The 72,089-nt window shown below is 42.1% G+C and overlaps 1 protein-coding gene and 2 non-coding genes across 7 annotated transcripts; all 3 read right to left on the bottom strand.

Moving 5' to 3' along the window:
- Positions 1-17,852: 17,852 nt before the first annotated feature.
- Positions 17,853-67,843, bottom strand: IL17A (interleukin 17A). 5 transcript variants are annotated; one of them, XM_084966778.1, is made up of 4 exons: positions 67,054-67,843; positions 21,348-21,670; positions 20,036-20,232; positions 17,853-18,761 (listed from the first exon to the last, which is right to left on the bottom strand). In XM_084966778.1, the coding sequence occupies exons 2-4, from the start codon at positions 21,372-21,374 to the stop codon at positions 18,524-18,526; spliced, it is 462 nt and encodes a 153-aa protein (XP_084822904.1). In that variant the 5' UTR covers positions 21,375-21,670; positions 67,054-67,843; the 3' UTR covers positions 17,853-18,523.
- Positions 54,763-54,842, bottom strand: MIR133B (microRNA mir-133b). The gene has a single exon (NR_035379.1). It is a non-coding gene; the product is annotated as a microRNA mir-133b (primary transcript).
- MIR206 (microRNA mir-206) lies at positions 58,609-58,688 on the bottom strand. Its single transcript, NR_035378.1, has one exon. It is a non-coding gene; the product is annotated as a microRNA mir-206 (primary transcript).
- Positions 67,844-72,089: the final 4,246 nt, after the last annotated feature.

The raw sequence follows: 72,089 nt of genomic DNA, 5'->3' as shown, positions 1-72,089 counted from the left end.
CTTCTACTCAGGGAACTGGCATTTTTTCCCCCAGCCTTCACCTTCTCACTTGTGCACAAACTATCTGTTCCAATAAAAAGCTTTGCTTGCTAAGAGTCTTGTGGAAGCAATGTTCATTTCTAAGGTGCTGCTGTCCAAGAATCTGGAAAGGACAGGTAACACTGCTAAGGCTCAATAGTTTTGTGTTTTATATCTAACAGATGCTTTTCAGGTCATAGCTTAATTGACATTTCTTGGCATTTGATTCTGTCGACCACTTCCTTGTCTAAGTTCTCAACGCTGTTGGTTTCTCTCTCTAATTTTTCTTTGTACACCTTGAATTGCTCTTCCCTAGTCTCCCTCAGGGACCCTTCTCCTTCATCTAGATCCTTAGACATCAGGGTTTTGCAGAGTTCCACCTTGCCTTGTTGCATCCTTCACTCTGTGACTTCTTAGGAGACACTAATGGACAGGTGGCTTCTAAAAATCACATTTGGACCCTTGTTGTGCTTTGGCGCCCCCTGCTCTTGCCTGAGATGCTTCACTCTCCAAGCTCCTCAAGCTCAGATCTTTGCAGAACTCATTTTCCTATCTCCCCACTAGACATCTCCACATGTATATCCCACAGATAGATCAAACTCAAGGTCACTACTGTTTACCACTCCCACTGGCCTCTCTCCTAATACTCCTCTTTCCTCCATTCCTTATCTTATTGGAAGGCACTACCATCCACCTCATTAAACAAGTCAGCAATCTGGGTACCATCTTTTCTCCTCTCCTGCTTATTTCTCCCCAACTTCCCTTCAAGTCCTATTGATTTATCCTTAATATTTCTCACCATGTCCACTGTCCTTCTCATCGTATCTACTGCCACTACTTATTATCTCCCTCAGGGAGATTGTATCTTTCCAATGACTTTCTCCAGGCTGAGAATGCCATTCATGAATCCATTCAGTTTCATTCTTCAAGCATAATTAGCAACTATTTGTTATATACGAAGTACTATTCAAGGGCGCAGTCTCAGTTACTAGTCAAATATTTTATTCTGTCTTGGACGTGTCCTCCTGACAGCTTCCCCACTAAACCATGGATTAAGAGTCTAAACCTAAACTGAGCTTTCCTCCACTGCCACATCACCCCATTCCCCAAACTGGCCACTATATACAGAATGAATTCCATTCCTTTCCAGGCTGGACCGGAGGCAGATACGTCAATCAGCAGGAGATTACATTGCACCTCATGATATGCAAGCGAAATGGAAGAGTTAATAGTTATTGGAGACTAGATGTGAGAGTTGAGTACCCCAACTCCAACGTCTTTTGTCACCTGCTTCCTCATCCCCACTCACCCCTATGATCAGTTTACTGCCCCTTGCCCTTCTGTCCTTATTTCCCTTCCTACCCCCTTAAATCCCATGGCCAGTTATGACACTCACTCCTCTGCACATGACCTCAGTCCCTTGCATCTCTCATGTGGTCCTATTCAACTGGTGAAATCCAAACCCCGGTTCAAGTCTCCACCTCCTTGTGCTTGAACCTATGCTGCCGAATGTGGGTAGAGAAAAACCTATAGTCCTGCTGACTAATCTCACTTGAGATGTGTGACTGCTAACCTCAAGTGGGCCTGTAATTCTCCTGAAACACCCATCTGCTCCTCCACTTTCCTACATGACTATTTCATGGTTTTCTCCTACCTTCTAGTGCAAGTTACTAAGTTATGGCTTCTCATTTCTTCCAACAATATATTACTCAATTCTCTGATACCTCCCTCACCATTTTCACTCTTGGTAGATAACATTTCTTCTTCTTCTATTCAGAAAATAAAAGCAACCAGGGGTTCCATTGTGCCTCAGTGGGTTTGTACCTGACTAGTATCCAGGAGAATGTGGGCTTGATCCCTGGTCTCTCTCAGTGGGTTAAGTATCCAGCATTGCTGTGAGCTGTGGTGAAGGCCGCAGATGCAGCTTGTATCCTGCATTGTTGTGGCTGTGGTGTAGGCTGGCAGCTGCAGCTCTGATTTGACCCCAGCATGGGAACTTCCGTATGCTGTGGGTGTGGCCCCGAAAAGCAAAAATAAGTAAATAAATATAAGCAACCAGAAGAGAACTCCTATAAGTCCTGCACATAGACCCACATACCTGGATCTGCCTCCTCTCCTGTTACTCTGGGTGACCTCACTGTACTCGAGAGAAAGAGCTTCAGTCATTCATGGCCTTCCATCCCCTCACCGCTCCTCAAGCTTAGAGCTCAAGAATTCTTCCTGACAAATGTTCCCTTTGTGGTTCATGCTCCATTCAAGTCTCCATAGATCTTCCCAAAAGGGTAATGCCACTTTGCAATACAAAATTATTGAATAGCATGGAAGATGGTGTTACATCATTATATGATGTCATTATGACCTATACTATTTTATTCCAGGATCAATTTTATGTGCTCATTTTTTTTAAATTAAAAAGTGAGGTTATTATGACTTCCTTGATATCCCAGAGCATCTCCACCCCAAATGGGGTAATAGCTGCCATGATTTTTATACAATGGTACATGATCCAAATTCAAGACAAAAGATTTCAGTTGGACATAATTAGGACTTCTAGTCTTTTGTGGTAGTAATCTTTGGGTTGCGATATGTCTGTATTTGAGATTCTTTAATCTTGATAAAATTTTTGTCCATGTATGGTATCACTTTCTCTCATTTTTTGACAGAGGAATGGACTGGAAGACCTTGCAAACTTTCTTCTAGCATCAACTTTCATAATTATCCTTGTCATCATCCAATAAGACTCAGCTAAGGTCCCACTCCTCTGGGGAGGCCCTGGGGAAATACCTCTTTACCTTTGTTTTCCCCTATAAGTAATGCAGATTCAGTGACCCAGTAAATGTTAGTTTAGTTGCAAATCTTCACTGTCACCATCTTTAGCATCCTTATTTGGCACACATCTGGGTTTGTGCAAACCACCGTGCACTGTTACTCCTTCCAGGAACTCATGAGAGTAACTGGTGGCATTCTAGCATGAGGCATGGGAGATACAGATCACCTTTGAGAGGTGCCTTTGAAGGCTACATGCTCTTAACCACAGACATATACGGACTTCCCCCACCTCACCATCAATGGGCTTTGACCTCATCAGCTCTGCCCTAAATTGTACACCTGGTAAGAGTGGGCGCCTGAGGATGTGGGAGTCACGAGGACGAGCAGCCTCCAGGCCTCCCTGTTAGTGTCGGTGGCAGCTGTTCTAAGTGCTCTTTTTGTGATCGGCTCTGAGCTTCTGAATCTGGAATCTAAATGTGCCTTTGTGGTAAAAGAAACAGGAAAACCCATGCCATCTCTCTCTCTCTCTCTCTGTCTGTCTCTCTCTCCCTCTCTGTTTCCTAAACCTCGAATTGCTTTTATCACCTCTCTCCTCAGATACTGTGAAACTTTCCCCAGGCACAACTCAAACTTCTTTTTCTGGGTGAAGGTTTAGGGACATCCAACAAATTTCTTAAAGTCACAAAAGTACTACAGCTGAGGCTGGGTGTCAGTGACAGGAGTCCTCTTGGGGGAATGATTGGAGGGAAAGCTTGATTAGAGTGGGTACTATAATATTGAAAACTCTCTCCCGATGTATGAGGTGGAAAACTGCTGTTTACTGTTGCCACTTGAGCATTTCAGTTTGTGATAGTTTGATATTTAAAAGCTTTCTGAATCCAATTTCCTTCTGGTTTTCCACTTCCACCCACACTGCTACCATAGTTTTTTTTTTTTTTTTTAATTTCTTTTGTCTTTTTTTTTAGGGCTGCACTCTCAGCATATGGAGGTTCCCAGGCTTGGGGTTGAATCTGAGCTGAAGCGCCTGGCTTATGACACAGCCACAGCACGTGGGATCCAAGCCGCATCTGCGATCTACACCATAGCTCATGGCAATGCCAGATCCTCAACCCACTGAGCAAGGCCAGAGATCTAACCTGTATCCTCATGGATACTAATCAGATTCGTTTGTGCTGAGCCATGATGGGAACTCCCCATAGCTTGTTTTTGATCCTGATGAATTTACTTTTCATCTGAAGTCACAGAAGGCTGAGCAAATGATGGAAATGGGGCAGTGATGACCTAAGCTTATCAGGACAGAGGCCATTTGGATAATTTGTGCCCCTGAGTGGACTTATGGACACTTCAATATGAATGGCACCTTCATGGTGGTGGCAGAATGCAATACATATGGCGGCAGGTCTCAGGCCCACAGACAAAACAGCATAAAAAGGATATAGGCTTTGTGAGGTTGCGATGTTTTTCCCGATATTTTGAATATGGAGCTTTCTTTTTAGAATTTATCATTTGCTAGATTTTATAGTTTTTTTTCTAGCTAGGGTGGATTCTTACCTTACCATTTCCCTACTTGGAGCTTCCACCACAAAGGGGTGCAATGGTTGTGATCACAGTGGCCTGGGTTTTTTAAAGTTTTACTTTATTTTATTTACCTTATCTTATTTTTATTATATTATGTATAGTATATTGTACTGTTTTATTTTTTGGCCTGAGGGTGTAGGTTTCATATGTTGACTCTTTCTTAGAGCCATTTCCATATAATCTCATATTTTCCATTCATTATACTATTTCAGTAAAAATGGAAATGACTTATTCAAATTATCAAACAACCATCATTCATTCTTTTTTTTTTTTCTTTTGTCTTTTTAGGGCCACGCTTGCAGCATATGGAGGTTCCCAGGCTAGAGGTCCAATTGGAGCTGCAGCTGCTGGCCTATGCCAGAGCCACAGCAAGGCTGGATCCAAACCATGTCTGTGACCCACATCACAGCTCATGCCAACGCTGGGTCCTTAACCCATTGAGTGAGGTAAGGCATGGAACCTGCATCCTCATGGATGCTAGCTGGGTTCGTTAACCACTGAGCCACGACTGGAACTCCATAACCATCATTCTTAAAGCTGCCAATTTTCATATCATAAAGCCACCCTCATTTAAAAAGAAAGAGATGTTTATTTAAAATCAGAAATTATAAAGAAAACATGAAAATTGCCTATTTCCCATGACCTAGAGTAATTCTTTGTTAGTGTTTTAAATCCTATATTCCTAATAGTTTCTGTTTTTTAATACCTTATTTTCAATCATTAATTATATTTTCTCTCTCATCCTGATCTTTTTAAGAAAATTTTTTAGTTTATTTTATATTTTTGTCTTTTTAAGAGGGCACCCACAGCATACGGAAGTTCCCAGGCTAGGGATCGAATTGGAGCTGTAGCCACAGGCTTATATCACAACCACAGCAATGCAGGATCTGAGCTGTGTCTGCCACCTACACCACAGCCCAGGGCAATACCAGATCCTTAACCCACTGAGCAAGGCCAGGAATTGAACCTGAGTCCTCATGGATCCTAGTTGGGTTTGTTACCCCTGATCCATGACGGGAACTAACCATCCTGATCTTTACTCAAGTTTTTTTTTTTTTTTTTTTTTGTCCTTTTGCTATTTTCTTGGGCTGCTTTCGTGGCATATGGAGGTTCCCAGGCTAGGGGTCGAATCGGAGCTGTAGCCACCGGCCTATGCCAGAGCCACAGCAACGCGGGATCCGAGCCGCGTCTGCAACCTACACCACAGCTCACGGCAACGCTGGATCCTTAACCCACTGAGCAAGGACAGGGACCGAACCCGCAACCTCATGGTTCCTAGTCGGATTCGTTAACCACTGCGCCACGACGGGAACTCCTTTACTCAAGTTTTTATACTACATTTTAAACATCTTAAAAGTTTTCATATTTATGATAAACTATGATAGTTTTGTATATAGTTATGTTGAAAATAGTACATAGTTATGTTGTAAAATAATAATATTTTATTATTTTTATTTTTACTTTTTTATGTATATTAATTTTGCCCATCCCCTCCTCCCACCCCCGACCCCTCACCCCCCTCCTCAAGGTGACAACGTTGCCTTTTTAATTCATTAATTATGTATTTAGGTAGGTATGTACTGCATGTACTGGTTGGCCCGGGGCATATGGAGTTCCTGAGCCAGAGATCAGATCCAAGTCGTAGCTGTGGCAATGCTGGATCCTTTTAACCCACTCTGCCAGGCAGGGAATCAAATTGCATCCTGGTGCTACAGGGACACCACTGATGATCCTGTTGTACCACAGCGGGAACTCCCAACATGATTGTTTTAGATATTATCCTTAAGAAAAAGGGGAGAGGGATATTGCATTACCATATTCATTCACCTGTCCCTTTTGTGGACACATTTTCCGCTGTGATGAAAATGTATGCCCTGGCTGGTTTTAGAAAAAATGTAAATACTCCAGGATCTTTAATCAAAGCTCCGTGGTCCACGGTCTGCATTTTTCGTTTTGAAGGCCCTGGCCCAGGCCACAGCCAGGGCCCAAGAAATGTGCTCCAGGAGGAAAGGGACCCGGCCCTACGCCTGCCCAGGGATCCATCTGGCATCACAGGGATCCAGATGTGTTCCTCTGCTTACTTGGCTGCCAGTTGTTCTGCCTGTTGATATATTTTAAAATTATTTTGCCCTGATAACTTTCTAGAAGAGAAGTTAGTCCAAAGAGCATGAATATCTCTGTTTCTGAAATGAAATTGTAAACTTGCTTCAGAATGTTGTGTCGCTTCACTAATTACAGCAAATAATTGCTCAATTCGGCACCTTCTTGCCAATTTTATTATAGTTAAAAAAATGAACTTGGCTCATTTACTAGGCATAAGATAGATTATTGTTTAATGTGAATTTCTTTGGTTATTTGTGATAGTAAATATTTCTGCATGTGCATGAAAGACATTTTGATGTTGACAGTTTATATCTTCTGTCTTTTGAGCAGATATTCTTAATGCTTGTCTCATCAATTCACGTGCATTTTCTGCTACTATGTGTAAAATAGACAACTAACAAGGACCTACTGTATAGCACAGTGAACTATAGAAAATATTTGGTAATAACCTATAAAGGAAAAGAATTTGAAGAAGAAAATATATATGTGTGTGTATATATATATATATATATATATGTATGTATAACTGAATCACATGTATACTGTACATGTGTACACCTGTAACTAACACGACATTGTAAATCAACTGTACTTCAATAAAAAAAAATTAACATGAGTTTTTCATAATCATTCCGTCAGCAAGGGTTTGGTGAGCACCGACAAGGCAGCAAACCTGTTTTGGACCCTGAGGATTCAGCACTGACAAAGTTGACAAATGCTCCTGCCCGAAAGGGTCTTCCATTCTAGTGAGGAGAGATAGAAAGAAAATAAATACATGAAATAGTATAGTATGAGGAAGCGAAGACCATGGAGAAAAACAAATCCGTGAAGTTGGAGAGTGTCAGTGGCCAGCGACACCTTCACTGAGGAGGTGACATTTGCCCAATGACTTGAATAAGGAAGGGAAGTTTGTGAGGCTTTCTGTGAAGGGTGTGCCCGGTGGAGGGAACATAGAGGGCAGAGGCCAGGAGGTGGGAGTGTGTCCAGCACTCAGGTTCATGGTCCAGATCTTAACCTCTTGCATCATACGTGACAAATATTTTTTCAATTTGTTGTTTGCCTTTCAGTTTAATGTTTTAATTGATAGAAGATTTACAGTTTTGTATAGCTGAATCTATGACCTTTTTCCTCTGTTGTTTTTTTCTCTACCTTTAAAAAAATTTTAGGGGTTCCTATCATGGCTCAGCAAGTAATGAACTTGACTAGTATCCTTGAGGATGCAGGTTTGATACCTGGCCTCACTCAGTGGGTTAATGATCCAACATTGCTGTGGTTGTGGTGTGGGCCAGTAGCTGCAGCTCTGATTCAACCCCTAGCCTGGGAACTCCATATGCCACAAGTGTGGCCCTAAAAAGCAAAAAAAAAAAAAAAAAAAAAAAAAAAAAAAATTTTTTTTAAATTGTGAAATGCATTGTCTATACAAAAGAAGAGTGGGATGGACTGGGAGAATGGGGTTAGTAGATGCAAACTATTGCATTTGGAATGGATAAGCAATGAGATCCTGCTGTATAGCACAGGGAACTATATTCAATCACTTGTGATGGAGCATGATGGAAAATATTATGAGAAAAATAATGTATGTATATGTGTAACTGGGTCACTTCGCTGTACAGCAGAACTCGACAGAGCATTGTAAATCAACTGTAACCAAAAAAATCAAAAAAGGATGAATAAAATGCATCATGTACAATTTAAAGAGTTAAATAGAAACGAGCAAAATCCAAACACCCTAAACCACACTAACCAAGTTAAGAAGTGAAACATCGCCAGGCCTTGCTTTCCCGGGTGCTCCTCTCCTCCCGCTCTTTCTCTCTAGAAGGAACTACTATCCTGACTTTTGTGTTCATCCTCCTCTTGCTTTTCTCTCTGGTTCTCTAGAGCATTACACTTATTATTTTTTATTTTTTTATTTTATGATTTTAATTTTTTCCATTATAATTGATTTATCGTGTTTTGTCAATTTCTACTGTACAGCAAAGTGACGCAGTCATACCTATATATATATATTCTTTTTCTCACATTATCCTCCATCATGTTCCATCACAAGTGACTAGATATAGTTCCCTGTGCTCTACGGCGGTGGTCTGGGGGTAATAGAGCATCACACTTAGGTTTGCACCCTTAAATGATACTTTCTTGTTTTGCTGGAGCACATTCTTAAATAGTTTCTTCAGAAAGGTTGCATGGGAAACAAATTATGTGAGATCTTTCATATCTGAAAATGTCTTTTTTTCTACCTTTATAACACACCTTCACCAGTTTGTCAGAGATGGTTTTCCTTCAGAATTTGAATGCATTTTTCCACTGTGTTCTATAGTCTAGTGCCATGATTGAGAATTCTGAAGCCATTCTGATTCCTGGTCCTTTATACTTGATCTGTTTGCCTCCCAGAAAGCTGGTAGAACTTTCTTTTTTGTCTTCAGCATTCTGAACTTTCACTAAATATGCCCTGGTGTGAGCCTGTTTTCATTCAGACCAGGCCGTTTGTGAGTCCTCTGGCAACTCATATTCTGCAGTTCTGGAAATTTTCTTTCATGTTTTGTTGTTGGTTTCCTCTCCCTTCACTTCTCACTATTTCTTTTTTCTATTTGGTTATAGTTCTTCCTGGGTTGTCCCATTTTGTTATCTTTGTTCCCTTATATTTTTTTTCTTCCTCTTTTTTGTCTTTTTAGGGCCACTCCCACGTGTATGGAGGTTCCCAGGCTAGGGGTTGAATTGGAGCTGAAGCTGCTGGACTACCCCACAGTCACAGCAATGTGGGATCTGAGCCATGCCTGAGGCCTACACCATATCTCACAGCAACACGAGGTCCTTAACCCACTGAATGGGGTCGGGGATCAAACCTGCGTCCTCATGGATCCTAGTCGCAATCATTACTGCTGAGCCACAATAGGAATTCCTGTTCCCTTATTTTTCATCTTTCCACTTCCTTGAAGACTTTCTCTTCCAACATTCTATTGACTTTTATCTCCGCTATCGGTGTTTTAATTCCAAGAACATCGTTTTCCCCCCTCTGCATCTTCCTTTTAAGAGCAATATCCTATTTTGCCTTCATGGATGCATTATATTTTCTATCTGAGAACATTTATTATGTCTTTTGGGTGGTTTTCTCATTGCATATTTTGTTTCTTCCTAATTGCTCTTTTCTGTTTATTTATTTTGGTATGTCTTCCATGTTAGAGGGATTTTTTTTTTTTTCTCAGATGTCTGCTGGAGATTAAGATAAAAGCTGACGGAAGTTCAGTATGTGGGGGTAAATTTCTGGACTCTGAGTTTTATTAAAGGATGATCTGGTGGGTGGGCCTTTTTTCTCTGCATTTTGAAGTTGTTTTGATTTATATGTTGAATGTTGTCCTATGCCTATGCAAAAATTTTAATAGCTTTTCCATTATTAATCTAATTCTATCCATATGAAGTGACATTTTTTTCATTTACTCTTCCTTCCAACTTCCTTCCTTCCTAACCGTTTTCTTTTTTCTTTCTTTCTTTCTCTTTCTTTCTTTCTTTCTTTCTTTCTTTCTTTCTTTCTTTCTTTCTTTCTTTCTTTCTTCCTTTCTTTCTTTCTCTTTCATTTTTAGTCAAGTGAAACAGTGGGAGTGAAGGAGGAACAAAGAAATTTGTAACTGGCTGTGATTAATTGTAAAGACTACTTGAATTTTACTTTTTCTGGTATTGATATTATTCCTGATTTCTTCTAGTTTGCATTTGCCTAATATTTTTTTTATATATCCATTTATTTACTTATTTATTTTTTGAGCCATACCCACAGCATGCAGAAGTTCTGGATCCAGGGATTGAATACACACCACAGCAGTAACCCAAGTCACAGCAGTGACAACATCAGATCCTTAACCCACCCTGCTGTTAGGGAACTCCAATCCCTTTAGTTTTAAACTTTCTATGTCATTTGGTTTTAGGGATATTTCTTTTTTTTTTTTTTTTTTTTTTGTCTTTTTGTCTTTTTGTTGTTGTTGTTGTTGCTATTTCTTGGGCCGCTCCCGCGGCATATGGAGGTTCCCAAGCTAGGGGTTGAATCGGAGCTGTAGCCACCGGCCTACGCCAGAGCCACAGCAACGTGGGATCCGAGCCGCGTCTGCAACCTACACCACAGCTCACGGCAACGCCGGATCGTTAACCCACTGAGCAAGGGCAGGGACCGAACCCGCAACCTCATGGTTCCTAGTCGGATTCGTTAACCACTGCGCCACGACGGGAACTCTGGTTTTAGGGATATTTCTTAATGCCAGAGTATATTTAGATTTTTAAAAAGCAAATTTAATTGGAAAGAAAGAGGTAAAATGGTCATTATTTGCAAATGATATGAGGCTCTATATAGAGAACCCTGAAATCTCCACCCCAAAACTGTTAGACCTAATAAATGATTTCAGCAAGGTTGCAGGGTACAAGGTTAATATACAGAAATCTGTTGTATTTCTGTATACTAATAATGAAATATCCACAAAGTTTGAAAAAAATCAAAAAATACAAAGGAATAACAAGGTGTAAGAGCTATACTTTGAAAACTATAAAACATTGATGAATAAAATTGAAGATGACCCAAACAGGAGAAATATATCTTATGCTCTTGAATTGGAAGAATTAATATTAAAAAGGCCATACTACTCAAGGCAATCTACAGATTTAATGCAATCCATATCAAACTACCCATGACATTTTTCACAGAACAAGAATGACTAATCCTAAAGACTATATGGAACCACAAAAGATCCCAAATTGCCAAAGCAAACCTGAGGTTAAAAAGAACAAAGCTGGAAGTATAACCTTCCTAGACTGCAAACTATACTACAAAGGCACAATGATAAAAAGAGTGTGGTATTGGCACAAAAACAGACACATAGATCAATGAACAGAATAGAGAGCACAGAAATAAATCTGTACACTTATGGGCACTTAATATATGAAAAAGGAGGCAAGAATATACAATGGGGAAAAGACAGTCTCTTCAACAAGTGATTGTGGAAAAACTAGACAGCTGCATGTAAAGCAATGAGATCAGAACATTCTCTCATACCATATACAAAATGAACTCAATAGGCTTAAAGATCTAAATGTAAGACATGTAACCATAAAACTCCTAGAAGAGAACATAGGCAGAATACTCTTTGACATAAATCACAGCAATATTTTCTTGGATCAGTCTCCTAAGGCAAAAGAAATAGCAAAAAAAAAAAAAAAAAAAAAAGTGTGTGTGTGTGGTACATCTATTTAAACTTAGTTTTTTTCACATCAAAGTAAACCATCAGCAAAGTGAAAAGACAACATATGAAATGGAAGAAAATATTTGCAAATGATGTGACTGACTAGCAATTAACCTCCAGAATATACAAACAGCTCATACAGTTTAATATTAAATAAAACCAAACAGTCCAATAAAAAAAATGGGCAGAAGACTTGAATAGAAGTCAAAGAAGGTATACATATGGCTAATAGGAACATGAAAAGATGCTCAACATTGCAAATTATTAGATAAATGAAGTCTAAAACACAAGGAAGTAATTAACATCTCACACTTTTCAGAATAGCTATCATCAAAAAGTCTATAAACAACAAATGTTGGAGAGGATGTGGAGAAAAGAGAAGCCTCCTACACTGTTGTTGGGAATATAAATTGGTGCAGCCACAATGGAAAACAATATAGGGGTTCCTTCAAATCTAAAAATAGAACTCCTAGTGGCCTTCCCGTCCTGGCTCAGTGGTTAACGAATCTGACTAGGAACCATGAGGGTGCGGGTTTGGTCCCTGCCCTTGCTCAGTGGGTTAAGGATCCGGCGTTGCCGTGAGCTGTGGTATAGGTTGCAGACGTGGCTCTGATCCCCGAGTTGCTGTGGCTGTGGCGTAGGCCGGTGGCTACAGCTCCGATTCGACCCCTAGCCTGGGAACCTCCATATGCCTCGGGAGCGGCCCAAGAAATGGCAAAAAGACAAAAAATTAATTAATTAATTAATTAAAAAAAATAGAACTACTAAAAGGTCTAGCAATTCCACTCCTGGATATATATCCAGAAGAAACAAAGCTGCTAATTGAAAAAGATACATGCACTCCAACATTCACTGCTTGGGAACTGCTTGTAAGTTGCACTCCTTGTAAACTGCACTGCTTAGAATAAGTAAGGCATGAAGCAAACCAAGTGTCCATCAACAGAGATTGTTTTAAGAAGATGTGATACACACACACACACAAACGCACACACACTAGCATAAAAAGAATGAAATGCTGACATTTGCAGTAATATGGAAGGACCTAGAGACTGTTATGCTTAGTGAAGTAAGTCAGAGGAGGAAGACTATATGATAACACTTAGATGTGGAATCTAAAAAATGATACAAAGTGAATGCATAGGCAAACAGAAAGAGACCCACAGATATAGGAAACAAACTTGTGTCTACCAACAAGGAGGTGGGGAGGGACAAATTATAGGAGTATTGAATAAACAGATACAAATTGCGATACATAGAATAGATAAGCAGCAAGGATCTATGCATAGAATAGGGTATTGTACGCATTATCTTTAATAACCTGTAATGGAATATAATCTGCAAAAATACTGAATCACTGTGTCGTACACCTGAAACTAACACAATATTGTAAATCAACTATACTTCAATAATAAAAATTTGAGATTCTTTGTTAAGGGGTAAATTGTAAATATTTACTCATATCATCCCTCATTTTATGCTTTCTTTGTGGGTTTTTTTTTTGATATTTTGTGCTTTTTGCTTTTGGCTTTTGTTTTCTGGTCAATATTTAGTTTGCCTTTGATCCTTTGCAGAGACTTACAGGGCTTACAGTTTGTTTTACATCTACTGATGTTTACCTTTAAATTTTAGCTTATTTAACAGGTTAGGTGACCTTTAGTTTTTTTTGTTTGTTTGTTTTTTGTAAGGCTGCACCCATGGCATATGGACATTCAGAGGCTAGGAGTCAAATTGGAGCTACAGCTGCCGGCCTGCACCACAACCTCAGCAATGCCAGATCCGAACCACATCTGTGACCTATACCACAGCTCATGGCAATTCCGGATCCTTAACCCACTGAGCGAGGGCAGGGATAGGAACCTGTAACCTCATGGTTCCTAGTTGGATTCGTTTCCGCTGTGCCATGATGGGAACTCCAAGTTAGGTGACCTTTAAATTGTCTATTATCAAAGCCAAGAATGAAGTGATATCTTTTGACTTTATTTTAATGAAGCTGACGAATTTTCTGCCTTCGTCCTGTGTCACTCCTTTCCACCTCCACTTTTGGGCTTGACTCACTGAATTTGGATTGCATGTCTAGATAATGGGGTTACCTAGATCATCCAGATATTGATCATCAGTCATCTAGAGGGTGATTCTTATTTATTAGCTTATTTTTTAGGTAACTTCCATTTTAAAAACAATTTCTTTGGCTTTGGGATTCACTTAAAAATCTTGTATAACTTAGTTATAAATATTATTTAAACTTCCAATGCGTGCGTGCCTAGTTTCAGTGCTCTCAGAGGGTCCAGGATATAAGGACCATAAAGAATAAAATGCCCATCCTTGAATTCTTAGCTTTGTTTCATCCGTCACTCAGCTAAAGCCTCTCTCTGAATATTGTTTTTACCAAGAAGATGCTCACATAGCATTTTTCTCCGTCATCACATGTTTGAGAAAATCTTCCTATTGACTTCACAGAATGTTACTTGATAGAGAATTTTTGGTTGAATCATTTATTATTTTATTTTATTTTTTGGGGGAAACTCCATACTGTTTTCTGCAGTGGCTGCACCAATTTACATTCACAGTTCCCTTTTCTCCACATTCTGTCAACACTTGTTTTTTTTTTTTTTGTCTTTTTAGGGTTGCACCACGGCATGTGGAGGTTCCCAGGCTAGGGGTCAAATTGGAGCTGCAGCTGTCAGCCTACACCACAGCCACAGCAAAGCAGGATCCGAGCCGTGTCTGTGACCCACACCACAGCTCACGGCAATGCCAGATCCTTAACGCACTGAGTGAGGCCAGGGATCAAATCTGCGTCCTCCTGGATGCTAGTCAGATTCGTTTCTTCTGAGCCACAATGGGAACTCCGAATCATTTATTCTTTAACAAATATTTATTGAGAATCTACATGTGTGAAACATTGTTCTTTATCCTTAAGCAAAATTTTCATTGAACCGTTATATACAGGGATGTGCGCAACTCATAAGTGCACAACTTGGAAGTTTTCATTGTGGCTCAGTGGGTTACAAACCCAACTACTATCCATGAGGACCTGGGTTCGATCCCTGGCCTTACTCAGTGGGTGAAGGATCCTATGTTGCTGTGTCTGTGGTGTAGATCAGCAGCTGCAGCTCTGATTTGACCCCTAGCTTGGGAACTTCCATATAAAGAAGCATATAACTCAATACAATTTCACAGTTTATCATTTGTGGGGGGAAAAAAAAAGGCTTGTCTGAACAGGCTCTATAGGACCTGTATTTTCTCTCCATCAGGGCTCTGAAGATTTTACTCCATTACTTCCTGGTGTTTGATGTGAAAAATCTGGCATCTATATAATTTTGTTTCCTGAGTTGGTATTTTATATTTTCCTCCTGGATGTGAGCCATTTATCTTCTTTATTTTGAAAAATTGAAAGAAATTCAATATATTTGAATAATTCAGTCTAAATCTAATTTTCGGATTCACTTAAATTTTTGTCCCCCCAACTCAGGAACTGAACTTCCTTTATTCTATCTCTTTAATGTAGTCAGGCTTCTCATTGGAAATTTCTATTGTTCACATCGTTCATCTCTGCTCCTGATCTTTTAGATGTATGATCACTTCATGCTCATTGATCATTTATTTCTGAGAAAGGCACAGCAGGAATTTAGGGAGAGGTTTTAAAGCATAGATGATGAGAAACCATCAGTGGGAGTGTAGCTGAAACTGGCCTCTGTACACCAGCACCAATTAAGAGACAGAGTTTTTGGTGCAGCAAAAAGAACAGCATTATTGCTTTTGCCAGGTAAAGGATGCCGCAGCAGGTGAATGCCTCCAAACTGTGTCCTGTCTTGAGAGGGGATAGCAAGGAGTTTTATACGTTATTCTCCTTCCGTAGATCATTTCAGAGTTGTCAAGGCCAGCATCTGGTGGTCTGGTGATGGTTTTCTGGTTGTTTTTGGAATTATCGTTCCTTGACCTTCTCTCTGCTATGAAGATTGTTCATGAAAGGAAGGGGATATTAGGGAATGTTTCAAAGGAAAAGAAAACACCAGGCACACAATAAAACTCTTGAGGTAGGAGATACATGGGCGCCTGGACTGAGAGCAGCTAGGATTTGTTAGGCCAGGTAAACTGGGCCTTGTTTCTCTTTGACACCTCAAGGAAAAAGTTAATGGCAGGAGCTGAGCTCTGCTGGAGTAGAAAGCTGATCACTTCAATCGCTCCTGGGGTCAGGAAGAGCTCCTCAATGACACATGCACAGTGAGACTCCTAGGGGTCAAAAAGGGAGGGCACACCAGGCCCTAATAAGTCCTGACACCATCTCATCATGCTTTGCTCTGGAATCCATCTTTGCTGAAAGATGTGCATGCATATCGGTGAGCGTCCTGTGTCCAGTTGAGAAATAAAACAAGATAATTGGCCAATGAAAACAGAGACCCAGAACTGCCCTATATAAGTGATTTAGATCACCTCTCTGGCGCTCCTCACTCAGGGGGACGCCCGCACCCACGGTCCGCTTTAGGGTGTCTATGTCTTCTTTGCTTCTGACTTAAATAAACTACTCCTCTGTGTGCTCTCCCACATTCTGTACTGTCTCTAGCAATACACTTTATATCTGTTTTTACAGTCTTTGCCTCCTTGAAACATTTGTGCTTTCAACAGGGGGCAAGAATCTGGGTGATGCTGCTTCTATCCTCTCATCAGTCTAGTGGCTAAGGACTCCTGGTTTTCAATCAGGCTGCCCAGGTTCAATTCCTGAGCAGCAAATTTATACCTCGCTCCAAGCCATGACTCACTGCCTCCTCTCTGAGACCATAACTAGAAAGTAATCCTTAGTAAAAGAAAGCAATTCAGCAAGGAAGAAATCATTTGTGAAAATCCAGTTACTGTTAAGTGAGTGGGCCAAGGTAGGACAAAATATCACAGGGACTGTTTTAAACTAGTTTTTGGCTGTGTCAATATTTCCTAATCGTTAACGCTTTTTTATTTTTTATTTTTTTTTTCCCAGGCTAGGGGTCTAATCCGACAGCCACAGCAACACAGGATCCAAGCCGAGTCTGTGACCTACACCACAGCTCACGGCAATGCTGGGTCCTTAACCCACTGAGCGAGGCCAGGGATCGAACCCGCAACTTCATGGTTCCTAGTCAAATTCATTTCTGCCACTCCATGCCGGGAACTCCCTAATTGTTCTCTTGAGTCAGCCTTGTGATTAAGGGGAGGCCTGGGAGGCTAAGGAAAAGGGTTTTACTTCAAAACACAAAGACTTAGGGGCTTGTACATGTTTTCAACAGCTGCCTGTGAATCTCTCGGATGAAGACTGGGTTGGGAGAGGGTCACAAGACTCAAGATCTTGTGCACAAAAACACTGGAAGGAGAGGGGCTGGAGAAGACCGCCTCAGGGCGTGGAAATGGAGAATAAGCAGAGAAGAGCCTCTGGGTGGGGCTGGAGCTCAAGATGACAGAGGGCAGAGGATGGGTCTTTGGAGGAGCAGGGAGCCCAAGGGACCAGCCTGAGAATTCTCGGGGGCGCCCAGAAGTAGGGCAGTGTAGCAGGGTCGGCCACAGTGCGGAACATGGTTACGACTCGAAACCTGAAACTACTCTGGAACTGAATATGATTCAGTCTTTATTTTTCTTGGGCTGAACTTTTCTCATGCTCGAAGTGTGTTTTGCCCCCATGACTCCTTTCTGTGTCTTGGGGTGCACTGGATCAGAGGGCGAGGGCCAGAGGGGTTGTTCTGGGGGTGTGGTCTGAGCAAGAAAAACATGTGCTTTTCTCTGGTTGGCATTAACCTTCAAAAGCAGCCTGAGCTTGGGGTGACACTGGCCATTCTTGTCTGCAAACAATGTCTTCTCCCAGGGCTTCCTTCTCCCTGTCAAACCTGGGGTCCTGTTTTGGGGAGGATCTTTTTTCCTCCCCTGTGAGATCTTTAGTAAAGACATGTCATTTTCCCAAGGCCATTATTTTTATTTGCTTAATTCATTACAGAATGCTTGTGTCCACAGCAGCCATTGGCTAAAAGTCTGAGAGCCTGGGTTCTCTATTGTCCTGAGAACTTGGACTTGGGGTGGGTGGAGGGTATTACTCAAAGCCAGGCTTTGTTTTTCTCTATTGACACATTTGCATACTCTTGCAAATAAGAAAGAGCTGAATGCACTGAAGTAATTTTAATGAGAAAAAAAAAATAAGGAAACAAATTTTCTTTCCAAACTTTATTATTACCAATTGTTTTTGTTACAAGAGTTTACAGAGCAACTTGCTGTCTCTCTTGTGAAAACTCAATAATATACAAAATTAAGTTAATAAATATAAAACTAGGTTTAGTCTTTATTTCAGCCATGTCGTGCATGCCTAAGAGACAATGAAGAGAAAATCCTGAGAAATTTTCAATCGCTATTTAATCCTATATAGGATTTCTCTAGGCAGCACAGATACTCATATATTTTACCTTTCTCTAAAGACAGAAGAGATAAATAGATCCATAAATAGTTCAAATAAATATAGGTTTTACCTTTTAAATAATAAAATTCCCAAGTCTGGAATCACATCTTATAAAAAAATACCAAATAAGGCATGTAATTCATTAAAATGGAATCTTATGCCCTGAAGTTATCTCAGAGTCTATTAAATACATAAATAACTTAAAACCCTTAGAAAAGCAAACAAGACGACAATTGGTACTCAGCCTAAAACTTCCTTCTTGGGGAAAGGGAAGGGTGGTTCAGATTCCATTTCAGAACCAAAGCGTTACCTCTGGACCTTCCATTGGATGAACTAAGAACCCTGGTGAGATTGGTCAGAAATGGGGCTGGGTCTACTCCCCTGAAAGCCTAACTGATTTGGGGAGCAGGGGTCAGACTAGAAGCTCTTAAGAAATATGGCGGACGATGGGGGTGACACAGGTGCAGCCCACTGTCACCATCACTTTCTCCAGCCGGAAGGAGTTGGGGCAGTGGCGAGGCTCCCTTCGCAGGACCAGGATCTCTTGCTGGATGGGGACAGAGTTCATGTGATGATCTTCCTTCCCTTCAGCATTGATACAGCCCGAGTGGCTGCACTTGGCCTCCCAGATCACGGAGGGGTACCTCTCGGGGTCCTCGTTGCGTCTGTGGGGGAGACAAAACCCAGGAAGAAAGTGAATCCCTGGTAAAGCAGGAAGGAAATCGAATAGGAATAAATAGATGTAGGCAAATTCACGGGGGCACAAATGATAGGCATTGCACATTCTTTACATGCTGTTGGTCTAAAAAAGAAGAGCTTTGGGGGAAAACTTGGATTTTGAAGCACATGAAATGCTACAGAAAAAAAACTTTGATTAGTTTTTCCCAACGTCTTCAAAGAATAAACAAAATAAGATAGACTAAAACTATAGAGAAGATTTAAGTTTGATGCAAAGGATACTTTTTTTTTAGGGTACATTTGACAGATGAAAAAAGACTAAGAGAATCGGCTAGGAATAACTGTTAAATCTATTCATTCAGAAGTCTGTCTTTGAAACAGGGAATGCCTCCAAATTTTACCTGACAACACCTTCATGTAACAGAGCCCTCAGCTGATATGAAGGGCTGGGAACAAAATCTTAAGCCCCTCTATAACCTTCTCTCTCTCCACCAGCTGAGGGAATGATTTGCTGTGTCTTTTGAGTTGACTTCTTTATTCTTAGCAAGTAGAAGTAAGAAGAAAAGAAACCCTTCAGTCAGCTGAACCTGTAGGCTGCGTGTAACTGAGACTTATTTGCCTAAAATCAAACTATCCGAATACATTTTGAATTTAGTCCTTCATGGGGTCTAAATGTTAGATGTATGAAGGACACAGCAAATCTTGGTCTGTGGGGGATGTAGTTTAAGACTATCTCAAAGAGGGGTGTAAATACACAACATGCTACTTCCTCTCCTGGGCTTCAAGCTCTATTTTCCCAGTGCTTGTATGACAAAAACAAAAACAAAACACAAAACAAAACAAAAACTCAAAATCTCAGTTAATTAGCAGCCATTTCAAGAGGTTTTTTCCAACAGTAGCTTTGGTAAAGAGAGTTGAAGCACTGATCTCCTATGGTAAAGGTCTATTTATTTCTTAAAATGAATAAACACTAAACTTGGGGTATCATAAATACTACAATGATGACCATCATTCATCTGAGTGGATTTTTGGTGTCGGGGACAATGAGAACTGGTAGGATAGGTGTTATGGGGGGTTGGGTGTGGGGAGCTGGGTTCCATCAAAGAAGTCCGTAGAAGGAACATTTGAGAATCATTGGTTTTCTCAAAGGCCCTTCCTGTCCTGACTGATGAGAAATAGCCTCATCAAGGTGATTGGATGGGCAGTTGGATGCATACAAGGTAGAGGAACGTGGAGATTTTATCTTGGGCTCTATACGTACTGGAGAGTCCATGGTGAGGTGGAGCGTTTGGAGTAATCTGAGGGCCGTCTGGCAGGTGTGCTCCGGTTCAAGATGTTCAAGTTGACCCTTACATGCTGAGGGAAGTTCTTGTCCTCAGTTTTTGGGCATCCTGGACTTTGTGGGATCATGATTCCCGCCTTCACGAGAGCCACCAGGCTCAGCAGAAGCAGCAGTGACTGGAACCGAATGGGAGAGGAAAGAGGTGGGAGATTGGGTTAGTGCTCCATGGTTTTCCTTGACAAATTGTGGTGATGATTGAATTGCTGATTGTGGAGAACATGTGATGGTCCAAGACCATCTCTATGAAATTTTCAGATCAGTTAAATGAAAAGCTGGTAAGAAGACATCAAAATAATATTAGGACCATGGAGTTCTTCTTTTAGCTTAGAAAAGCCACATTATTCATTGGCTGGCAGTCGTTTTAGTGAAAATGGCACGTCATCAACCTGCCAGTGCCTGTGTCACTGTCCACTGTCAGGTCGTTGAAATGATAACCATCTTGATTTTCTAGGAAGAAATGCCTTCCAGCACCACAGATTCCCCCTCTTGGCATTCTATGTAGAGTCAGATATGCACCTTAGAAGAAAGGGCTATAAAAAAATCCATGTGGTATCCGCATTCATTTTAGAAATTCTGTTGGTACCACTGGCAAACAGCCAACCCAAAATGGATTCCTACCTGCCCCCCTTATGTTTTCTTAGGTATATTTCCCAGCTTTTCTAAAGTTACATGTATTGATTCTGTAGTCAAATTGGGTTTCCAAAAAGATAATTTAAGTTAAATATTTTAAAAACATAAAGACCGTTTACTCTAAACCACAGCTATCCACGTATCTAATCAGAATAAATGAGGTAATGATATCAAGACTGTTGTATAATAATAGGATAAAGGAAAGAAAAAAGTCACTGTCACAACTTATTCAGCCAAGGATAGCGACCCACATTATTTTGGATTCAAGAAAAATGCTGTGGGAGAATTCTATGAAGTCCCTTGTACTCAGAGAAACAGATTTCCCCTAAGCATTCTTTCTTACAGCACAGCATCATGTGAGGCATCTTATGTGGTTTAGTCCCAGTGCAACTATCTTTCAGTTTTAATCTCATCTTTCAAACTGATGTGTACCAGTTCTTAAAAATGCTATACAATGACAAACATCTACCGAGAGTTTCATTTCCCATCCTACATATACAGTATTCTTGGATTTCCAGAGTTAAGATCCAGAAATTCATGCCCACCAAATATTATCTGGTCCAAATGGACCAGAGCATTTGCATGTTAGTGCAGGACTCACCAGGGACGAGGATCTCACAGGAGTCATCGTAGTTTCTCCTGATGTACTGCAGATGGATGAGCTGGAGCTTGCTGAGAGATGGACAAGGTGTAGCGCTGTCTTCTCTCTTTTTATAGGGCTTCGCTCCTTCTGTGGTCACTTGCGTTGGCGTGTCGGAGTGAGTTCAGGGGTGACACCATTTTGGTTAAAAGTTCCATCCCCAAATGAGGTCAGAGAAAACCTTCCCCTTGATGACGGGTAATAATCTGCTTCGAAGGACAGAAATTCATGTTTCTAAAGACTGTGTCCTCTCTTCATCTTGAGGAACTATTGCATGACAAAAGCTGAGAGGGGACACATAATTCATTTATTTATGGGCATACATGAAGCTGCCATAAGAGATATCTTCTATTTTAATGGCTCATGGGGAAATAAAAGTTGGCCATCGCATTCAAGACTTCTGGTGTCATATGTCTTGATTTCCCATTTGATAGTTCCTTTCCTCACCAGATTTCCTAGCCAGATGTGGTGGAGACCATTCCAGAAACTACCCAAGGTCTCACCATATAAACAAACAAAAAATGAAGACATAATTTAATGATGACAGGATACGTTATTTCTTTGAATTAACACCTGCCTTGTTGACTGTCTGCTCTGCTTGAAGAACAAATAACTAAGTTCAAGAGACATGAGATTGACTATCAAAGACACATCTATCACTGTCTGCTATCAAGTAACTTGTTAACTCATGCAATTCCTCAGGAGGAAGATGGAGTGAGGAAATGCAGTCAGACAAAGGGAAGAAGTGAATGTGGAGGCAGAGACAGAAGAAAAGTGGTGGGGGGAGGGGAAGAAAAGGAAGGCAATGAAGAGCAAAGAATGATAACAAGAGAGGAGGGGAGGGATGGGGGATAAAAGAAAAGAAAATGGTTCCTCCTTCCTTTTCTTTCTATTCTCTAAGTGAGTTGAACTTCGAGTTCAGATCCTTGAGAACAGCTCCTTCTCAGGAACATTGAGGACTAGCCCAAGGATGATGGAATGAGGGGTCAGTGGTTGCCACTGTGGCTATGTCACCCTCTCTTGGCCTCTTCTCCCCAGTAAGGTGTTTTCCTGGCTAATCAGACACCGGCTGATCAGGGGAATCTCAGTTGTGATAGTAGATGGGTGACCTTGATAAGCAAAGCAGATAACGGATAGAAGAGGAGGTGGGATGAAGCTTCTCCTGATAATGGTTTTGGTGTTGACATCACTGTCTACTCTTGGAGACCTGGAGTCACTGTGAGCTCTCCCATGCCTCTACAAGCCAGCAGGTAGCCATCTCAACAGCCACTGTGTCTCTCATGTCTATTCCCTGTTCTCAGTCCTACTGCCTTTCCTCTAACCCACTTGGACTGTCTTAAGAGCTACATTTGCTCCTCCCAATGGCTGCTTCCACCAGCCTTCAACATTCCTGAAATAATGATCCTCTGATAGTGCCTTTTCTTATCCCATTTGCTTGCATGCAGAACAAAATGCAAACCTTTTAGTATTTGAATTACTATTTGAGATCTTCAATCTTTAGAGCATCACCTCCCATCACGCTTCCTGACCTGGGCTTATGGGGTCTGGATTGCCCTGCTTCCACAGATGGGCCCTGACTTCCAATGGTTTGATGTACAATTTTTAAATTTATTTTTTCTTTTCTTTTTTTTTTTTTTTTTGCTTTTTAGGGCTGCACCTGCGGCATATGGAAGATCCCAGGCTAGGTGTTGAATCAGAGCTGCAGATGCCAGCCCACACCACAACCGTGGCAATGGTGGGATCTGAGCCATGCCTGAAACCTACACCACAACTCACAGCAACACCCAATCCCTGACCCACTGAACGAGGCCAGGGATCAAATTGGCATCCTCATGGATACTATTTGGATTTGTTTCCACTGTGCCTCAACATAAACTCCATCGATTTAGTTTTTTGACTTTGTGATGGTGCAGAAGTGATGTGCATTCAATAGAAGCTATACTTCAGAGTTTGAATTTTGATCCATTCCCAGGTGAGTGCTATGTGGTCCAATACTCTTTCATGATTCTGGGCAGTGGAAACTTCCTGGCAAATGACAGAGGCGATTACCACTGTCTGTACCCAGAGAAGCAAACTGTTTTTCACTTTCAGTACAGTATTCAGTAAATTACATGAGATAGTCAATACTTTATTATAAAATAGTCTTTGTGTTAGATGATTTTGCCCAACTGTAGGCCAATGTAAATGTTCTAGGCATATTTAAAATAGGCAAGACTAAGCCACATTTGGTAGGTTAGATGTGTGAAATGCACTTTCTTTTCTTTCTTTTTTTGGCTGTGTCTGCAGCAAAAAAAAGCCTGGCTGTGCCAGGCTAAGGATGGAACCTAAGCCACAGCTCTAACCAGAATCACAGCAGTGATTAAGCTACTGGACAATGCTGGATCCTTAATCTACTGAGCCACCAGGGAACTCCTTAAATACTCTTTTTTTTTTTTTTTTTTGGTCTTTTTGCCTTTTCTAGGGCCACTTCCATGGCATATGGAGATTCCCAGGCTAGGGGTCTAATTGGAGTCGTAGCCACCGGCCTACGCCAGAGCCACAGCAACACGGGATCCAAACCGAGATGCGTCTGCAACCTACACCACAGCTCACGGCAACGTCGGATCCTTAACCCACTGAGCAAGGCCAGGGATCAAATCTGCAACCTCATGGTTCCTAGTCGGATTCGTTAACCACTGTGCCATGACGGGAACTCCTTAAATGCATTTTTGACATGATATTTTCAAACTATTTGGTTTATTGGGATATAATGCTTTCATAAATTAAGGAAGATCTCTAATGCCTTCATGTCTTTTTCTAGGTACTGAAATGCCCTTTCCCATCCCAGGTTGATCAAAAGGCTCCTGGTCCTTCCAGATCATGTTCAAATGTGTCTTCTAGAGCTGGAATGAGCAGCTTCCATAACATGGAGCTTATATCTACCTCTCCAGTAATTTTGCTTCATTTTATACTGTGTTTTATTTGGCTAGAAAAAGTATATTTAAGACAGATGTTCATTTCCAATTTTGGATTTTACTGTAATCCTTAAAGGCTAGTATGTTACTCATCTTTGTAACTCCTATGGTGCCTCATGTGGAGGCTTATACATCACGGGTCTTCACAGATGGCATTTGTGTTGCTGGTTTCTCTGGTACCCAGCCATTCATGTATATTTCTAGCCTACTGCTTGTCATTTGTTTAGGTATCTGATTTTGCTGCTAGACTGTGAGCTATCTGGAAACAGGTAGTCATTTCATTATTCTTTGTGTCACCTAACATAGTGTCTAATAAATAGTAAGTGCTCAAAATTTTGACTGAATTACAGTATAAGTAATGTTATTTGGTTACTTCAGAATCTTGAATATTTGGGGGGGATCCACTTGCATTCCAGTGACCATACTGAGCTAACACCTTGATTCTCCATCCTGATCCTTTTGAAGGTAGCTCAACAAGGCAGTGGTTTAAGATGGACCATCCTTAAGTGGAAGAGTCCTTGCTTGTTGCTTTCTGGCAAGGATGAGGTCGAGGTGAACGTGTTTGCTGTCAATTCTTCTTCTTTTTTTTTTTTTCTTTTTTCGTCTTTTCAGGGCCCCATCTGCAGCACATGGAAGTTCCCAGGTAGAGGTCAAATCGGACCTGTAGCTGCCAACCTACACCATAGCTCATGGCAATGCCAGATCCTTAACCCACTGAGCAAGGCCAGGAATCTATGTGGCGTCCTCATGGATGCTAGTTGGATCTGTTGCTGCTGAGCCACTGTAGGAACTCCTGCTGTCAATTCTTTTGATTGAAAGCCAAGGGGGAAGAGCTGACCCTCATTGTTCTGCTTTACCCTGTATGCCAGCCTTTGAAATACCAAACTTTGCTTTAAAATAAGGATGGGAAATAAGTCAGGTTTTCACAAAAGTGTAAAGATTATCATTTTGAAGTGGTGATTGGAGCTAGGTATACACAGTCTTGCATAGGACTGGTTTCTAGGATGTGCACTTGAGCTGGAGGAACAATCAGAAACACAGAGAGAGTGTGCAGAGTGGGGAGGGTATTTGCCTACAGAGGCAGCTGGCTCAGGTTTGGACCCCGGTCTGCTGAGACAGAAGGAAGGCTGGACTGGGGATTAGGTGCTTAGAATACCAATGAGAAGGCACTTTTGTTCTCATTGTGGCTCTGCCAGGAACTGACTGTGCCCTTAGGTATTTTCACATTCTCGAGGCTGAGTTTCTCTCTCAATAAAGTGAGCTTTTGTATCGGGTAATCTTCTTAAATGTTTTAAATTAAAAAAATATAAATTAAAATATAGTCAATTTACAATATTCTATCAATTTCTGTTGTATGGCAAAGTGACCCGGATATATATATATATATATATATATATATATATATTCTTTTTCTTGAAAAAATTTAAATTAAAATATAATTGATTTACAATGTTCTATCAATTTCTGTTGTATGGCAAAGTGACCCAGTTTTTTATATATATATATATATATATATATATATATATATATATATATAGTCTTTTTCTTGAATTATCTTCTATCACGTTCTATCACAAGTGATTGGATGTATATCCTACATCAGGTAATCTTGACTGTGTGAATTGTTAGACAAAGAAAATAGTGAAAGAACAAATAGGGGTAGTAAATTAGGGATGATGATTTGGCTCAGTGGTTTCTCCAGGTTTACCAGTCTTGCTTCTCTGAGGACTTGGGAAAGAAATATCCACAAGGGAGTTCCCGTCGTGGCGCAGTGGTTATCGAATCCGACTAGGAACCATGAGGTTGCGGGTTGGGTCCCTGCCCTTGCTCAGTGGGTTAACGATCCGGCGTTGCCGTGAGCTGTGATGTAGGTGCAGACGCGGCTCGGATCCCGCGTTGCTGTGGCTCTGGCGTAGGCGGGTGGCTACAGCTCCGATTCAACCCCTAGCCTGGGAACCTCCATATGCCGCGGAAGCGGCCCAAGAAATAGCAACAACAACAACAACAACAACAAAAGACAAAAAGACAAAAAAAAAAAAAAAGAAATATCCACAAGTAATGAGGAACTATGACCTGGGAGTTGGGAGCTGGGTGAGGTGGAGAGAAGAGAGATATTCCTGGGAGCCAAGCATGCATTGGAAGGGATGGTCTTGGTGAAATGTCTGTGGGTTTCTAGGTTTAGGGAAATGATCTTAAAGGCTCCTTGACCTTGTCAGGTCATCAAACAGCATTCCCTTTTACTTATAATAGAGAATAATACGGAGGTAGATAAAAACTTATTCCTTAAATTGACTGTCATTAAAAATGAAATAAATTATCTATTACAAATTTTCCTGTTTAGGTGGTGTGACTGAGATACTATTGCCTTTTACATTTCTATTCTATGGTCTTTTTGATAAAAAAAAAAAAAAAAAGTTCTCAGTATAGGAGGAGGTACAGTGCTGTCATTAATGATTTATGCATTTTGTAATTTATAAACAATGGCTACTCAAATAAATGGGTGTCATTTTATCTCAGGCTATGCACATCACCAGGAAGACTCCTTTTCTCTTGATTTTGATGTAATACAGAGAGGGTAATGAGTAGCCACAGAGAATCCTTTTGAGTTTTAAATCCGGGGGCTGATATTTTGAAAATGGGCCAGTGCATGAGAAGCAATGCCAGAGGATTAGTAAGAAGACATGGTTTAGACGGAGGAGAATGCTTACAAAAGAGTCTAGAGGGCTCTGGGGAATGGATGAAGCTAACTGACCAAGATCTAGATACCGACATCCAACTTCAATGCATTAAATGTATTATATACCAGAGGCGCGGCTCTGAGGTTAAAGCTGTTGTCCTTCAAGAATTAGGACTTAATACCTATGAAATTACCAGGGTTTATTAAATAAGAAATATCAATCTTAGTATCAGTCGCATAGCCTCATTTTTCCTTTCCAGGGTCACACTGTTAGGAGTTCACTATGGCTGTGTTTCTGAGGGTCGTCCTGAACAATGAATCGTTAGATAGGGTGGGAATAGTCCAGGTTTCCTCTGGAAATTTTCCCTCTTTATATAATGTGAGGAATTGTAGGAATGATTAGCAATGAGGACTTCTGAACAAGTCACCATTCATGGGCTGGTGAGGCTAAGAGACGAGAAGGAGAATTTTTTGAATTCTGTTTTTTTTTTTTCACCACTGGTCATTCAAACTCTTGATGAGTTGTTCTTCCCTACCAAAGACCGTCTGTGAACAGCTCCTTTGTGTAACAAATTATCTTTCTTCTGCTCTTGGTTTTGGATACTAGGGATCTAGTCCTATTCCTGACTATTTTTATCTGATGGAATCAGATCACACAACTGGACATCTTTAAAAATCAAACCTAACCTATGGAGTCAAAAGGATGTTGAACCGCCATTACTTTATCCACCTGAGGGATTTGATTGACAGGCATCAAATACTGGTGACTCCCTAACACTGCAGGATGCCTTCAGTATTAGGTACATGAGGCTTGCTCTTACGCTGAGATGACACCTGGAAGCTGTGAGGAGATCAAGCCACACAAGAAGGAAGACACCTCACATCACGTCATCTTAAAACAACCGCAATCCATCAGTATTTTCCTAATCTCTACATCCACAACCCAACTCATCATCTGAGTTTGTCAATTTCTCCTTTGAGTAAGAACTACTACTAACCTCATGGAAACCAAGTCTCTTCCTTAGGTGGGTTTCTCACTAGCCCTTTACTGAAACACTGATTTAAAGTGGGTCAGAAAACTTTCCATTTTTTTTTTTCAAACGAATACCTTTAAAATTCTATCCCGCTACGTTAGCGGACACATGCAAATTTCTTTTACGGTGGCCTTCCCTTTGGTAACTCTGACTTCATCTGTTACCCTGAGAATTAAGGTCAGCAAACGACTGAAGTTTCAAGTCTGAACGGATGTCACTGAAAAATAGGATCTAAAATTAAACAAGCAAACCAAACCACATGCTGAGGTTGGGCTATCAAGTTATCAGCTTTATTTTCTTTTCAGCAATTTTGAAGTTAATATGATTTAGAGACAAGCACAGAATGTATTTAAAAGACAAGACGCAACACGTGGACCTGGAACAAATTGCGAATTGGTTTTTCTTTTTAGACATTATAGGGGATGCTCTGCTGAGGTGGCTTCTCTGTGGCTTGGAAATATAATAAAATCAATACATGATGATGCTATATTCCTTTATACCAAAATCCTTCGAAGGATTTGAGATGGTTTATACAAAAATTCAGGTAACAAAGTAGATAGAAAACTATGAATTGGGCCCAGTGACTTTTGAGTCAAAAGTCAAGATCATGGAAAAAGACCCGAAATTCATAGTCCATAGGGACCAATAGAATTACTCAAGTTGAGGTTTACATTTGTCTCTGAGCTTCCTGGCAGCCAAAGAGAAAAGGTAGACATGCTCAGTTACATAGTTCTCATTATCAGCAAGGAAGAAGCTAGCCAATTCCTTAGAGAGGTGGAGTTTTTCCTATCATAATATTTTGAAGTAAAAATTTCACCTGGGGCCCATAAGGGGCTTCTGTTTCCTATACTGGTTAAAGACATGTTTTTGGCATCAAACTCCCCATAATTAGATCTCAGCCCCACATTAATAGCTGTGTGCCCTTGGGAAAATTATAACATGTACATCACAGTTTTCATATCTACAAAATGGAGATAACAATAGATCATGACTCAGAGATTATGGAAAGGGGTAAATTAAATTAAACATGTGGCTTCACATTCATGTTGATAAAAATATTAACTTTTATTTAGTCTTTTTTTTTTTTTTTTTTTTTTTAGGGCCGCACTCACGGCATATGGAGGTTCCCAGGCTAGAGGTCTAATTGGAGATGAAGCCGCCAGAGCCACAGCAACGCAGGATCTGAGCCCCTTTTGCGACCTACACCACAGCTCATGGCAATGCCAGATCCTGACCTGCTGAGTGAGGACCAGGTTCCCAATCAGATTCGTTTCCGCTGCGCCACAATGGGAACTCCTAAAATATTAACTTTTAGAGGAATGTTAGGGGGGGAGAATCTGTCAGAGTTTGTCAGACTTTTTTTGAGAAAAGAGAGACATTGGATCTGAGGGTCAGACACTGGACCTGACTAGTTAGTTTTCTGCTTATTGCCCTGTGAGCAAGTAGCGTGATATCTTCAGACTTCCACAGGGCCTGGGTGAAATAACCCTTCATGCAACAAACGTTTCTTGAGCATCTGTGCTCAGCTCTGTGGATAGAGCAGTATGTACAAGGCCCTGCTTTCAACAAGCTATCACCCAGGGTAATCCGGGCCCCTTATTTTTAATCTGTGCTTACCAAACAGTTTACTGGTAACAAATTGGGCTTCTTAGGCCCTTGGAAACTAATGCCCTGGATAGTAGACACAGGTATCTGATTGATGGACAGGAATTAATTTATCCTGGTTTATATTTGTGTTGCACTGATGATAAAGTAATTTCAAGGTTTACCATACATTTTATTAAACTTAGAACTGACACCCTGGGGAGTTCCCATTGTGTTGCAGTGGAAACGAATCCCACTAGGAACCATGAGGTTTCGAGTTCAATCCCTGGCCTCGCTTGGTGGGTTAAGGATCTGGCGTTGCTGTGAGCTGTGGTGTAGGTCGAAGAGTTGGTTTGGATCTGGCGTTGCTGTGGCCGTGGTGTAGCTGGCAGCTATGGCTCTGATTAGACCCCTAGCCTGGGAACCTCCATATGCCATGGGGCGGGGGGGGCCTAAAAAGACAAAAAAAAAAAAAAAAAAAAAAAAAAAAGAACTGCCACCATGTGTATCTGTATATATTTTATATCTGTCTGTCTATTTACACGCACACACATACACATAATTTTTCTTTTGACGATGAAAGTGATGTATGCTTATTTGTTGTACAAAATCATGGGAACCGGGGAACAAAAGCAAAAAGAAGAGAGCAAAATCAACCCATAATCTTGTTCTTAGATCATGTGTTTGGAGTATATGTTTCCCATTATTTTACAAAATTGGCATCATTTGAAGTGTATTGTTCTAATTTTTTAAAAAATGAAAAAAACTCTAAGTACATTATTCTACCAAATTGGGCCATATTATTGTGCCATTCTGTGACCTGTTTTCTCACCCTGTAGTATATTCTAAATATTTTACCTCTTTTTTTCTTTTTAGGGCCACCCTGGGGCCTATGGAAAGTCCTGGGCTAGGGGTCAAATGGGAGCTGTGACTGCTGGCCCAGGACACAGCCACAGCAATACCAGATCCAAGCCTTGACTGACACTGCAGCTTGTGACAATGCTGGATCCTTAACCCACTGAGTGGAGGCCATGTATTGAACCTGCATCCTCATGTCAGGTTCTTAACCTGCTGAGCTACAATGGGAACTCCCAAACATTTTGTTTTTTTCTTAAAGCTTTTTGTTTGTGTGTATTCGCCATTGATGGGCTGCCTAACATCTTGAGAAATGGATGAATAGAAGACCATTTAATGAATTGCCTTTTGTTCAATATTTTGATGGCTTTTGATTATTTCTTTGAATTCTCTGTATCATCTTCCCACAGCGACAACCTCATACTTGGATGCTCAGTAGAATTGTCATAGAGTTCTTCCTTTGCAAAGTGACTAAATTTGTCTGACAAACACTGCTGTTAAGAACCAAAAGCAAAGGAAGAGAAAGATCCACAGGATTTTACATGTCTGGTAGCATAAGTAGAGCCACCATCATGAATTCATAGCACTGGAAAGTTACAATTGTTTTTAATAATGGCTTGACTCAGAAGGAAGTAACTCCAACCCAAGAGTTAAAACAAAGAATGAATGATTTAGCGACAAGGCCCAAAAGAATGGACTAGGAGAACAAAGCTTTCTTTGTAGTTATAGTAGTAAGAAGTGTAATTATAATGGGCACATTCAATATTTTTGTGGTTATAAATTACTAAATTAAAAGATTTATTTGTCCAGGCTTCTCCAAGTTGCAATTTTCTGGTGTACATTTTCCCATGCTTAGAAAGGAGTGATTATTTTGATTCAATATTTTCCCCCCAATTTTTGCTTGATAAGAAAAAAAGAAATGGGAGTTCCCGTTGTGGTGCAGTGGTTAACGAATCCAACTAGGAACCATGAGGTTTCGGGTTCGATCCCTGGCCTTGCTCAGTGGGTTAAGGATCTAGCATTGCTGTGAGCTGTGGTGTAGGTTGTAGATGTGGCTCAGATCCTGTAATTCCCGACTTGACCCCTACCCCGGGAACTTCCATATGCCATGGGTGCGGCCCTAAAAAGCAAAAAAAAAAAAAAAAAGAAAAGAAAGAAAAAAAAGAAAAAATTCTAGGTAGTGTTACTACATGGGCATTGGCAACAGGAAGGCTTATGATGTCTAAAAAACTGTGGTCTGCCATATGGCTGGTGTCAAATAAATGTAAATGATATAAATTTTATAATGTCATAGAGCAAGGCCTTTTTGGGAGACATTTATTCATTTATTTAATCTCTGCAACAATCCTACAGGATGCTATTATCCAGATTTACAGAAAAGAAAACTAAGGTTTGTCAGTGTTTGGTGACCAGTCCAAGTTGCCACCATCTGGTTGGCAGGTGGTGGCCCTGTGACAGATCACAGACATGGCTGCTTCTCAGGTCTTGGGCTTTTCACTATGACAACTGAAAACGCAGATATTAAAAACATTTTTAAAACAATTTGCAATGGACTTTCCAACTTTCTGAAGCTGACTTACTGATATTTTTGAAGACTGAAAAATTTGAAATCTTAAAAATGTTCAAATTATCTTTCTTTCATACATTTTGAGGTATCACGTCTTTCATTTACCCTTGTCTGTTATCTCTATGTTACTGACAATCTTTCACTGTTTAGTGCTATGACTGTATCTAGACTAAGATAGTCTTGACACATATTTGTTTTGTGATCCACTTGGAGATTTTCATAAAAATAAAGGGAGGAGCAGAGAGAGACATGTCTATGTCTGTGGTTCTCTGAGCATTGAGGTAAGAGGATTAATTCCCAGCTGAATTAGAAGGTCAGTAATCTTTCCTTTCTTTTTCCTTTTCTAAAAAAAAGTGGGGGTTGTAAGAAGTAGAATTTAAGCATGAGAAACACATAGTGTAATAATAGGTGGTGGCTATGAATCAGATTGGCTTTCTGTTTGATCTGAAGAACTAGGCCATGACAGTCATAATGCATTGTAGCTAGAGAGAAAAACTTTGCATGAGTCAGGGTTTTAAATATTAGATCAGTACTGAGTTAAATCTCATGAACCTGGTGCCAAGTATAAGATAATAGGAAATGGAGAATAATTAATTTTGAAAAATTTCCAATGTACATATCACTTAAAAATATATAGTCAGAATTCAATTTCATGTTTATACCATAGTTTATTTCTTGCCTCTTAATAGTGAATTTTAAATTCATTTCAAATGATTGTTTTTCATCAATACAATGATAAATAAATATGCTTTAGATCTTTGCTCAAATACTTATTATGACTCTAGAATTTTAAACTTTTGTGGGTTTCTGTGTTATTGTCTATATTTTACCAAGAAATTTTGAAAATTATGTAGTTTCTATCTTTGTTTGAGGTGGAAACTCAGTGGAGCTAGCTAGGAAAATATGTGGGGAGTTCCCACCATGGGTTAAGAATCCTACTACAGCAGCTCAGGTTGCTGAGAAGGTGCAAGTTCAGTCCCTGGCCCGGGAATTTCCAGATACCGTGGGTGCAAGAAAAACAGGAAGAAACAAAAGTGGAATGAATGATAAGCATGTAAAGATGGCCCAGGGACACCAAGGGCAGGCATTGCAGCAGGAAAAGACTGGAACAAGAGCTACAAAACCAACAGGAGTCTAGCAGTTGCTTTCTTAGTCTTTCAAATGCCCTCTTCCCTGAACTAGGTGGATTCTGTTTCTCTGTGCTTCTTCTGACTCCTCCTTCTCAGGCTTCCTGATAGGCATTTCTCCAGTTCCAAGCCATAGTATCAGGAGAGCCCAATGGGCTGAACTTGACTCTTGTGTCTAATTAGCTGTGGTCAAACAGGATCATGTTGAACGAACTGGGCTTCTGGGATCCAGATTTGTGGTTAAATTAGCCCTAATCTCAAAGAAAAGGAGTTTAGGCTGGGAAGACATTTTAACTGGGTTTATATACTCTAGTGCATTTCCTCCTATGACTGAGGAAAAACATACATAGGTGGCAAAGTAGTTTCTTTCCTCCATACCATCAAATCTTGGGAAGGATGCCTCCAGCTCGCTAAGCTTTGTTATTCCTCCTCAACCTGAGTGATGCAATTGTTTTAATTTTGTTGACGGCATTATATTTTTAATACACATGCATATAAATTATGTAGGTATACACATATAAATTACATATGCAGTGTGTACATATCTCTATATTTTTGTATAAAATATTGGGGGGTCTATCTTCACTAAATTTAAACTTATTTAAATTGCAGTTATTAGCATTATATGAAGCACATAAGGTAAATGTTTAATATATGTTTGTCTATTACCTTTTCAAGATAGTCTTCCTGTCTGAAAAGGCTGGAGGTCGAACAATTGCCTGCCCACTATAGAAAATAGTTACATGTTTTATGTAAGTCTATGGGGATCCTGCTGAACCTATGTGGTTTTTAAGCTTTTCTTTGATAAGATCTGCTGCATAAAGCATGTGTAGACAAAATGTGGTGAGCTTAACACCTGAAAGTGAGAGACAGGGAGCCAGGGTCCTATGTGGGCTAAACACAGCATCTGCTAGACCTGATGAGTAAACAGTCATCAAGGAAGTGGTTGACGGACCATTTGACAGAGGTGTGAAACTCACTCATCTGCCTTTATGTTTGCTGCCAGAAGAGATACTTCAGCAAGATGCTTGGTATAAACATATGATGACTCTAAAACTGCTTTTGTTTGAGACCCTGGATCTCAGCAGAAATATATTGCCCACTGGTTGTCCTAGTTCATCAAACATCCCCATCCATCCATCCATCTTGTAAACATTTATTAAACAATTACTTGATAATAAGCAGCAAGGAGCACGGGTCAAGTCACTCAATGATTAGGAAAGATTTGAGCTAGACACATCTGGATTTACTCGGTTGTCTCCTAGCTATGAAACCTTAGTCAAGTTACTTAATATTCTCTAAGCCTCAAGTTCCTCATCTTTAAAATGACAATAATAATAGTACTTACATCATAAAATTATTGTAAGGCGTGGAAGAGAGACTTTAAAAACATTATGTTTGCACAGAGCCATAAATATTATGGATTATTATTTCTAATCATCCACGTCATATTCATCACCAACCACAGTGAATTCTTACAGGAGCTCAAAGTGTTATAACTGTGGAATATACAGAAAGAAGGTAAATTCTGCCTGCCATAAGCTGTCACTCTCAGGACATTGATTGCTTTGGGTAGGGTTGTGTCCGTCAAATAACAAGCATCTGAAGAAAGAAAAATCCAGTTTATCAGAATGTTCTGCCTACCAGTTGCCAAATATAACTTAATTCTTATTTATGTAGTACTCTATTCAGGTAGGATAATGTTTTCACTTTTCATCTGTAGGTTTTTATAGCATTCAGACATGGCTTTAGACTCATAGACCTACAGAATGAAAAGTGAGAATAATCTAGAGAGCTTATCCAACCAACTGGTGTTCTTAAAAACTTGCCTAAATAGCTATGTTTTATTCAAACACCTTCAGGGAAAGAGATGCTATAACTGCCTTGGAAGTTTATCCTAATTTCTTACTGAACTCCCCCCATTTGTAAATTCAATTAATTTGTTTTGTTTTATCCTTAAACGAGGTCTTCCAAATTGATGAGGTCCAAAACATTTCCATTGTCTTTGACTTTTCATTGCCTTTTAACAACTGAAGTATAGGGAGAGAGAGGGATGGACTGGGAGTTTGGGTTTAGTAGATACAAATTATTACATTTAGAATGGATAAGCAACAAGGTCCTACTGTATAGCACAGGGTACTATATCCAGTCTTCTGGGATAGACCATAATGGAAAAATGGAAAAGAACATGAAAAAGAATGTATGTGTGTGTATATATCCGAGGTGCTTTGCTCTACAGCAGAAACTGGTGCAACATTTTTAACATCAACTATGCTTTAACAAAAACATTAAAAAAAATAAAAAAAAATTGAAGGACAGTTGATTACACTGTTAAAATGTGCAATATAGTGATTCACAATTTTTAAAGGTGACACTCCATTCTTAGTTATTATAAACTATTGGCCATATTCCCCATGTTGTACAATATATCCTTGCAGCTTAGTTTTTTTTTTCCCCCTTACTGGGTCCTTTCCGAGGCCTGTCATAGTTGTCTCCAAGTCTTGTTGATTCTTGGTGCTCTTCCATGCTGGGAAAGTTCTTTCCACTCTTGTTCAGTGCCCCCTCCCTTGGGCTTTTTCAATAGTCATAGCCTCCTACTAGCCCTGCTAGAGCTTTCCTGTTTCCAGACCCTCCTCCTTGCAGCCCATCCTGCTCACCAAAACCATATCCATCTTCCTTACCCATTGCTCTCCTCAAAGGTCTTCTTGTGGAAAATTATTACAGGATAGATAACGTCTGGGCTTCTCTATATTGTACATCCGGGTCCTCCACATGCCTTTCTTCCTTATCCATCCTTGAACTTTATCATTCCCAGCTCTGCTTCTGTCCAGCTAGTTTTCTGTCTTGCAAACACAGTGCTACCAATCTTTCAGCTAGTTTATGCTCCTGTAAATTATTTCTTCAGAAACTAGACAACCCCTCACTTTTGACTGTTGTGTTGTTAAATGGTTTGAAAGCTGTACAATTGTGAAAGTTTAAACTTTTGCTAGTAGTTTATTGTAGGAGAGAAGAGTTGGGAGGGGAAATGGATGACATGGAATTTGTGGATCACCGTCTCGGCTTACCGGTCAGTCGGGAAATGTGCATCTTCCTCAGACCAGAACCTGGGAGAGGTCGGAGGTTCTGAGACAGGGATTCTTCATTTAGGGCCATGGGTTTCTAGAAGGCCTATGGATGAGAGTCAAGGAACCTGTGAACTTATTCAAATTACAAGTAAATATTTATGCACGTGTGCATTTGTTCTTGGTGCTCTGATCCAACACTTTCTTTTTCCTTTTCTTTTTCTTTTTTTTTTTTTTTGTCTTTTTTTGCTATTTCTTTGGGCCGCTCCCACAGCATATGGAGGTTCCCAGACTAGGGGTCCAATCCGAGCTGTAGCCCCTGGCCGACGCCAGAGCCACAGCAACGCGGGATCCGAGTGGCGTCTGCAACCTACACCACAGCTCACGGCAATGCCGGATCATTAACTCACTGAGCAAGGCCAGGGACCAAACCAACAACCTCATGGTTCCTAGTCGGATTCGTTAACCACTGCGCCACGACGGGAACTCCTGATCCACCACTTTCATTAAGAGAAACAGGACAGTTGATAAGAAGAAGCTTTAGTTAGGAGGTTGACTGGTCAAAAGAAGGTAGGATAAAGTTGGCACTGAGCCAGGCCAAGGTGAAACTTGGCTTAGATACTATGGAGAACTTCATGGTGATAAAACCAATGTTGCTAAAGGCTGAGCCAAACACTAGCACTGGCCAGGAGAAATATAGACATTATGGTCCTAGAATCTCCAGGGCTTCAGAATGCTCTAGACTTAGATCTAGGTTGGAAAACGGCTTTTCTTACCTGAGGAAGCCAGAGACCAGGTAACAACAGGTTTGGGGACTTGATTTTGGAGGTAGAATGGATGTGTCTGGTTGGAAGAGGCAGGGGCCGGGTGGGACCTGCTTGAAAGATTAGAACTGGATTCTGGAGATATCTGAGTGTTTTTGTTTTTGTTATTGTTGTTGTTGTTGTTGTTTGTTTTTTTAGCAGGACTACCCTGAATGATTTTAGGTAGCAGTGTCCTTGTGGATGAAAAGAATAATGGAAATCTGTATGTATTTAGAACATTTTGTTGATTAAGACATTTGTGATCTGGGTTTCATTATGTAAGTGTTCTACGTTATCTTGTATATTCAAATTTTTTTTGCCTTCAGATTTTATCATTTTTCATAAAGATGTTTTGAAGATGTGACTCTAATCTGCTTTGAAGACAACACAGGAAAGTGATGGGGTTAATTGGGGAGGGTGAGGGGTACTACTTTAGCTGGACAAAGGGAGACCAGGCGGTGCAAGTTAGGGAGGGGATACATTTCTGCAGCTCTGATTGATGTGGGGCTGGGGTCCTCGACTTACTGCTCTCCCACCCCTGAAGATCCATAGCCTAAATGTCTGTTGATCACATTCAAATCTAGGAGGCTATAACTTCCCACCGAACTGACAAACCTCTCAGCCTCTCTTCCTAGATCAGTGGTCCTTCTTCTTATTCTTCCTTTTCTTCTTATCCTCCTCCTGATCCTTCTCTTTCTCCTCCTTCCTTCTCTTTTTTTCTTTTTAAGGCTGCACCTGTGTCATATGGAAGTTCTGGGGCAAGGGGTCAAATCAGGGATGCAGCTTCTGGCCCATGCCACAGACACAGCAATGCAGGATTCAAGTGGCATCTGAGACCTACACTGCAGCTTGGGGCAATCCCAGAATCTTCACCCACTGAGGGGGGCCAGGGATCAAACCCACATCCCCATGGACACTATGTTGGGTTCTTAACCTGTTAAGCTATAACCAGAACACTGATCAGTTGTTCTTAACCAGAGGGGAGATGGGGAGCTTTTACAAAACAACTCCCCACCGTGCAGTCCCACTGAGCACTCACACTGTGTGTACCACTTGTTAAAAAAGTGATTTGTCATTTATCGTGTCTGGTTTATCTTCTCACTAATACTCCAAGTTCTCTCAGAGGTATTGGAGCCACATACATTGGTTCGAATCCTGACTGTTCTACAACCTGTGTTTATTTATTTATTTTTGTCTTTTGTCCTTTTTAGGGCCATACCCACGGCATGTGGAGGTTCCCAGGCTAGGGGTCTAATCTGATGGCCTATGCCAGAGCCACAGCAATGCCAGATCTGAGCCGCATCTGTGGCCTACACCACAGCTCATGGCAATGCTGGATCCTCAACCCACTGAGCAAGGCCAGGGATCAAACCCACAACCTCATGGTTCCTAGTCAGATTCTTTCCTGCTGTATCATGACAGGAACTCCCAACCTGTGTTATTTGATGTTACCTAAATCATGATTCTTCACGGTTTAATTACTGAACTGCTAATATATGGTAATATGACAAACTGATTGATTACAGGCATTTAAAGATAATGGGTGTGGAGAAGAATTGAGATTGATAATATTTAAAGGTAGAAAAAACAAGCATCCTTAAGACTGAAATATCTGAAACAATGCAACCTAAATTTCCCTTATATAAAATATCACAAAAAAGTAAGACTTTTTTTTTTTATAAAAAAAACAAAAGAGACTTCAGAAATAAATGAATCCAAATTTAAGTGGAATCCATTGGTAAATTAGGTCCCTTATCAAAACTACAGGTATAAGAGGAGAATGTCTAACAGCTTTCAGGCAATCACATCTAAGGGCGGGAAAAGGAAGAATATATAGTTTTTAAATTAAAAGATATTGTTAAAATTATTGAGGAAAGGATGATGCATAATTTATATACCCTAGCAAGAAGATCAAAAGTCGCTGTGTTAACAAAATAGGTTGATACTATAATTGAAAATGCTGGATTTCAACATGTTCATCTTTGAATGTTAGTGAAATAGATGGATTCAGTGAAGATTATTTTATGACCTATTTTCTAAGGAAATAAAGTTTCAAGTTTACTTACAGAAACTATGCAAATGAGAGAGATCGTAATTCAATAATGACAAACTGACAGGATGAGAGAGGTAAAAGAGTTGTAATTTCCCTAAGAAAAGATTTTCCGATCAAAGTTAAAAATTTGACAATTCAATCCCTACAAGAAATAAAAAAATATATATTTATGAAAAGTTAGCAGACGGTTTAGAAGCTGTAATGGCTTGTGTACATAAGAACGGCATGTATGGGAAAGATATATTGAGTAATAAAAACATAATGATTCTGAATTTGTCTCCAGTAAAGTTGCAATTAAAAGGACAGCCTGGAATATGCATCAAAGATGAATGTTTGGGAATATAAGAAGAAATGAAATTGTAACTGGAATCAAATCTTCACCGTTAGAACAATAAAGATTTTACTATTATTTATGTTTAACAAAAATTAACATCCATATTTATTTATTATCAATGAATGTAAAATGGAAAGGAAAAATGGTCAGAAAACACAATTTTTTTTTCAAAACTTTAAGAATCTTTTATTAAGATGGATATAATTGTCCTGCTATACAGCACAGGGAACTATATCTAGTCACTTGTGATAGAACATGATAGAAGTTAATAATATGAGAAAAAAATGTATATATGAGAAAAAATGACTGGGTCACTTTGCTGTATAGCCAAAATTGACAGAACATTGTAAATCAGCTATAATAAAAATTTTTAAAAAGATGGATGTAATTGTCATCTTTGTTCTCCAGATGTCTTTGATGTAGGGTTTGGCAAAGTACTAGCATCTTAGCACAACCGGGAGGAAATTATCTTCTTTCTTGTATCAGAGGCATCCTGGGGCTCCCTTGGTTGCCCTTCAGGCATCTGGGCCAAGAACTGCCAGGCTCCAGAGGGTAGAGTTTATCTGTAGCATTCCTGGTCATCAGAATATGTGCTTCCATAATAAAAACAATCTTCTAACATGCGGAGGATCCTCTTAGAAAGCCACATCCATCTTTGTTACTCTCATGTAGAGGCAGATAAGAGAAAACTCTGTTGCGAACACGCTTGATTCAATACATGGATCTTAGGTCTGAGGCTGCAAGAAGGAGCCTGAATTGGGGTGGAGATTGAGGAAAATAATTTTCTCTCATGAGATATACTCCGCATTTAGATGTCTTTTTTTTTTTTTTTTTGGCCAACCTATGCCCACAGAGCAACGTAGGATCCCAGCTGCATCTGTGACCTACACTGCAGCTCACAGCAACGCCAGATCCTCAAAACACTGAGTGAGGCTAGGGATCAAACCTGCATCCTAGTGGATACTAGTCGGGTTCGTAACCCACTGAACCACAATGGGAAGTCCCTGGATGAGTCTTAATCATCAGACTTGACACTAGTAGATTGTGTGGAGGAGTGAAATGTTCTTAATGCCCCCAGAAAAGGGAGATAGAATATTTAAAACTCCAGTTGCCAATGTCCAGGCTGCATTTGCATGTAGGGAGGCTCTCTTCTTCGCAAGGACCTGATCTCATCAGGCAGTCATTGCAGTACTTAAAATGCCATTGTTAGTGGTAAATTTCTTTGCCTACAGACAAGCTTTGCCTGGTCTCTGGAACTCTCTTTTTCATAAAGTAAGTGATGTTGAATTAAGTCAAATACACAGTAGAATGGGTTACTCGGTAAGTCTTTCGTGTGTAGACTGAAAAAATAAAAAGCCTAATGTGAGAGTTGTGAGTTTGTTTTTAGTTGGAGTCCGCTGATGCTCCAATGGCACCTAGGAAGGCAGGAGAGGAAGCCTGGGGGGCAAAGCAGGATGGGGAAAGGGTGCAGAGGGGAGTGTTGACAGAGCAAAGGAAATCGATTTTCCTGCTTCATCAAAGACCTCTTTTGTATTCTTCATCCCTGGGGTTGCAGCCTTACTTAGAGGCTCCATGACCTATAGCTCCTCTTTTAAATGCAGCTCCAACTGGAATCCTGGGAATCCCAGTAACATACCCAGGCCTATTGCTTTTGGCTTAGAGGAATATTAAAGCAAATGACACTTCTCTGCACTTTTTGAAAAGCTGGAAACTTTTCTTGCAGAGAAATGTTCATATGATAAAAAAAAAAATCACATCTCACCCCATCACCTCATAAAAGCATCACAATAAACACTATTAGTATTTTGGTGCCTTTGTGTATTGGCACATATGGCATTGCTGAAATTAGCCCGGATATACAATTTTATATCTGATTTACAAAATTTAAAATTGTATGATGCATATTTCTCCATACAATTAAAAATCTTTGTGACTATTTTTAATAGGTACCTAAAATTTTATGGATATACCATCATTTGTTTAAAACTTCCATATTACTGACTAATTGAGACTATTTCTAGCATTCTGCTATAGTACTGTGATGAACATCTCTGTGTATAAATCTGTCTCCACTTTGGATTATTTTCTTAGGACCCTGGAAATGACATATATAGGATATGAACATTTTTGAGAGTGTATTTATATACTGTCAAGTTACTTTCTGAAAACAGGGCTCCAATTCATGTTCCTTCTAGCAGAGAAGGAGAGTGCAGTTTCAGGTATACATGTAAAAATTAATAAACATATAATTAATTACAAATCATTATTAATTTAAAAATTAATAAACCAAGAAATAGCGTTGGGAGACCAGAAGGGGGAGCTCTTACATCCTGCAACCATAGCAACAGGAAGAAGGAAGACGTCCTCATTCTTGGCAAGAACTCAGTCAATGAAAGTCCTTGGACTCAGTTTATTACTGCTTTCCTGACTTTGTTTCCCTTTACATATAATAGCTGTCTTGTTCCCTTGCCATGGGTGGGGGGTGGGGGGCGGGACTCGCCTGTGGCTTACCATGGTTGCAGACCCTGAAACACAATTCTCTGATGATCTGAATAAACCCATCTTTGCTGGATAACTATCTGGCAGTCAATTTGTTTCAGGTCAAAAACGTTTTTCAATTTATTGAATGAAATGAATGTTAATTATCTGTTTATTGAATCCTTGCTGGCATTGTTATCATAAGCAATCTAACTAAAAGAAAACAACATTAGTAACAATACAATCTTGCTAACTGATACACAGTGGTTTGCATTTAGCTGTTATAATTTGCCTTTTCTTGAACACAGATATACTTGGAAAATTTTTGCGGAATGAATTGTGCTGACACCTGGGACTTTCCAGAAGTGGGCTAAAATTTGTAATTTGTGTATGGGAGAATGGCTCAGGTCCCAAAGAGAGTCTTCCTCTATTAGCTGTGAATAGTGCATTACAAAGAAAGCCTCGAAGATGGTCTCAACTGCAAATAGGTATTCCAGAGAGCTCTCCAAAATCCAGGGTATCCTCCAACGATGGCAGCAAACCTTTGGGAATTCCTGCTTACTATTTGCAAAGAGTGTTCTAGCTGACCCACAAATGTCTGTACTGACCCATTAACTCTTTCCAACCACTCTCAGAGGTAGATACAATTATCAGCACCCTTATTTTGTGGGTGAGAGAAATAAAGACTAGAGGGTTAAACAACATGCCCAGAATCACACCACTAGTAGGCTGCACAGTTGGGCACTGAATACAACAGTCTACACAGAGTCTGATTTCTCCACCACCAAGCTACTACACCCTATGGCAGGCATATCACCTAGACACGGTGGATGGCCTCGTCTAAGCTCTCTTCATAACCAGTGTTTCCTCTTCATACTTTGTACTAAAAAAAGTAATTATCTGTGCAGTGCCTCCTTAAATGTCTCTTCAGCTAGAATTTAAGATCCCTGAGTGCAGGCACTTTTTCAGTCTCTTTGATATCCTATTTCTAGCTTCTATCTTGTGTCTGTAGATAATATATATATATATATATATATACACTAAATATTTGTTAGCTGAATGCATGAATGGTCTCAAGATTTGTGTCTTTTTTTCCTGTGGGTGTTTGGCTGGGGTCCAGTTGCTGTCTGTGTGTGGTCAGATATGGGAGGTAAGGTGGGGGAGGAGTATGTGATCCACCAAGTGGATGAGCTACAGGCAGTGGGTGGGTTTTCAGACTTTGTCTTCCCAGTGGGTGAAGGCCCCGTGCTGGGTCTTCCACCCACTCCACATGCTTCTTCATTGCCAAGGGCAGAGGCTTGATGTTATTATCTCACTGAATCTGTGAGCAAGGACTGGTTTTTCTCTGACCTAGAGCAGAATGGATCCAGGTAAATTGGTATTATCATGAAACTTTGCAACATCAACAGATCTTAGGAAGCATCTAGCCCACCCAGGGTGCAGAAGCAGGTGTGAGGAGGTTAAAGAATTTGGTCAAGGCTAAGCCTAGTTTATGAGCTTCCTGCTGTCTGACTCCCCAGTCGTGCTCTTCTCACTGTAACACAAGGACATTTTAAAGTGTGCTAAGTCAGAAATAAACTTATGGTTACCATAAGGGATAGGTGGGAGGCAGGGATAAATTAGAAGTTTGAGACTAATACATACACTCTACTGTACATAAAATAGATAATCAACAAGGATCTATTTCATAGCACAGGGAAGTCTACTCAATATTCTGTGATAACCTATATGGGAAAAGAATCTGAAAAAGAATGGATATATGAACCTGTAAATTGAATCACTTTGCTGTATACCTGAAACTAACACAACGTTGTAAATCAACTATATTGCAATACGAAATAAAAATTAAAATAAAAAATATAGTGGTGAGTGTGGAGAGTGTCTAACTACAGTAATTCTTTTTTTTTTTTTTTTTTTTTTGGTCTTTTTAGGGCTGCACCCATGACATATGGAAGTTCCTAGGCTAGTGCTTGAATTGGAGCTGTAGCTGCCAGGCTACACCACAGCCACAGCAACACAAGGGTCTGAGCCGCATCTGCAATTTTTACCACAGCTCATGGCATGACCGGATCCTTAACCCACTGAGTGAAGCTCAGAATAGAAACTGCATCCTCATGCAGTTGGGTACTAGTTGGGTTCATTACCGCTGAACTCTTTCACTACTATAATTTTGAAGAATACATGACCTTTTAAAATATTCATAACTATAATGTGATATGAAAATATTTGTGGCTTCTGTTGGGAACAAAGACTCAGCTGTGTGATTCGCTGCCTATAGCTATAATTTTGCTTTAATTTAGAGCAAAAGCAAATGTGCTAATAAATGTTAAGCCAAATTTTGTCCTGTTCTAGTTCAAGCTTAAGCAACTCAGACATTCAAAGCAAAGCACAAGGGCACAGCACCAAGGAGTTTATGTGAGGGACTAATTCCTTATATAAGACCCTTCCCTGATGATAAAATAAGGACTCTGAATGTAAGCTCCAGGGTCCCTTTAGAGCAGCCCAGTTCAATCATGTAAACCACATATGGAATTGTAAATTTTTTAACAAATAAAAAGAAACAATGAAATGAATTTTAATAACATATCTTATTTAACCTAAAATATCTAAAACATTATCATTCCAAAATGCAGTGATATAAACAAATCATCAATAAGATGTTAGAAGAGATAACGTGTATTAACACACGCAATACAATACAATGTCTTTTGTGATGCAATGGTTAAAGGAAATGCAATTCCAGCAAAATAATACATCTGTGTTTAAGAGAGAGATATTTTACCCTGCTTCTATTTTAAATTTAAATTAGTTAAAATTAAATAAAATTTAAAATTCAGCTCCTTGGTTCCACTAGCCACATTTGAAGGGCTCAGTAACTACAGTAGCTAGTGGCCACAATATTGGACAGCATAGATTTGGAGAGCTCCTTGTAAGGGTTTTTGTGCTAACAGAGGCTCTTGCCATTTTCTTTGGGATGAGTCTGATTTATAGATGTCCTGGGGGTTCTGGGTAATCCTGGTTCATTCTCAGAGTAAAGGTCTTCAGGGAGATAATATTGATTCTTGGGTGCTGTTTGATGGGCTTGGAGATGCATTTTTTTAGTTTGTGTTGGTCTTTTTGGATCTCTCCAAACTTACTCTAGAGAGTACTCCATTAGAATTTATTCTTTCCAGATAACAGAGCTCAGGGGTTCCTTAAAAGTCAAGTTTCAGGAGACAAATCCTGGCTAAGCCACTTACTAGATATATGACCTTGGACAGGTGACCTAGTCTCTTCTCATTTGGAAAGTGGGGATTGCAATAGTACCTCATGGGGGTTATTATAAAAATAAGTGTATTTATACATGTAAAACACGCATAAGTATGCTTGATGCATACTGAGCTCTTGGGAAGAGTTAGCTATTGCTGTTATTTTTTAACCACAAGATAAATTCAATTTCTGAAGACCAGGGCTCAGTGGGTGCTGTTTCCTCTGCTGCAGACACACCAAGGGGACAATGTTTAGATTTTACTTCTCCAAAAGAAACCTTCGCTTATTCTCGGACTGGTTTAGGTGTCCTCCTAGAGTCTCCCACAGCCCCTTCCTCCCTCCCTTTTACAACCCTTCACACTTGATATGCGTTTATTTGCTTGTCTGAATCTGACCTGTGAAGATGTATTTCTATTTTGTTCTCCACTGAATCTTCCAAGCCTGGCATCTAATATTGGGTATAAAGATAAAACTAATGTAAGTAGTAGGCAACATTTGTTGAGTGAACTACGTAAAGTCCACATAATTCTCACTTATAAGTTTTTTTTTTTTTTTTTGTCTTTTGTCCTTTTAGGGCCGCACACGCGGCATATGGAAGTTCTCAGGCTAGAGGTGAAATAGGAGCTGCAGCTGCTGGCCTACACCACAGCCACAGCAACGCAGGATATGAGCCACATCTGTGACCTACACCGCAGCTCATGGCAACGCCGGATCCTTAACCCACTGAGCGAAGCCAGGGATCGAACCCACAACCACATGGTTCCTAGTGGGATTCGTTTCTGCTGCGCCATGACGGGAACTCCCTCACTCGTAAGTTTTTGAAGAAGGAAGTTTTATTTCCATTTCATAAATCAGGAGACTAAGGTTTAGGGATGTGAAATAAGTTTTACAATGACAGCCAGACAGCAAATGGCAGAGCCAGTTTGACCCCCACTTGTCTGCCTCTGAACTCAAGCTCTCAGTGGATGGTCTGGCTTGGGTACCCGTGTATCACACCCTCTAGCAGAATCTTGGCCCATTAGACTAGAATCCCTCATTTTGGGCCCAAAGATTCAGAAGGCTAATTTTTACTTGGTTGCACCACCTCCCCGAAGCAATCCTTCCAGCCCCTTCTCTTTCACTATTCTGAAGTTCGTAAATAGACTTTGGCAGCATCATTTAAGCTGGAAGGACTGAATAAGATCCTGATTCACTCTGTCCATCTGGTTTAATCAGACTCCTAACGCCCTATGTTCAACAGAAGCCCCACCGTTGACACACTTCACTGCTTCAACTAAAAGTCAGAAGGGACTGTCATTTGCATACTTTTATTTTTCCTAATTCTTGGGATCTTATTTGCGAACAACTGCTCCTATTGGCTCGGACATAGCTTATTCACTGTGAAAATCTGGTTCAATGTACATCCTATAATTTCTAAATATTTCTTAGCATTATTATTTATTTATTAGCATTTGAGTAATTGCATGTACATATATTATTGAAATATAGTTGATTTACAACATTGTGTTAGTTTCAGGTGAACAGCAAAGTAATTCCATTATACATATATATTCTTTCTTAGATTCTTTTCCATTATATGTTATTACAAGATACTGAATATAATTCCCTCTGCTATACAATAAGTCCTTAAGTTTATATCTATTTGCACGTATATTATTAGAATCATTTCTTTTGTGTTTAGAAATTGTTGTTAGCATACATTTTAAAGGAGAGGTTCTAGAGAAAAAAGGATATTTTCCTACTTTTCCCCAGGGATTTATAAAGGTCTGTGCTTAATGAAGGCTGTTAAAAGGTGCTCTTATTGATGTTTCAAATGGAGGAAGCAGTAAACTGGTTCCAGACTCTCCTCTGTACTGTCAACTACTGTCATCTGGTGGCCATTTTGAGAAATAACAGAAAACGTCTCCATCCACAGTCCTTGGCTCTTTTTATGTTCAGCAAAATGGATCGAGTGTTTTCACTATGCTTACCTCTGGCATACAAAGTGCTTTTCAACAAAGCCAGTGTTTATACTAAACAAAACCTCAGATCATCTTTATTCAGGCTGTAAGAATAAGAACCAATATTTGTTGAAAGGGTATTAAAGACCAGGACTTGTTTGAAGTTCTTTACATGGGTCATCTTTAATATATCTGAGATTCTGTAAAGTAGATACCACTGTTTTCTTCATTGTAACCCACTGAGGCCATTATGTGTTGCATAGTTCTCCCACATAACATGTCTGAGTGTAATCCTATAGATCTGGTTCCTGCACCCTTGTTTTTTTGTTTGTTTTTGTTTGTTTGTTTGTAATTTTAGGGCCACACCTGCAGGGTATGGAGGTTCCCAGGCTAAGGGTAGAATCATAGCTGAAGCTGCCAGCCTATATGCCACAGCCAGAGCAATGCCAGATACGAGCTGAGTCTGGAACTTACATCACAGCTCATGGCAACAGTGGATCCTTAACTCACGGAGTGAGGCTAGAGATGGAAATTGTGTCCTCATGGATGCTAGTCAGATTCATTTTCGCCGAACCACGTGGGAACTCCCTGTGCCCCTGTTCTTAACCTCTGCTTTTCAACAGCATCTTCAGCTGGGAGCCTTGCTTAGGAGAAGGAACTAAGAGGTGGGAGACTTGGGTGGTAATTTTAGCTCCACCACCAACTTGTTAGTAACAATTCCCTGTTCCCAGAAAGATGCACTTGTAGCTTATATAATGTTGTACACCAACCACACTTCAATAAGACACTCAACCCCCTCCCCCCCACCAAAGACTCACATCCATAGGATCTGAGCTTGGCCCTATTCCCTTTCTCAGGGTCCCATTTTCTCTCCCATAAAATCATGGGATTGGACAGGGTTCCTGGTTTTTAAGCTGGGATTTGAGTGAGATGAGGCCAGAGAGAGAGAAATAGAGAGAGAGAGACATGAATGGGAAGAGGGTGCTTGGCTGGTGGTGTTGGGGACTCTCCCGCCTACCACTGCCACCTCCTTTACCTCTTCTCCATGATAGTCTCCTAATGAATGTTTTGGTTCTACAAATGATGTAACAGCTGAAAGAAAATTTGGAAACAACAGGGCCAAACTTTTCTGGGAGCTCTGTACTTGATGGAGGGAGCATCCCTAGACAATTGCAATGGGGAGTGTTGCCAAGACAGGAGTGACCTTCGGAAGAGAAGTAAAGGAACTCCATTCCTGTGTGGATGCTCCTGGCATAGGATTATGAACCACAGGTGCTTCTATGGAATATTTAGAATATATGCTTAAAATATGCTAACAATGCTACAGAGCTCTTTGTTCATGGGGACAGCTAAGAGGAAGACTGTTTTATATTTGGAATAGGACACAGATTTAAAGGAAAAACTGGAGTTCCTGTCGTGGCTCAGGAACCATGAGGTTGCGGGTTCGATCCCTGGCCTCGCTCAGTGGGTTAAGGATCGGCGTTACCGTGAGCTGTGGTGTAGGTCACAGACATGGCTTGGATCTGGTATTGCTGTGGCTCTGGCATAGGCCAGCGGCTACAGCTCCAATTAGACCCCTAGCCTGGGAACCTCCATATGCCATGGGTATGGCCCTAGAAAAGGCAAAAAGAAAAAAAAAGGAAAAAAAAAAAGGAAAAACCTTTACTCAGAGGGTTTTTTTGGGGGGGCTGCATCAATGACACGCAGAAGTTCCTGGGTCAAGGGTAGAACTCATGCCACAGCTGTGATCTGAGACACAGCAGTGACAAGGCTGGGTCCTTAACCACAAGCCCACCAGGGAACTCCCTACCTGGAAACCTTTTAAATCTTCTTCTTTGAGGGAGCAGGGTTTAATCCAACACAAGTAGAAAAAGAGGAGTTCCCGTCGTGGCTCAGTGGTTAACGAATCCGACCAGGAACCATGAGGTTGCGGGTTTGATCCCTGGCCTTGCTCAGTGGGTTAAGGATCCAGTGTTGCCGTGAGTTGTGGTGTAGGTTGCAGACATGGCTCGGATCCCGCGTTGCTGTGGCTCTGGTGTAGGCCAGTGGCTACAGCTCCGATTAGACCCCTAGCCTGGGAACCTCTATATGCCGTAGCAATGGCCCTAGAAATGGCAAAAAGACAAAAAAAAAGAAAAAAAAAAAAAAGAAAAAGAAGCAAAGCAAATCATATGCTATCAGTCTTAATGTTTCCAGCAATTTTTTGTCTAGTAAAAATGCATTAATGATTGTAGGCATATTTATAACTCATTTGTGTTGTATTACCTCCATTATGTTATACTTTGATTGCTTGTAGGATATACAGTCTTTAAAAGTTTTTATCTCGAATGTTGAAATCTGTGTCAATTCTAAGCAAAATGCCCGGCCTAGTAGCTATCTGGTAACAGCTGAAGGAATACTACTGTCCTTGCATGAGAAACTACCCAATTTAAATTTTTTGGCTTTTGGGCCTACTGTATATTCACTGGCTTATAAAGTCAATTTTTTTTCATTTACTGGTTTCCCCCATTTTATAGATACAGCAACTGAGGTCAAGAGAACGGCATCATTCCAATGTCATGGAACATTGATCAAAGAGAATGAGAACTTAGGTTTTCTTGATGGCTTAATGTCAGCTCTCCAAAATTCAGTTTCCTGAAAGCCAGTTCATCGACTGATTGGTGCACCTCGCTTATTTATTTATTTTTAAATATTCAGTTTGGGGCGACCTACTTTCATAGTTGTGTTTTAAGGGATGTTCTGTTTGCTCTTGCCCCAGCATTTGCCACTGCGGGTGGATGCTGAGGGGCACGGCGAGGTGGAGAGGGGAGCTGAGGAGGGGATGGGCCTGCTCCTGGGCTTATTCACAGACAAAAGATTATAAGAAGTCTTCATTTTCAAGAGTATACAAATGACTTTTTCTCTTTTCATGGCTGCCCCTGCAGCAGGGGTTGGATTGGAGGTACAGCTGTGACCTACAATATGGCTATGGCAACACTGGATCTGAGCTGCCTCTGTGAACTACACCATGGTTTGTGGCAGTGCTGGATCCTTAACCCACTGATCCAGGTGGGTGATCGAACCTGCCTCCTCATAAAAACGACATCGCACCCTCAACGTGCTGAACCACAACCGCAAATCTTTTGTGATTCTTTATGAATATGTGTTTTCCCCTTCTTTGGATGATGGGGGGGTCTCAATTTATTAAACACCATTCTGTCTCTCCAAGGAAAATCTCCATGATTTTTAGGACCTCAAGTCCAAATTCCCACAAAAGGGCACATTAGATTGCTTGGATCCGATAACAACACGTGGTCATGAAAGGTTCTCAGAAAACATGGTGAGGGTGGAGGAGGACCATTAAGAAGAATGGCCGAGGAAGAGGGACTGAGGCTGAGAGATAGGAAGGGAGGTTCAGAGCAGAGAAAATAATAGCATCCTGCATGGATATGTGCTGATGAACTATGCTCTGGCAAGTGTACATCAAGAGCCACTCCACGCAGCAGTGTCTGAGCGGCCCATTGGCCAGGGTCTTGCCATCACTGGGAATTATCATCAAAAAGAAAACCTTTGATGCGCTACATCTAATGGGACTTTTCAGCTGGTTCTGAATTCCTGCTGAGTAGACAGCCCCAGGAACTCCCATCAACTCCCCCTAGGGAAGAGGGCCTTCCCCAGGTTCTGCTATTTTTATCTCTGTCATAGAGATAATGTTGCTGGGTGCGGGGGTGGGGTCCATTCAGAAGGTGACTCCAAGTTGTCAATTTTGACCTCTCTGACGCTGTCAGGTTCGGCCTCTTCCTGGCACAGGAATGATGTTTGTACAGGAACACACACAAAAGGACAGGGCAACAAAAGCAAAACCACCCCACTGGGTGGCTTAACCTAGATTTTGCCCTGAAAAGGGGCTGTGGCAAGATGAGCAACAGCAGCCATCAGGCACGATGCCTGGCTCTGACGGAGCTTGGTTACTGACTAATGTGCCTTTTGGTCATGTGGGACTTTTGGACAAAAACAGTAAGACCATTCAAACTTACCAGGAAACATATGTTTTCCTAAGGGTCCTGTCTTTCTTTTTAGTGGCTGGTGGGAGTGGGAATACTATTGCTCTTCTTCCGGTTTTATGAAAATCAGACAGAAATGTGAACTTCGGTCATGTTCTCAGGGGCTGAGTACCGGGGCCAGGATGGTACCCCGAGTTTTGATGCAGCCTGTGGCTAGAGATTCTTCCATTGTGTGGCCTCCAAAGATGTGGTGGTCAAGGGCAAGGCTAGATGGCTTTAAAGGCTAATGTTTACCCCAAGTTCTCTGAGTCTTATTGGAAGTCCTATGACCTGCCAAGGGCATGGAGGTGCTTCCAAAACCACCCAGCCGGTGGGAGTAGCTAGGTTCCTTTAAGTGAAGACAAGCCATGTGTGGGTAGCTTTCTGCCCAACATAGAGAAAGGTATTATTAATCTTGGACTTATACATCGTGTCCAGGTTCATCAGGTACGTTAGCCACAAAATCCCAAATCCGAAAGTGACCCTTTCTCTACCGCTTCTCCTACTTCTTGCACCTGCCACTGTCCATCTGATCTTTACCTACAGGACCTCTGCTCTCTCGGATGGAAAAGAGCCCTCCTCCTTATACTCGGCCAGTCAGTGACTGTGCCATTTTGTTCTCACATCGTTTAACCCTTCGCGCTCCGAGGGGTCTGAGCGCTCTGTCACTGTGGTCCAGGATCCGGCTGTCTCTCCCGCTGGAGATGCACACCTCGCTCTTGGGGAAACCCCATCACACTGCAGACCTGAAGCAGAGCAAGCTGGCCAGCATCCCACCCTGGGCTCCTGGTTTGCATCCCCGCCCCCCCACTCCACCCTACACTTAAAAAGAGACGCAGAAATAGTCCAACCAGAGATCACATGATCTCATACATTGTGTTTAGAATAAAAAAATAAAGAAAGAGATCATCATTAAGTTTTCACTGAATGCCAGATTAGTTTCAGGAACACTTCAGACGCACTGCCTAAAATCAGGACTCATAGAAGTTTATTATGCACCCAGCACTAGTTTTGTACCTTAACATGCATTTTCATTTCATGCTCAAGAAAACCATAAGAGGTAGATATTATTATTAATATTGCCATTCTATGTATGTGGACACTCAGGCCCAGAGAGGTCAAGCAATTTGACCACAGTGGCACAGCTGGTGGGGGATAAGTGTTTTTGGATCTGAGCCCAACAGTGTGGCTGCTGCACCTATGTCTAGACTCCACACGATATGGCCTTCATGTACACAAGAGGATGTGTGGTTACAGACTAGCTTCTTGACAGTGTTCACAAATGAAGGCTTTCCAGGCAAGATATTTCTCTAAAGTAATATGATTAGTCTTATGTATGAAGCACTTATTTTTAAATTATTTTTTATTTTTTATGCTTTTTAGGGCCTCTTGTGGCATATGGGAGTTCCCAGGCTAGGAGTTAGGTTGGAGCTACAGCTGTGGGCCTATGCCACAGCCACAGCAATGAGGGGATCTGAGCTGCGCCTGTAACCTACACCACAGCTTCCGGCAACGCTGGAGAAAGCAACCCACTGAGGGAGGCCAGGGATCAAACCTGCATCCTCATGGATACTAGCTGGATTCATTTCCTCTGTGCCAAAACGGGAACTTCGAAGCATTTATTTTTTAGTAAAATTTATTATATAGTAATAACACATACAAGGATGAGGGCATGCTACTCAAGAGTAGAATTAATAGCTGGAATCTAAAATTATCTGGTAATGAGGGCTTTTTTTTTTTTTTTTTTTTTTAGGGCTACACCCAAAGCACATAGAAGTTCTCAGGCTAGGGGTCAAATTGGAACTACAGTTGCTGGCCTACACCACAGCCACAGCAACGCCAGATCCAAGCCGAGTCTGCAGCCTACACCACAGCTTACCACAGTGCCGGCTCCTTAATCACTGAGCAATGCTAGGGATCGAACCTGCATTCTCATGGATTCCTAGTCGGGTTCATTAACTGCTGAACCATGAAGGGAACTCTGTTTTTGTTTTTGTTTTTTGAGTTTTCCTATTTTTAAAATCTAGTCTTTCCCTTCCAGTTACAAGTACCTGTGGACACAACATTGTCTTGAGCTGTGGCCATGAACAACAGCAAAAGGACTACAGCTGCCAGGTCTTGGTGGCATGTATGTAGCTCTTTATAAATACGACCTTTTATAATCCTTAAATCAACTTTAAGTGACATCGCCCCCATTTTACAGATGAGGAACTAAGTTTTACATGATGTTTATTGAGGCTGAAGGAGGAAGCCTCAGAGCTGATACATGAGAAGGGCAGGATTCACACCCAGGTCTCCCTGACCCCAGGCAAATATGGGGAAACCACCACACTTCCCTGGGTGGAGACGTGGTGGTCCCTGGGCATCACCAAACCACATTCGTGAACACATGCTTCTGGAATTCAAACAAATGTAATTGAGCCCTAGATAAGTCCTGGGGATACCCTTTTTTTGCTTTCATGGGCCACACCTTAGGCCTATGGAGGTTCCCAGGCTAGGGGTCGAATTGAGCTGCAACTGCCGGGTTACACCACAGCCACAGTAATGTGGGATCTGAGCTGCATCAGCAACTTACACCATGGCTTACTGAAATGCCGGATCCTTAACCCACTGAGTGAGGCCAGGGATCGAACCTGCATCCTCGTAGTTATTAGTTGGGTTCACTACCACTGAGCCACAATGGGAACTCTCACATTGTTAAAGATACAAATTTTGAAGGAGAAATTGGAAGGCATGTCAGGATCCCCCCTTTAATAGCAGGTACATATTATTGAGAATTTTCCAACTCCTTTGCATGTATTCTCATTTCACGCCCCATAAAACTGTATGTCATTGGTACTGGATGATGATTATTCCCATTCTGTAGATGGGAAACTGAGTCACGGGTGTATTTCCTAGTGAACATGTCTTGAGCAGACTCAGTCAGCACAGACTTAATGGTACCCAGGGTGCCAGGCATGTCTGGTGGACTGTGCAAAAGAATTATGTCTCGGAACTAGCCGCACTGTGACTTGCCATTCCATTGAATTGTACTGTATATATAGTCCAGTTTCTTTCTTTTTTTCTTCTTAGGCCCGCACCTGTAGCATATGGAAGTTCCTAGACAAGGAGTCCAATCAGAGCTGCAGCTGCAGGCCTATGCCACAGCCATGGCAACACTGAATCTGAGCCTCATTTGCAACTTATGTCTCAGCTTGCAGCAATGCCAGAGCTTTAACCCACTGAGTGGGGCCAGGGATCAAACCCGCATCCTCATGAATAACAGCCGGGTTCTTAACCTTCTAAACCACAGCAGGAACTGACTCATATGCCCAATTTCTTTCCTTGGAGCAGGAGCCCTATCTTCTGGGGCTCATACTCTTCCCCTGGCTGGCCCAGGGCCAAAACACATCCCATTCTAGAACTATTACTGTGTGTCGAGAGCGTGCAAATAGGTCTAGTTGTGGACACAGACACAGAGCTCTGTGTGTTGGGCATGGTAATCTGGCTCATTTTTAAACCCTGGCCTCCCCCCTTCTTCCTTCCTGGGAACATGAGAGGGTGATAACAAAATCAGAGTTGGTTTCTTAAGGGAAATGTTAGCAGGTAATTTCAGCCACAGTGGAATCTCTTCTGTTCCTCCAAGGACTGTTCTTTGCCAGCCCTGCTATAGCTGGTTGAAGGGGACCAAACCTCTCAGGAAGACGGACTTGGTTCCGTTTGACCAGCCAGAGCAGGGGGCAGCTCCTGCAGGAGGTGACTGTAGCCTCTAGGGTGAGGATTCCTGGGTACCGCCCAAGCATCGCTGGTCCAAGCCTGCAACAGACAGAGCCGGCATTAGCATGAATCAGACTGGAGGCACTCACCTGGCCCAGAACCTCTTTACTCAGGATGTGTGAAAACCACACAACATTTGTATTTTGCATTGCATGACTTTATTTTCTTTCTTTGAGCCTTATACTTTTTCACATATGAACACTGTGAAGAACTAACATGGTATAGAATTGTAGAATATGGATAATAAAAGCCACAATTTTCTCTCCTCCCATCTTCCAAAAAGTTCAACATTTCAGTATATTTTTTTAATAGCTTACACCTTAATTTTTAAAATAAACAAAATATTCTCATTTTTATTCAAATATGACATATTTATAAGAGTCTATATATATATATAGTATATGTCATGACCCATAATGATGAAACCAATACCCACAAACAACCATTTACCCTAGCAAAAGAATCAATGAAACCAATACTGTTGAAACTTCCTGAATGCTTGTCCCAATTTATCTCGTAGTTCCCCCTCGAAGGTAACTATTAGTCTGATCTCTTTTTTCCTTATAATGTAAATGTTCTTCTTTATAGTTTTTTACCATTTATGCATATATTCCTAAATGGAATATATTGTTTTTTTAATATAATAGAATGATACCATACATATTCTTGGTATTTTCACTTAAAATGATATTTGTAAGATTCATCTGTATTTTGTTGCAGCTGCTTTTATTAATTTTCATTATATTACAGTTTTCTACTATGTGAGTGTACTTCAATTTATTGAGTCATTCTCCAGGTCATAGACATTGAGGTTGTTCAATTTTGACGAATGGCCAGAATTGATTAAGTGGTTGCTCTAGGAAGGTGGGGAAATCCTTGATTCACATTTATTTTATTATTTATTTATTTATTTTTTCCACGCCCATGGCATGTGGAAGTTTCTAGGCCAGGAATTGAACCCACACGGCAGTAGAAGCCTGAACCATAGAAGTGATAATGCTGGATCCTTAACCGGCTGCACCACCAGGGATCTTCAGATACTTGTATATTTTAAAAGAGAAGCCTGGGTTTGCTGTGTCTAAGAACTGGTAGGCTTGCCTTGCAAAAGAAAAGCAATATTTACCAGCCCCAAACATCTAGGGTTGTGCCCAGAGATCTGCGTTAAAACTTGATCTTTAGGTGATTCTGATGTAGCTAAAGTTTGGGAACCACTGAATGAGCAGAAGTACCCATGGGTTTCTCCATATTTCTGGGAAAGTGTAGTCAAGGGGGCAGAGAGCTGATTAAGAAGGACACTTTCTGCAGGAAGGTGGCCTGGCTATCTTCACCATTTATTTGAGCAGGTAAGGGAAGAGATAAGAAGAAAAGACACTTTGAATGATGCTGGGAAATTGCTATTAGGGGTTAGGCTTTGCCTGCCTCTTTATTCCCCTGATGAGGCAAAGCGTAATGGGGTGGGAAGCGTGTGGCCTTGGAGTCAGACTGACTTGGGTTCAGATTCCATTAGTGCATCCTGACTCTCTTGCTTTTTTGAAGTTAAACCTCAGTTGCTTTCTTTCTTTTTTTTTGGTGGGGGGGGGCACCCGTGGCATATGAAGGTTCCCAGGCTAGGGGCTGAATTGGAGCTGTAGCTGCCAGCCTACACCACAGCCACAGCAACGCAGGATCTGAGCCGCATCTGTGACCTACACCACACACAGCTCACGGCAATGCCAGATCCTTAACCCACTGAGCGGGGCCAGGGATCGAACCCACATCCTCATGGATACTAATTGGGTTTGTTAACCTCTGAGCCATGATGGGAACTCCAAACCTCAGTTTCTGTATCAGTACGGTGGGGAGTTGTATCTGTTGCACCTACCTGCTGTAAGGCTTAGGAAAACAAAGGAAAGGTGCACAGGAGACAACTGTCCTAGAGATAATTCCCACTGCTTTGGAGGCCAAGAGTTTCACTCTCAACTCCAGCCTGTCCTTCACATACTTCCCTTCCCTTGGCTGCAAGTATTTTCCCTTCATCTCTGAAGTTGTTGAAACCACTGATGGGGAAAAGCAGAGCTGGCTTGCCCAGCCAAGCCGACCTCTGCCGAGTGGATCCCAGCTCGGGACCACTGCCTGGAATAAATAAGACACCCCAGAAAGCAGAGAGCTCAACAAGGCACCAGAAGTGGCAGTGAGGTAAAAGCACACTGTGAAGTGGTAGTGGGAAAGCAGGGGCCCTGCGCCTGGGGCTGGGTTCTAGAACACTTGTGCAGAATGACTTGGAAGCATCTTTCTGGTTCTCATTCCTTCCTCCTCGCCAGCATCCTATGGCTCTGCAGTCAGTGATCTTGCCTTTACCCTTCGCCTCCTACCTGTGACAGAGGTGTCTTGTGGCCATGGATCACCAGTTCTTCCTCCAGCTACCCTCGTCCTAGTCTGCCTGGCCATCCTCCTGAGCTCCTTCCCGGGAGCAAGGGAGCAGGTGGCTGTGGGGGCAGAAGTCAGCCAGACGGCCTAATATGTGGACAGATAAGGCACATGTGTCCAGCTCATCAGTCAAGCCTCCGGTGGGTGGTGCAATTTCCTTAACTCAGGACATTGGTCTACATCCTCCCCTCTTCTTTACTCGCATCTTGCCCCCTCCTCATTTCTGAGCAGATGGAATGAAGTCAATCTCAGGGAAGGAAAAGGAAAGCTATCTTTTGAGCAGGTGTGATTTAGAGAAGGGAAGGGTCTGTCATGGGAAAGAAGCACAACTTTGAGGCATCTGCCCATTTCACAGATTTCACAGATTTGAAGACAAATCAACGTTTGTAAAAAAAAAAGGGTAATAATTTTCTTTGGAAGACAATACATGCCTCAGAGAACTTTTTCATTCCAACCACCACCATCTAAAGCAAGGGTTTCTCAACCTTGGCATATTGACATTCAGATAAGTCTCTGCTGTGGGGGCTGTGCTGTGCATTGCAGGCTGTTTGGCAGCATCTCTGGTCTGTACCCAATTGATGGCCATAGAACCCCTGAGTGGTGACAACCAGGAATATCCCCAGACATTGCCAAATGTGCCTTAAAGGACAAAATCACTCCATTTGAGAACTGCTGATCTAAAGCGCTAAATTTCCGCGTTCTGTCCTGTAGCTGCCCCATCGTTAGTAATTCCTATGCATTCTTTTAAGTTTCCCCAACTCTCAAGGAATCCAATTTGGTTAGCCTTGAAGGACACTAAGAAAAGGCTTGTGGTCAGGAAGAGGTAGGTGGGTGGGGCCACCAGGGTTGCTGCAGGCCCTTGTACTCTGGGTGCTGTCACCCTATGGGCATGGCATCCTTCAACTCCTGCCACTCTGCCCTCACCAGCTGCCTCCAGTGTAGACAAGGTAGACCCTCCCTTTCTCCTTCCCTTCCTCCTCCTCTCTTGTTCTGCTGTGTCTTGGGTCCATTTTACAGCCCTCCTCCTGGGCATCTCAGCACACACCCGGGTTTCCTTGTGTGGTTCAGCTCGAGAATTGGTAGTGTACATTTAGTGTGGTCCCAGCCTCTTTGTCACACGAGTCACCTAAGGAGAAGGACACAGAGCAGGAAGCCATCTTGGGACTGGGCGGCAGTGAAGGAGGAGGGGGTGGGGACCCTCCTTAGAGCTGGGGTAGCTGATGGCCTGGGCCCTTGGGGCTTACCTCTGTGCACCCAAATCCTGCTCGGCGCAAGCGGGGGTCGGGGGTGGGGGGACGGGCTTGGGGCCGTGGAGAGGCGCTTAACGAGATCACACACTTCCTTACATTCCATAGTCAAGTAATCCGTATGGGGATATAAAGAAGCATGTGGCCTCGGGAAGCAGTCTTGGCCCGCCTGGCTTCCACCAGTGTCCAGGGTGCATGGTCCCCCTCTTTCTCATCCTGGCCTTGCACCTGTGGGCATCCCTGACCGAGGAAGGGAGAGCCTCCCAATCCTGCTGCGGGTCCACCTACACCCCTTCTCTCCCTCCCGAGGTTTCATCCTCAGCCCCGACGACAGGCGCACTGATTGTGGCTCCAGAGTCCCCTCCATGGCCAGCCTCCCAGAGCTGGCTCCACGTGTGCCCGCGTCTCAGATGTGGGTCCCTCCCATGTTCCTCCTCCTCTAGAAAAGCTGGGGTGGCGGGGGGACCACGTATCCATCCCATCATTCCCCCCAAACCATCCCAAAACACACCTGCTGTGAGGCCTGGCAGAGATTTTAGGGACCCCAGTCCTTCCCTGATTCTTTGTTCAGAAACAAATGGCCCCCACGTTCCCCTGGCTTGTTTTGGTGCAGTTGTAAGTTATCTAAATTCATTATTACTATTCGCTTTCTACCACTCAATATGATTCTTTTTTAATGTTTGAAGGGCGGGGATGGGGGGAGAGATGGAAGGAGGGAGGGAGAGAGTCGGACAAATATTTCGCACATGCGCAGAGGGCAACCCTGGCTTAGACCACGCCAGGCAGGCTCTCCTGAACTTCCTACTGTCCTTCTGTCTGTGGTGGGCACAGTTGATGAGCGGCAGCTGCCGGCACAGCATTCCAGGCACCATTGTTCATTGTGGCCAGGATCTTTTTGTTCGGCTTCTGCTCCCCCTCGCCTATCACCTGCCCTACAGTCTGTGAGGCTCGAGCCTCAGAAAAGTGAGGGACGTTGGCAGCTGTGGAGCCACCCAGGGTCTGAACTGGCCACCCCTGCTGGAGGGAAACGGGGTTTTCAGCATCGGAGGATCTAATGCTCTGCGGGGGAGCAGAGTAGGGAGATGCCAAGGGGAAGAACTGTGCCCCCAGGGAGTTTTGAGACTCATGGCACGGACAAAGCAGTCAACGAAATCTAATGCAAGTAATACAAATAAGAACAATTTTTTTCAAGCGTGTTCTCTAGGGCAGGGAGGACTTTGGGTGCTTTGATAAATTCTTGAATCTTCACTAGTCTAGGAAATAGCCATTATTTTTTATCTGGCTTTACAGAGGAGGGGGTAGAAAAGAAGTGGTTTACATATATGTAAATGGTAATCCTTTAAAAAAAGCCAATCGGATTGGAGGGACAGTCTTGGTTAACCATGAGACGGCGTGGAAGGCAAGAGCTGAAAAAGAACGAAGGAAGGAAGGGAAGAAAATGCCTGTGGGTTTTACACTCTGTGAACGTTTGTTCCTCTGCAGCACCACCCTTGAGGTGCTGGTGATGGTGGCAGCTTATGCACCATAGATTTTCTCAGGAAAATAGGAGGATGACCATGGCACCCCAGTCAAAATCCTTCTGGCTGACCTCAGGAATCATCCAAGAACTCATCCAAGTGCTATGTGTAAGCTTCTGCTGTGAAAACACAGTCGTCCCCCATGGTCAAGTGCTGGCTTCATATAAGTGAGAATGTGGAGCTGCTCTTCTTCCTCTAAATTTAGGGGAGGCTGTCAATCAAAAGCAGGGGTTGATGGGGAGGAGAAGCAAAGGGGCCAAGGAGAAGGTACAGTTGTGACTCTGGAAGGATTAAAATGTCTCATCTCTTCCAGTGAGCCAGGGAACGGAGAGCACAGGTTCATTTTAATTGGATGAAGCTGCAGATCAAGATCCCCAAAGTGGCATGTGCATTTCAGGAGGGAGGGTTTGCATCGATGAGAGAGACTGAGTTTTTTGGTCCTGAGAACTAGAAAGAGCCCATTTGGAGATGTCTGCCATTCATAAGTGAGCTGAGGTCTAGAGGGTGATTAATTCATGTAAGAATGTAAAAGTAATCGATTTCCAGAGAAAGAATGGGAGATAACTGTCCTGGTGAACTGTCCTCCAGCACTTGGGTGTGAATTATTTCGTCTTTTTGTCAAGTACAACCTCATATGGTCAAAAGATTATGTCAAAGTCCACTTCAACATTTTCAGGGAAAAAAGTGAACTTTTAATAACCATTTGCTTGATTGGTTTTGAGTCTTGTTCTACTTTCCCATGTCATCTAACTTAAGATGCCAGGAAGGAAATGCATAGAACAGCTGAGGAAATGAAGTGAAAGCAGGGCTGGAAAAACAAAACAAAACAAACATCAAAATCAAAACCTTTCAGACCAGGCATAAATGGGAGGAAAACATCTAGGATGGGAATATAAAGACATGTTTTTCCGAGCTTTGTATAAGGCAAAGGGTATTGACACAGGAGTCAGTGGCAGGGTTTTCCCCCAGATTATTTAGCTTGTTACCTGCCCAAATCCTCTGACTTTGGCTGGTGGTGTTAGTAGGAGGAGGAATTGGGGTGGGGTGGTCTATGGTGTGTCACCTGGCCATCGGTGTACTCTGTGATATTGGTGAAATCATCACCTTTCTCTCTCTCTCTCTCTTTTTTTTTTTTTGTCTTTTTGTCTTTTTTAGGGCCGCACCTGTGGCATATGGAGGTTCTCAGGCTAAGGGCTGAATCAGAGCTGTGGCTGCCGGCCTACAGCACAGCTTGCAGCAAAGCCTGATGCTTAGCCCACCGAGTGGGGCCAGGGATCAAACTCATGTCCTCATGGATACTAGTCGAGTTTGTTACCGCTGAGCCACAATAGCAACTCCAGAAATCATCACCTTTCTCTCCCTCATTCCTAGAGTGGTTGTATAATTCCATCCACCCACCACAGAGTGGGTTAAAGATTAATGAGATAACACACGTAAGGGTCTTGGGTTTCTTAGGAGAACAGGCTGATGGCCATATAAAAATGTCATATAAACATTTATTTTATTTTTATTTATTTATTTTGTCTTTGTCTTTTAAGGGCCGCACCTGTGGCCTATGGAGGTACCCAGGCTACAGGTCGAATCGGAGCTGTAGCTGCCGGCCTACACACAGCCACAGCAATGTCAGATCCAAGCTGCATCCGCGACCTACACCACAGCTCATGGCAACGCCGGATCCTTAACCCACGATCGAGGCCAGGGATTGAACCCACAACCTCGTGACTCCTAGTCAGATTTGTTTGTGCTGCGCCACGATGGGAACTCAACATGTTATTTAAACAAGATGTATTTTTCCCTCCTCCAGCCTTGTGATTGGACGATTGACCCAAAGCCTTACATCTCCCTTGTTCTTGAGAAGTAAGTTCCATTGGAAAGCATTCAGTAAGTAACAATCAAGGCGGCACCATAGTCATAAACAGCAATTATAGTATAGTCCTTTCCTATTCTTTCACCAAGTAGGGCAGTATTCAAACACAAAGGACTCAGACAAAATAGGACAGAGAAACGAGGATGTGATCTCCCATTAATGGTCCTCAGAAAGATTCTTGGGTTTGGGAAAAAATCAAGGATGGATTAAGACAAGGGGAAGACTAAACAATAGACCACGTAATCGTCGAGGTTATTTAGCGCAGAGGGGTCTAGGAAGGAAGAACAAGGCCTGGGCATCTGAGTGGTCTGGCTCTGTGACCCTGAGCAGAGGACTGAACCTCTCTGAGCCTCAGTTTCCTCATCTGTAAGGTGATTATAACCTGTAAAGTGACTTATTCAAGAGGAGGCTTCAATGAGATAGATTTATGTAAAGGGCCATGACCACAGTGTTACAAGGCTAATAAATGGTCGCTATTACAATGATTACCATTGTTTAATTTAATATATACTTCATATTAATTAATTATATATTTAATATATACTTCACATTAATTAATTATATATTTAATATATACTTAGTATTAATTAATATGGCAGCTGAAACTACCCACGGCATGGAGGTCCTTATATGTGACCCACTGTAAAGAGTTTCATCCACAAAACTATTGTACAAGGGGTGGTTCTCAGCTTGGGGGAGCTTAAATCTTATCAGAAATATTTCTCTCACAAGTTTGGTTTCCCTTTTTTTAAAAAAATCCAATTCTTAATATTTTCATAGTTCAGAGAAGCTTTGTTAAGGAAAGGGGTTCATTGGCATCATTTCTGATAAGACTCATTAGAGGTTCTGAAAGTCTGGGGTTCCAGGCTTGTTTTCAGGAACTTCAGGAAAAAGTATATATGGTGAGGTGCTCAGACTGTCCCCTTATTGACCACAAGGCCCTGCCCTCTGAGGACAGAGTGGAGTCAGTCAGCCCTTTGCTGGACAAGGAGAGGAGAGCAAGACTTGGCAGGAAAATCACTGGCACTTCACTCTGTGAATTGCAACTCTAAGGCATCTTAGCCGCCCCTGTCCCTTCTCTGCTCCACAGGCAGACTGATCATAGTTTCTTAAAAATGTAGCCAAAATTGCACACTTTTATGGGGATTAGGACCCCGGGAGGGTCTGCTGGAGGAGCGGTCTGCACAGATGCAGCCACCCTGGAGCCCGAACACTTGTGACCTTCTGTGCTCGTATCCCTGCTGGTCTTCTTGGTGGCTGGCCATGAAAGAGAAGCTATTCTGGAGTTCCCCGAGGCACAGGCCAGATTATTTGGGGCTTACCACCGTCTGGCTGAGGAGGTAGGAAATGAAGCGGTGGCCCCTCCTTTTAAGGCAAGTCCAGGTCCTGTGTTGGGAGAGAACCTTATTTTTCCTAAGGCTCAGCCAGACATCTTGCTATTTTTAGAGGACTGGCCGGTTCTGAATGTTGATTCCATCATGGGCACGAGTCCCATTTTAACTTCCCAGGGGCAGCCGAGAGCACAACCAGCTCCCAAAGCTCATTTTCTCTCCCTGCGGGGACCCTACCACCTTTCTGGGAAGAGGCGAGTTTGGGTGGCATTTTACCATTACAGTTGTCCTCGCCCTGCTTGTCATCAGCGCTGGAGAGGTGACCTGGGACTTTGGGGGAGGCTGGGGCAAGGGGACGAGAGCGTACCAACCTTATACTAAGCATATCCTTATTTATGCTTCTAGCAACTCTGTGAAGTACCTTTTATTACACCGGTTGAAGCTGCCTCCAGGTTAGATAATTTGGAGGCACAGAATGGTTAAGAAACTTGCCCAGGTCACACAGCCGATCAATAGCTGACCTAGGACTTGAAGCACCTCTAAGCCAGAGCACACATTCATTCTAATTTGTTGCATTTCCCAACGTCACCTGATCCTCATGCCACAGAAGGTGCTTATTAAAATCCCTGTTCCTTATACCCCCGAGCCACAGAATCGGAATCTCCCTGGGAATGGCTGGGTATTAACATTTTTAACCAGCATGCCTAGGTGGTTTTCATGCTCAGCAAATTTGGGGAAGAACAGAGTCACTTTCAAACTTGAGTGAACATGAGAATCGCAAGGGAGTTTATTTTTTATTTTTTTTACATTTTCTCTCAATTTATTACCAGTACCTAGAAAGGGAGTTTATTTAAAGGCAGATTCTTCTGACTTACTCTCAAAGCTGCTGAGAGATGTGGGCCAGGGCCCAAGAATCTGCATTTTTGCAACCATTGCCAATTTATCCTGTTGCAAGTGGGCAGAGGAAAACACGGGCCTAATAATAAACAAGAAAGAAAGATGGAGATGCTAGAATCATGAAGTCACTAATACCAGAAAGGACTCATTATACTGCAGTCCAAGGACAATTATTTCGTTTGGATTAAAGGAAGAATTTCTGCAAACATGATGACACAGGTTAGACCCAGAAACAGGTGATCCCTTCCACAACGAGAACAGTTAACATATTCATAACAGAAAGGGGGGTAGGCCCTGTGGTCCACACGTGACCACTGACGTCTTAGCTCCCCCAAGTTCCCCATCCTCAGCTTCCACCTGGAACGCTCTCTTCCCTTTGCCCGTCTTTCCTCGTTAAAAATTCTCTCTTTAAGGCTCAGTCCCAAAGATTCTTTCTCCACACAGTTTTCTCCCAGGTGCTCCTCTCCCTCTTCTTTGTTCCTGTTGTTTGTACCTCTCCTGGGGTACAGATCCCTTCTTACCTTGCTGTCTGACTCCCTTGTGTCCCTGTAATGCACACCTTTCCTTTCAAAGAGGGCTGGGACCTGACTGCTTCATTGTTGATGTCCCACACAGGGAAAGCCTTTTGCCCAGTAAGGTGGACCAGATAGAAACCACCGCCACCACTACACTTACAGAGGGCTTACTGGGTGCAGATGCTGTTCTCAGTGCTATAGAAAGAAACTGATATTAAATGTTCCTATTTTGCAGGTGAAGAAAGCAATGCACTAACTGAGAGGTGGTTGTGGAAGGGTCTCTCTTAGAAGTGATAGCTCAGGAGTTCCCATCGTGGCTCCGTGGTTAACGAATCCGACTAGGAACCATGAGGTTTCGGGTTCGATCCCTGCCCTTGCTCAGTGGGTTAAGGATCCGGTGTTGCCGTGAGCCGTGGTGTAGGTCGCAGACGTGGCTCAGATCTGACATTGCTATGGCTCTGGTGTAGGCCGGTGGCTACAGCTCCAATTCGACCCCTAGCCTGGGAACCTCCATATGCTGAGGGAGCAGCCCACGAAATGGAAAAAAGACAAAAAAAAAAAAAAAAAAAAAAGCAATAGCTCAGAGCTCCTTACACATCTCTAAGGAGACCAGAGCTCTCTGTGTTAAAGGAAACCACACTTTAAAAAAAAAAAATCATAACCTTCTAATTTGGTGTATCAGAGTCACCTGGAGGGCTGGCTAAAACACACCCACCCCCAGGCTGTCTGATTCGGTCAGTCTGTCCTTTTTTTTTTTTTTTTGCCTTTTCTAGGGCCACTCCTGTGGCATATGGAGATTCCCAGGCTAGGGGTCTAATCAGAGCTGTAGCTGCTGGCCTACGCCAGGGCCACAGCAACGAAGGATCCGAGTCGTGTCTGCGACCTACACCACAGCTCACGGCAACGCCGGATTCTTAACCCACTGAGCAAGGCCAGGGATCGAACCCGCAACCTCGTGGTTCCTAGTCGGATTCATTAATCACGGAGCCACGACGGGAACTCCCTGATTCGGTCAGTCTGGAATGGGATCCGAGCCTGTGTATTTCTAACAGTTTCCCAGGTGAGGCTGATGCTGCGGACCATACTTGAGGAACTATTGCTGTAGCTCAAGGTGTCTGTTGCTGAGCAATTCATGGGCAAGGAATCAGCCCTTACATTCTGAACTTCATCAAAACGAGGAGGAGAGGAAGAGGAGTAAAGCATACAGCAGCCAGGAAGAGAGTGAGCGATGTTCAAGGGTGCGATGGTAGGAGTTTTCACCAATGAGGGTGCAGATGGGCAGGCAACACTCCAAAGAGAGGAGCTGAGTCAGTGAAATGACTAAGTAATGAAGAATTTTCAGCCTAAGCGGCGGTACACAACTGGAGCCCACCCCTTTGGCTCCAGATTCTTACTAACAAACTTTAAGTGGGGTTTGCAGAAGAATGGATGTAACCTCTCATGAATGGTGAATTTCTTGAGAAGATAGCTCGGCAGAGGGTCCACTGACTCACAGGCTCTCATGCCATATTTGTGGAGGGATCGTAATGATAGTATAATGTACTATAATAATACAGAATATTGACAAACCGCTTTACCTCCAAAATCTTACTTTTTTTTTCAAGTGCACCTATTAAATTGAGTGAGGATGAAAAACTGCTTGAGATCTGGGAAACACATTCGAAAATCTGGTTCTTGTCCTAGTTTTCCAAAGAAATACATTGCTCAGGGACTTAGTTTCTTAGTTTTTAAAAAAGATGTAATACTTCACAATGTCTGCATGGGGATGTCTTTGGGGTCATCAGAAGAAATTGCTCCCATTTAATGATTGGGATAAATGATATATTAGAAATAAATTCCTTTGAGTTACTTTTGAGTTTCAGTACACATTCAAAATATTGAACCAAGGCACTGGAAGGGCAAGCCGCAAGTTCGAATCCTGTGCTGTCCAATTCTCATCCCTCACTCCCCAGACCCGAGCTCTTCGAGTTACTGACCAGCCCCTAGGCAACTGTGAACTCTCGCCTCTCTTCATAGGCCCTCTTTTAAGTCCACCTTCCCCTCTGCTTTGCTTCCAGCCCCAGCACACAGAATCAAGTTCACCGTTAGGACTAAAGTCACTCCCACACACCAGTCATGCAGGCTGGGGCGATTTCTCTCATCCACGTCCCCTGGCCTGGCTGCCAGATGGAGCAAGATTCCAGCGGTGCTCCCTCGACCGTGGGGGAGGCAGAACCTGGAGCTTCATCTGCTCTTATAGATGCTGCGGTGCTGGCTTCAGATGACAGACGCAGCTCATTCACAGGGCTTCCCCCCAAAACATGAGCAAAGAAAGAAAGACAGATGGGCAAGGCAGGAGGGCCAGAGGACAGTTAGAGGAGAGAGCTCCGCGTGGGAGCAGCTCAGTACATACCTGGGGAAAAGTTGCCGGCGGGTCCCTTCTCTCCGTGCCTTCTTCCCTGGCAGCCTCATCCCCATTAAGGTGTTTAGAGCATGGATTTTTCTTTCTTTTTTTTTTTTTTTCCCCAGTGCTAGCAGTGTTGGCTTGCATTTCTATGCCTTCCTGTCAGAATTCTCTCAAGGAAACAGCAGCTGGTGAGCTCAGAAATGTCAGTCAGACTCCTGGCCTAGTTTGGGGCCTTGAAGATTCTTACAGAAAGTTAAAAAGGTTTCTGGGCCAGTGTCTCCTCTGGGTTTTGCCTCTCACCTTTTCCATCTTCTATTTTTTTTTTTTTTTTCATTTTTACCTCCGTCACTGGCTACTTCAATGGCCTGCCTCTGTCTTTCTGATGGTCCCCTTTCGGGTCCGGCTATGGCCCTTCTCCCAGCCCAGCCTAACCAGCTGGGTGATTTTCTAAGCACTTGACCCGTCCTTGGGCACTCAGTCCTTATTTGGTCTCCTTACTTATTCTCTTTTCTTGTTTCCTCCTTTTCTTTTCACTGGTATCTTCTTCATCTCCATCTTCGTAGTCACACGCAGAGAAATCATCGTTGTCTTTCGTTTATGTGCATCCCCTAAGCGGATCCTCTGTCTTTTCTCTCTCTGTGTGTCCCGGCTGCTTCATTTGCCCTGCCTCCCTTTCGAGTTGTCATCTTTCCTAGCGTTACCTCTCCCTTCGTCCTGCCCCGACGGGACCTCCCTTCAGATCTCCCCTCAGACCTCTCCCTGCTCCTTCCTCCTCTGCTCCTGCTTCTCTGTCCCTGCGCTGGGAAAGCCAGCTCCCTCCTTTTGTACCCTCCAGCCCCCCGCCCACCCCCAGCACACTCTCCCACCTGTCTGTGTCTTTTAAGGGCCTTGGTCATGTCCATGCCTTCTGTCTACCTCAGTCACCGCAGGGACGGGCTTCTGAAAGCTGTTAGATGACACCTCCTCAGCTGTCCCCTCGCAAGGAGAAATGCCCTTTGCTAAATCCTTCCGCGGATAGACCAATCTACATTCGGGCTTCTGTTTATGCGGCACCTTGGAGGGAGACATCTAGTCTTTTAAAGAGCAAGACTATGCATGTTTTCAAGCGAATGACGCCCCACCTCTTGACACTGGGATTCTTTCAGGTTATATCAATATATACCATTTCAGATACAGTCCTTTTAGGTCCGGCTCTCACTCATCTTGGCCATTTTTCCAATGGGAGGGTGGCGGTAGTAGAGTTATGGAAAATGCGCCTAGCTGGGGACTTGATACTCAATCCTGTATATTTAGTACCAGCGCCTGCCAAACGGTGGTGTAACATAGAAGGCGCTGGAAATACAAACAAGCGTCTATGTCCCCTGCCTTGATAGACTTAAACAGGTTCTTTGGGGGGGTAGGACTTGTGTCTGGAAAATATAGAAAAAAAAAAAGGAGATGATCATTGCAAATTGATAGTACAGAAAATAAATGCAATTGGCATTCAGAAACAGGGATGGAGGGGTGGGGGGACCTGGTTGGGAAAACTTTGTGGGGGATGTTGGGTTTCGCCTGCGTCCGAAGGTAGGGCGGGCTTCCTAACTTGGAGAGGTGAGGGAAGGGGTTTCCCAGATGGGCGAACACTTGAGCAAAGGCCTGGAGGCAGGAATGTGTAGAATGTGCTCAGGAAATCCTAATTAGCCAGGGGCCGGATCCAGTGCTTTGTAAGGGGTTAGCCTGGGGACGGCCTTGGACACAGAGCGGCCGTTCTGAGAAAATATACTCATAGTAGGCGATCTCATTTTTTTTCAAAGAAGAATTCCTTTAGACCACACCTTTATAGGTAACTTTATTTTATTTATTTATTTTTTATAATGATTTTTATTTTTTCCATCATAGCTGATTTACAGTGTTCTGTCCATTTTCTGCTGCACAGCAAGGTGACCAGGTCACTTAATTTTAAAAAGAAAAAAAAAGGAGTTCCCGTCATGGCACAGCGGAAAAAAATCCCACTAGGAACCATGAGGTTGCGGGTTTGATCCTTGGCCTGGCTCGGTGGGTTAAGGATCCAGCGTTGCTGTGAGCTGTGGTGTAGGTCACAGACTTGGCTCGGATCTGGCATTGCTGTGGCTGTGGTGTAGGCTGGAAGCTGTAGCTCCGATTTGACCCCTAGCCTGGGAACCTCTGTGTGCCATGCGTGTGGCCCTCAAAAGCCAAAAACAAAACAAAAAAAAGAATAAATGCTATTGTGTTATGATTTCTACAACTTTGTACATGGATTCTTTGAGAATTCTCATCTGGAAAAACCACGGTCTGAAATCTGTTGCTATTGAGTATATAGAGAAATAAACATGTCTTTCCAAACCCCAAATATTAAAATTCTGTTTCTTATTTAATTCTGGTACTTGGTATTGAAGGGCTGCTGTTCTAAATTCAGGAGACTGCTCTTCCCACTCATCCCCAGTCTGTCTCCAGTTCTGCCTCCTTCGTGAGCCTGCCCCAAACTCCAGTTGACTTGATACCAATCTTTCCCCTGCTGAAGGCTCAGATCCCAACTTAGCTGGATTAGGCATTTGTTATAAACCTATATACACTTTAACATGTCATTATACTGTTTTAAAATTTGCTTTATGTATGTATTATTTCTAATGCATGCAAGTCTTTAATTTGTAAGACTGTAAACTCCAGGAGGCCAAGTTTATGCTTATTTTGATTTCTTCTCTTGTCTCCAGAACAATAGAAAGCATACAATGGGCTCCTAGAAATGCTTGTAAATCAGACTGGATAAAGAGGTTTGCTAAAACTCTAGAGCAAAAGAGAAACCCACCAGGTAGGTAAGCATGGGAAGTAAGCATCCTTTTAAGGTTGTATCGGTCTTCTAGCTCTTCTGAGATTTACCTCAAGTCAAAAGAGAAAAGTGGGCTTAACTGAATGACTTACCTGGATATAGGATTATAATATGATTTTCCTTTCTTTTTTCTGGTTTTTTTTTTTTTTTTTTTTGGTTTTTAGGGCTGCACCCACAGCATATGGAGGTTCCCAGGCTAGGGGTCTAGTTGGAGCTACAGCTGCCAGCCTACAGCACAGCCACAGCAACGCCAGATCCGAGTTGCATCTGCAACATACACCACAGCTCACGGCAATGCCGGATCCTTAACCCACTGAGTAAGGCCAGGGATTGGAACCCGCAACCTCATCATTCCTAGTTGAATTTGTTTCTGCTGTGCCATGATTTCTATACTTTGATTTTCAAGCCACATTGTCTTGTGAGCCTCAAAGACTGTTTGGAGAGGTGTAGGTATTTGAATTTGGAAGATGAGCCATGAGAGGTGCAGAGCAAAGAGGGGACTTACTGAGGGCTCCGTGGCTAGTTACTGGAAAAGATGGCATGAAACTCAGCTCTTAGGACACTTGATACATTTTTCTTTCTTTCTTCTTCTTCTTTTTTTTAACCTTAGCTCATTCTAGGTGAGGAATTCTGGTTTGCCTGGTAAAAAGGTATTTTCTTTTCCTAAAAGTCTTGTTTAAACCAGGTTTTATTTACTTATTTACTTAAAAAATGTTTAAAAAATTAATTAAAAAAATCAATTTACAATGATTTACAATGTTGTGTTAATTTCTGGTGTACAGCAAAGTAATTCAGGTATATAAACCAGGGTGGTTTTTTTTTTTTTTTTTTTTTGGTCTTTTGTCTTTTAGAGCTGCACCCACGGCATATGGAGGTTCCCAGGCTAGGGGTAGAATTGGAGCTACAGCTTCCAGCCACAGCCACAGCCACAGCAATGCTGGATCCGAGCTGCATCTGCAACGTACACCACAGCTCATGGCAACGCCAGATCATTAACCCACTCAGCAAGACCAGGGATGGAACCTGCAAGCTCATGGTTCCACGACGGGAACTCCAGGTTGGTTTTTAACGAGGCAAATTGATGGGTGAGGTAGAAACGGGAGTGAGGGGGTAGGGAGGCCCTTTTCCTGAGATCTTTCTCAAGGAGATGCTCTTCCCTGTGGAAATCTCCAGAATCCAGGAAAAGGGTACATCTGAGTAAGATAATCCTCAAGATTAATCTTCAAAATAATTTCACTTGGTTACCTTATTTAATGTATGAGGAATCCTGTAGCACAGGGAACTATAGTCAATATCTTGTAATAATTTATAATGGAAAAGAATCTGAAAAAGAATATATATATTCATATATATACACACATATATTTATGAGAATCACTTCGCTGTACACATGAAGCTAACACAACATTGTAAATTACATATACTTTAATTAAAAAGAAAAAGAAGAAGAACAGGAATTCCTGTTGCAGTGGAGCAGAAACGAATCTACCTAGTCCGTGAGGATCTGGGTTTGATCCCTGGCCTCGCTCAGTGAGTCAGGAATCCAGCATTGCTGTGAACTGTGGTGTAGGTTGAAGAGGTGGCTCAATCCTGTGTTGCTGTGGCTGTGGCCTAGGCCAGCAACTATAGCTCCAATTCGACCCCTAGCATGGGAACTTACATATGCCCCAGGGGTGGCCCTATAAAGCAAAAAAAAAAAAAAAGAAAAGAAAAAGAAAAAATGAGGAATCCAAGGTCCAGACTAGCAAAGAGACTACCTGTCTGTGTTCTGTTTATCCCGTTCTAAATTGGCTTCTTTTAGTAAAGAGCCCCTTGAAGGGCCTTTTTCCCACCAAGACCGACACTGGGACAGGGCAGTGGTGGTGAAGGCAATGCTTAGGCTGACTTAGTCACGGCTGCAGGCCACCTCTTAGGGCCCTCCGACAGTGACCAGACACTGGAGGAAAATCCCTCCATTGTAGGGGCATGCAGAAAACAGACTGTTTCATGTTGAACATGGGCTTAAAGCTTTGAGGTGGGCTCTGCTTCTGCATTTCCTAAGGGCGATAATAATAATAATGAAATCATGGGATGATAATAATAAATCCTTTGAGATGCTGCCAGAACTGTGAATCGGAGGCTTTAGACGCCAGTGGGCAGCTGCTTGGCTAAATGTGGCCCCCAGTTGTCAAGGAGAGACCCACCCCGATACGGGAGAAACAAATCAACAAGGATG

This window comes from Sus scrofa, chromosome 7 (assembly GCF_054392235.1).
Source record: "Sus scrofa isolate SSC_HxYL_T2T_F1_AM1 chromosome 7, Sscrofa_HxYL_maternal_Yorkshire_Landrace_v2.0, whole genome shotgun sequence".
Classification (NCBI taxonomy): domain Eukaryota; kingdom Metazoa; phylum Chordata; class Mammalia; order Artiodactyla; family Suidae; genus Sus; species Sus scrofa.
The sequence above is the reverse complement of the archived record's forward strand: the minus strand, read 5'-3'. Positions and strand labels throughout refer to the sequence as shown.

What these genes read in the sequence shown, in the direction of transcription:
- IL17A (XM_084966778.1), bottom strand. Translation starts at nt 21,374, where the DNA reads ATGACTCCTGTGAGATCCTCGTCCCTG. An exon ending in CTGTGAGATCCTCGTCCCTG is followed by an intron (nt 20,233 to 21,347) that starts GTGAGTCCTGCA and finishes ATTCGGTTCCAG; the next exon opens with TCACTGCTGCTTCTGCTGAG. An exon ending in ACCTCACCATGGACTCTCCA is followed by an intron (nt 18,762 to 20,035) that starts GTACGTATAGAG and finishes TCTCCCCCACAG; the next exon opens with ACGCAACGAGGACCCCGAGA.